Below are 72,089 nucleotides of genomic sequence, written 5' to 3'. Positions count from 1 at the left end.
CGTGGTGAGCTCGTACCAGGGGCGTGGTGAGCTGGAACCTGCTTACGTCACCTGCCACTGCTTACGTCACTTGCCACCGCAAACATCCAATAGGAAAATTCAACTGCAGTAGCCACCGTTCAACCTCAAGAGGGCAGCACTCAGACGTTTTTACACCATATATTGTAAAATTAAAACACTTTATACCCAAATGTCAAAAAAAGTTACCCGAATCAATGAACAGCACTAATAAAGCCCCATTCTTACAGATCATTAACTAAAAAAAGTTGGTTTAGGGTTTAGTTACCCTTTAAAGGGATACTCCACTTTTTTTGGAAATAGGCTCATTTTACAACTCCCCCACAGTTAAACAGTTGAGTTTTACCGTTTTCGAATCCATTCAGCCGATCTCCGGGTCTGGCAGTACCACTTTTAGCATAGCTTAGCATAGATCATTGAATCGGACAAGACCATTAGCATCTCTCTCTCAAAAAAATGACCAAAGAGTTTCGATATTTTTCCTATTTAAAACTTGACTCTTCTGTAGTTACATGGTGTCCTAAGACCGACGGAGTTGTAAAATGAGCCTATTTCCAAAAAAAGTGGAGTATCCCTTTAAGGCCTGTTCACATCAAGGATGATAAAGGCTCCAATAAGGTTCCACGGCGACACTTTTGTTTTGGGGTAAAAAGAAGTTTGAAATATGTGACCAGTGGTATACTGTTAACGAACATCCCACGCCAGTATACAGTATTAACCCTTTCCCCGCCATTGATGGAAATTTCCATCATTTGTGAGAAACGTTTCCCCGCCATTGATGGAATTTTCCGGCTTTACGTGTTTTCACTGTTATATGGTAGAGGGTGCTATTTCATATCTTCTGAAAGAGAACTGAATCTCCTGATCAAAACACTCGAAGAAGATTCAGAAACAAGCGATCTCATGTAATCATATGCATATGTAAAATAACATGATCACCAACATTAAACAGCATATAAATCAAAACTGCCTAATGTTACTGAATGAAATGTCGACCCAGGACGAGCTATAGGACTGTGTAAGCATTAGGGGTGTTGATGGACTTGATCTAATACATCTGTGTTTTGATCATCGTTCTAAATAAAATCCAGATGTAGTCTTTGAAAGCTTTTTGCTCAAAATGTTGCTTTTTTTATGAAACTTACCCACATTCAAGTGTTTCTAGAAGCATGAATAGATGCATGAAGCTAGAATAAAACAGGTTTTTTTTGTTTAAAGGCACAATATGTAACTTTTTTGCTTTAAAATTAGCAAAAATCACTATATCTACGTTATATTTTTTTTTAGTTGTGTACTTACATTATCCCGACTGTTTCCAACAACTTTCAAACCAGGAGAAATTTTAATTAAATTTTTAGACACGGCACGTTTCTTTATTTCCGTTTTGTCGCAGTCAATGTCTCCGCTCATACTGCCATGGTAACCAGAGCTATGAGCAGAGCCCTCTGATTAAACAAAGCGACAGACGCAGACAACTGTGGAGTTCGCAATGCCTATTTGCACGCTGTTGTTGTTTCGTTCAAACATTACGGACCATGGCAAGCAGACTTTGGATAAAAAAGGAGAACTAAAACGAGAATCAATATCAGCGCGGTGTTTTCGAGATGCCGAGAGCGTATATAAACAAGAGCTCCACGTCCGAGACTTCGACCGCTCCTACATGTACTTTATTAAACAGGTGAGCACATTTACATAAAACTAATCAATGTTATATAGTTCAACAATGATAAAATCTTAGAATATGATCTGTATGTTATTCTAATGTTGATCTAGCTTACTGCTAGTCTCATACAGACAAACTAACACATACTTTTCAACACATTCAAATGCAGTTTAGTGTGCTAGTGTAATGTTAGACCAGGTGAAACAGCGCTGCGTTACCTCACAAGTTTAATTTGTCTAATAAACTGACCTGTGAGTAGTAATTCTGCGTGTAGTTCGGTAGAATGAAATGTCCATATTCCTTTTATATCCGCGGGAGCTCGCGTCGCATGTGGAGCTGATAGCTGTCTCTTAGCAATCCTGAACTGCTTCATATTACAGTCATGATAAAAGCATCGATGTATTCAGTCAACCATAAACATTATTAGATCGGCCGGCTTGACGTTGACGACAACATCCATAATTCTTAGCATGTGTTGCGTCATCAAACTACGCCTTTGTTATTGTAAAGAGGTTAGCGACCCCTAGTGGCGAAAAATTCCATACCGTACGTTTAAAAGCAGAGGGTCAGTTTAATATATTGCATGTCCAGATATTCTGGTGAAAATGATCAAAAACGCTAGTGGTGGCTGACAACTTTTTTTTTTTTTTTTTTTTAAATGCTGGCTGGGAAAAATTTAAACATTGAAAAACAGTGTCAGTGTCTCTATCACTTAAAGTGGCTCTCCAGTGTGTTTGTGATTTTACTTGCAGACATCTGACCTTGATGGACTGAACAGAAGAAATGAAGAAGTTTCCACACTAAAGAAGGCAGAGCCTCAGCACACACCTACAGATTACATAATCCCCACGGACCAATGGGAGTTTAAAGGTGTTTACCAGCCGCTTGGCAAGCTGTTTCAAACTCCAGATACAAACTCAGTTTTGGCCTGAATTAGTTTGAAATGACGTCACACTTGTTCATTCTTCGATTTCTTTGAATTATACAGTGTCAGGGCCTTAACTAACAATAAAGATATTGTTTTAGAAATTATTCTAAATCGAAAAGTAATAATATAGTAAAAAAAATTATTTTGATTAATGATTACGAGAGCACATGAATTTTAAAAAAATGTGCACTAGGGCTGTGCGATATGGAAAAAAAATACTAACACGATTTCTTTACATACTCAATTGTCTGTATAACTTTTTTGGAAGCCGGTTTTGATATTTGAGGGCACCATATCTTTGCATAAATGATTCGTCATACGTGACGCCGTCGGTAACTTATTTGAACTCTTTTCCTATGTTGTACAGTTCGCATGCCTGATTTTTGTTCACATGGTTCGGAATGTGCCATTGTTTTTCTATGTAAGCACACACTAGATAGACATCTTTTGCGCCTAACTTTTAAAAACCTGCATCTTGGTGTTTTAAACCGCAAAAAATGCATTCTGTGTGAATGGCCTACTACACTCTGTTTTGGTGCAACAAAAGTTTGAAAGTGCTTGTAAATTCCCTGGCTCTGTCAGGGCCATCCTTAGGGTGGTGAAACTGGTGCTACCAAACCGGGCCCCGCACCAGATGAACATCCCCGCCTCCCACCCCCATGGTTGGAACGGCCTTGGGCTCTCAGAAGCATCATCTCTCCTGTATCCAACACATTCCCAAACCACAGATTTATTTTTTATTTATTTTTTTTTAACTGTCCTGGATTCACCTTCCCTGATTCTGTGCTTACTTCCATGTTGAAATAGTAAACTTTCTCGGTTCTGTTTTTGCACTAGATTTTAGCCCAATTTATTCTTCTGCATCAAACTCACACCGTAGCTACGTCGTAGGCTCTGTGTAGCGCGCGCACACTTTGGCGTACCCTGACGTGCACCTCTCCAAAAATGTAACACACGTCAATTATACACGGACGCAAGCGCTGTGATTGGTCTGCTTGAACCCCTCCCTCGGGTTTCACATGCTCCCTCTGCATGAGTAATTGCGCGTCAACGCAGACAACGATGCAGAAGTATCAATTTAAACCAATGCGTTGCCTACAGCGTAGAGGCTCCGGCGTAGGTCCGATGCAGAAGTATAAATCAGCCTTTGGGCATGCTGCATTCAGATTTTGATCAAATCGCACAGCCCTAAGGATAAATCCTTTATAGGCTAAGTAAATACTGCAATATTCTTTAAAAAAATAAGAATGGTCAAATTTTGATTTAATGGTGACTTTAAAGAGGCGGATGACATCAGTGCAACGCAGGCTTATAATAAACAGAATGTAATCATGCATTGGTGTGGACACTGATATAGTTTTCGTTCCTGGTGTGAACGGGCCTTTTAACATGTATCATATTGTGTATGAAAACTGTGTTGCATTAAAGATGAATAGACTGAATTGCTTCAGAAACTGACATCTTTAGGATGTTTCAAACTAAGTAGTCCAATTCAGCATTCATTACAGAATACATTTCAGAAATGGCATCTATATTTGCAGTGAAGTTTATCAAGAACTGGCAAACTTTTGTTAAGCATTCCTCCTCTGCAACTTCTTGATCCTTGGATAAAGCTCTAAGAAAGTCTGACCTGCATGGTGCGGCATATTGGGCAGCCTACAGCAAAACCAAACAAAATTGCTGGGTAAGCAAGCAATCATTGTCTTAATTAAAAAGCCAAAAGTTATTACAGATGGCCTACATTTTTCGACTCATTAAATTCCATGACTTTTTTGTTGTTTGTTTGTTGTTTATAATCACAGTAAAAGTATATTTACTGAGTATGTTTACTAGATAATTTCCTTTACAAGACTTTTCCAGGCCTCATTACATGTAAAACAAAATGACATGCCCATCTCGCCATGCACACATAGCTACTGAAAACACCCACCTTGAAAACTTTCTGGACAATCCAGCTGTGATACCTCTTGAGGGCTTGCTCATAAGCTTTAGTGATATTGATGCGAATAAGATCGGGATTGTCCTCATCTCTCTCCCCATCCACTAGACTTTGTATCCACATCCACTAGTAAAATCTGAATGAACCGCAGACCTCTGAGGAAAACACTGGTGATATTGTCAAACAATTTATGAAAAATCATAAATTATACATACATAGTATATTTGTATTAGAGATGCACAATTAACACATTAAATCCAATAAATGACATGTTTTTCCCCCCAAACCAGTTTAAGGTTAGGGTGTAGGGTATGTTTAGGGGTTAGAATCTTAGTACTACTGACTTGTCTGAAACAGTTCAAGGGCAAGAGTGCGGATCCACTGAAGTTATTTCAGAGGCTCCTGGGGCATATGGCATCCGCAGCCACAGTAATGCCGCTCGGCTTTATATGAGACCGCTTCAGCTCCGGCTTCGCGATCGAGTCCCAAGGTGGGCATGGCAACACGGCACACACCGAGTACAAGTGACTCCGACCTGCCATCAGACCTTCACCCCGTGGACGAACCTCAGCTTTCTATGGGCCGGAGTGCCCTTAGAACGACTTTCCAGGCATTCTGGAGAAAACCCCAGAAAATGCCCGATTAGTGTTGTGCTTTCCTTCCTGCAAGAAGGGTTGGAGCGAAGGCTGTCTCCCTCTACCCTGAAAGTGTTTGTTGCCGCTGTCGCCGCACATCACAACGCAGTTGACGGTAAGTCCGTGGGAAAGCTTGACCTGATCATTAGGTCTCTGAGAGGAGCGAGGAGACTGAATCCTCCTCGCCCTCCTCTCATATCCTCTTGGGATCTCTCAGTGGTTTTAACTGCCCTGCAGAATGCTCCCTTTGAGCCTCTGCAATCAGTGAAGCTTAAATTCCTGTCAATGAAGACAGCGCTCCTTGTTGCATTGGCCGCCATCAAGAGGGTAGGGGACCTGCAGGCATTTTCAGTTGACGAAGCATGCCTGGAATTCGGGCCGGCGTACTCTCACGTGGTCCTGAGACCCCAGCCTGGATATGTGCCAAAGGTTCCCACCACTCCCTTTCGAGACCAGGTGGTGAACCTGCAAGCGCTGCCCTTGGAGGAGGCAAACCCAGCCTTGGCACTGCTCTGTCCAGTACGCGCCCTCCGTGCTTACGTAGACAGAACGCAGTGTTTTAGGACCTCAGACCAGCTCTTTGTCTGTTATGGTGGGAAGCTGAAGGGAAAGGCTCTCTCCAAGCAAAGGTTGTCTCACTGGATAGTGGATGCCATTGCTTTGGCATACCAGCAGCAAGGTCGACCGTGCCCCCTTGGTGCGACGGCCCACTTCACCCAGAGTGTGGCCTCCTCTTTGGCTCTAGCGCATGGCGCCTCGCTAACAGACATCTGCAGAGCTGCAGGCTGGGCAACACCAAACACATTTGCGAGATTCTACAATCTCCGAGTGGAGCCATTTTTTACTCATGTACTTGGATGATACAACAGCAGCCACAGTACAATGGTGCCAGTGCGCTCACCACACACCAGGTGAAGAGGAGAGAGCGTATTAGAGCCAATTCAATGGATGGGGATTATTAGGAGGCCATGATTGGTAAGGGCCAATTTAGGGAATTTGGCCAGGACACGGGGTTACACCCTACTCTTCACGAGAAGTGCCATGGGATTTTTAATGACCACAGAGAGTCAGGACCTCGGTTTAACATCTCATCCGAAGGACGGTGCTTGTTACAGTATTTTCCCCATCTCTAGGTGGGTGTTAGGACCCACAAAGACCACAGGGTGAGCACCCCCTGCTGGCCTCACTAACACCTCTTACAGCAGCAACCTAGACCTCCCAGGAGGTTTCCCATCCCGGTACTAACCAGGTTCAACCCAACTGAAAAAAAATGTATTAACTTGAAATATACGGAAATATTGATTACTAACAGAAACACAATTCATGTGAAAAGAAATAGAAAAAGAAGTTTATCATATTTAATATTAATTAAAACTTTAGCACTGTTTACCCTATTATTGTGTGGCTAAATTTAACAATGCATACAATGAATAAATAATATAACATTATGCAGCATCAGAGTAGGCGGTAGATCATAGCATGGGTTGGTCGGTCTGATCCAGACACTGTATAAATTAAACGACAATAGAGTAGAACAGAAGAGCAGAACAAACTCCTAACATGAGGAGACACACTCATGGCCTATGAGACAGAGGATCATGAGACTTAATACTGCTTTCCTGCCATCAACTCATCATGTATCAAGGGAAAACGCTCCAGACATGAATACAATATCATGTTTGTGTTTTTTTCATTGCTGTCAGCATGGACTGTGTTTCTGAACCTGCTGGTGATCATCTCCATCTCTCACTTCAAGAAGCTTCACACTCCGACAAACCTGATTATTCTCTCTCTGGCTGTGGCAGACCTACTTATTGGACTTGTTATGCCCATAGAGGCAACCAGACTGATTGAGCTGTGTTGGTACTTTGGAGACATCTTCTGCAGACTCTATTCAATATTTATTGAAATGCTAATTTCAACATCTCTTTGTAATTTAGTATTAATAGCGATTGATCGTTATGTGGCTGTGTGTCACCCTTTACAATACCCCCACAAAATCACCACAACTAATACTTTAATAAGCATCTGCCTCTGCTGGTTTTGCTCCTCCGGTTATATGACTGCCTGTGTAATTAATAGCAGATATTTTGACACTTCACACAGAACAGACATGTGTTATGGAGAGTGTTATGTTATGATGGGATTTGCCTGGATAGTCACTGATCTCTTCATGTCTTTTATTTTTCCTTGTATCCTAATCATAACTTTATATTTGAGGATTTTTTATGTAGTACATCAGCAAGTGAAAGTTATAAACTCTCTAAAGGGTGGTAAATGTGTAACTGAAGGATCAGTGAGGAGGAAATCTGAGAGTAAAGCTGCTCTGACATTAGGAATCATTGTGACAGTTTATCTGCTTTGCTATATTCCATATTTTATCTGTTCTATATCAGTAATCTCTTCCACGACCATAAATATTTTAGCATGGGTCTTGTACACAAACTCAGGTCTGAATCCTCTGATCTATGCTTTATTTTATCCCTGGTTTAAAAAGACAGTTAAACACATCTTAACTCTGAAAATATTTCACCCAGCATCCTCTCTGGTTGATATTTTTACAAAACATCAATTGTAAAATTGGTAAAACCGTCACTCTGAGAGAAATTTCACATAAACTGCATTATTGTTATTAAGTGATAGCTAAAGGTATAGATAAACCGTTTATATTTGTAATTGATACTATACATGTATCCTAATAGTACGTAGTTTGTTTTATATAATATGATTGCTGTATAATTTTCACACTGATTCAAGTTTTGTCAGAACGTAACAATAAAGCAAACTTCTTTTTACACCGTAAAAAAGTGACAAAGTTAAGTTGTTTTAATAGCTTATTATGTAAATTGAGCAATAATCACAAACCTTCAGTCTAATGATAAAGGTAGATATTATGTACTTAGTGCTTTCATCAGTTATTTTGTCTGTTTTATTATAAATCAAAAACACAATGACAAAAAGAGGACAGTCATATGTGTAAAGCCCTATTCGGATGGTAATTGTTTCTCATGTGGACGTCTGTAAAAATAAATTTGCATGGCACCTCAATGATAAAATTTGTGATTTATTCACTGTGAAGGAAAGATTTTTGTGATCCTACAAACCCGGGAACACGCTGTTCGCATTGCATGATTGTCTGCTGTAGGCTAAATAAAATGTCATATGCTCGGAATAATAATAAATTCATACTTAATTTATTAATAGAAAAATAATGTCCTATTTAACTGTTTAATTATTTAAACCTGATTAAAAATAGGAAGCTAGACATGCTGGATTTCTGTCTTGCATTTTATCTCAAAATGATCATTTCAATTTCATAAAAAATGGAAATGAATGGAAATAAGTTATTGCAGCCTCTTATTTACATGAGGTACAATACATATTTTAAAATTGTATTGCACATATTGCTGTCACAATAACAGCCCAATTCAAATGTTTACCTGCTTATCTCTTTCTCTTTCTCTTTTTTGTTCTTAACAACTCCCACTTGTTTATATGGAGCAGTGATGAAATATTGTTCTTTTAAATACTTTCCAGCATTTCAGTTATTAAAAGTGTACATATTTCAAATTAATGCAAATTACAGTGAAGCACAAAAGTTATAATACGGTGCTCCGCAGTGGTCAAAAAATAATTTAAACGGTGAATTTTGAAGTGATTTCTTTTTGTAATCTCAGGGATGTTGATTTGGACGCCAATTAAATTACCGACCATGGTGTTTGTCAAAAAACATTAGGTAATTCGGTCAGGGATTTTTACGCGGGTAGTGAAAGAAAAACTGACATTTTGGATTCGGACGGCAATAAAATCACAGAGAAAAAACAATTACTGTCTGAAATGGTTCTTTAAGGGATACTCCACTTTTTTTGGAAATAGGCTCATTTTACAACTCCCCAGAGTTAAACAGTTGAGTTTTACCGTTTTCGAATCCATTCAGCCGATCTCCGGGTCTGGCAGTACCACTATTAGCATAGCTTAGCATAGATCATTGAATCGGACAAGACCATTAGCATCTCTCTCAAAAAAATGAGTTTCGATATTATTCCTATTTAAAACTTGACTCTTCTGTAGTTACATCATGCACTAAGACCGACGGAAAATGAAAAGTTGTGATTTTCTAGGCTGATATGGCTAGGAACTATACTCTCATTCCTGCGTAATAATCAAGAAACTTTGCTGCCGTACCATGAGTCCAGCAGGCGTAATGATATGACACAGCGCCTGAAAATAGTCCCCAGCTCGGTAACTTCCAACGTGACTGGGACTAAGTTTGTCTAACCTATTAGACCTATTTTCAGGCCTATTTGCATGCCTATTTGTAAAATGAGCCTATTTCCAAAAAAAGTGGAGTATCCCTTTAAGTGTCAAATGTATTATGGTGGTTTATCACAAAGTAAATCATTAAATTAGCTTATTACATTAATCAGAGCTTTAAAACATCTGAAATGGAGTAACCAAAATGAATTTAAAGGGTGGAGCCACTTTATTTAAAACCAGTGATTGCCTCGCATTTTTATGTAGCCTATTATTATTTCCATGGCGACGCATCATGCTTGTCACGTGACACACCACAGCCACATATAGCGCTGTATTACTCATTTAGGCTATTGGTTTTACAAAACATTTCTAAACTTGTTAGGTATATCATGAAATTCCCATTCTCAAATAGGCCTATATGTAAGTAAATGTAGGCTGTGTTTTGTCAATTCATATCTCTGCTTCCATTGACACCAGTGTGCCCGCCCAGCTCTAGTGGATGGAGAACCAAGGCGGTCCACCCATCTAAGCCGAGCCGTGCCGTGACGTCAGCTCTCGCTGGTCGCACCTACGCCTCCGCCAGCTAAGCTGCATCGGCCCTGAACACCATGGCCGTTCTTCGGATGTATCAGGCCAGGCTCCTCCGTGCTATGGACGAGGCTGGACCAGATCCAGAGGCGTTTGGTGATCTGCGCAGCACTACGGATTTTGCCCTGCGAGCCACTAAGTCAACCGCACAGGCTATCGGCAGGGGGATGGCTAGCCTTATTGTGTTAGAGCACCATCTTTGGCTGAACTTGACCGAGATTAAGGACGCGGACAGAACAGCTTTCCTGGATGTGCCTATCTTCAACACCGGCCTCTTCGGGCCAGCGGTCAAGGATTTCTCTGAGAGGTTCACTGAGGCGCAGAAGTCATCGCAAGCTATGCAACATCAGAACTCAAGTTCAGCCAGCCAAGCCCGCGCCGCAAGCCCCTCAGTCCTGTTCAGCAGCTGAAGCTCACGGACACCAGAGACCAGCTAAGCGCTACCCGTACCCGACTTGCCAGGGCCCCCGACCTAAGATTGTGTTGGACCCTGTGCCTCGGGCTCCCTCCTAGTCCAAGGACGGGGGGGGGGGGGGAGTTTGTTTGAGTCCCGCTGCGGCCGGACCGCCTTAGAAGAGAGCTTGCGCACATCTCACAGTTCCCTCTTCGCTTCAGGTGACTGTAGATGCTTTTACAGCAGTAAATGGACTCATCATCAAGCACGCACCCCTGCAAACAAACACTATTTTAACAGCGACCCAAATAAAGCACAAAAAGAGCACTTTTCTGTCTATCCCCCATTAGGGTTGCCCAGTGGGCCTGCTGTAAAGTGCGCTCCACAACAGGCGAACGCCGTAGCAATGGCAGCTAAAAAAGTAAAAGTACACAAAAAAACTACTCAATTATGTAACGTGAGTAAATGTAATTCGTTACTTTCCACCTCTGTCTGATACATTTCAGACGATGGGCGTCATCAAACTTGTGTAGCTAGAAGCGTTTGCATTCACGTACTTGCATAGAGTATATTTCAGGTCTAAGATATCAGAGCCAGTGACTACTTCACACATCAAGCAGAGTGGTGAGTAATGTTACTGGCTGGCGTCTCTCGCTGCGTATAAGGTTTAAAGTTAGTAATCCAGCTGAGAACATGTTGTCCATTGGTTGGACAGATCTGATTCATGCACTGAGTGAATGGTGGACAGGTAGAAGATAAGCCCTTCCAACAGCCTGTTCACTGAGCAGGTACACATCGCTCATTGGTCAGATGTGTCTTGAACGCATTTCCATAACGGCAGACAACACGCCGTTGTTTACTATGGAGAGATGACTGCGTGGGCTGATTGTATCCTTGGTCATATTTTATTATATAATTTACACCACTTTAGACAAACAATAATATTTGAGAATGAAGCGAGGATGCGGCTCGAAAATAATGTTAATAATTTCCACCATGCTTAAAGTGCAAACTATCAACAAACATTTCTCCTCATCCCATAATGCAAAGCGCAGCTGACTACGGCAACTGGTTTAGTGCAAAATGCGCAGTACTTTGGCAGTTGGTTCTGTTCGAGGTCGGATCACGTTCTCACCACAAACGAACCGCTCCAGAGTTCATTTGAAAGTGTACCGAGATCGAGGAGGTCTTGTTACGCTTGTTTGGTCCGCTTCTGGTGCGCACCCGAGTGCGATTGGCGCATTCACACCTGCCCAAACGAACCGCACCAATGGGGAAAACGAACTCTAGTGCGATTCAACCGACCTAAATGAGGCAGGTGTGAAAGCCAAGCATCGAAGGTGCGGAGGCACCTATTGTAATTGTTGGCATTCTTTCACTTATGTTTATGCTAATAACTTTTGAACCATAAGGGCTAGAATAAAAAAACAAACATGTTTCTACACGCTGCATTTCGGCGCAGTGCACCTACTGCCGGAGATCCGAAAAATGGCTATTTTTGCTTTCTATACGGTTTGTCCAAAAATCATAAAAGTGGTCTGGTTAGATTCAGGGCGTTAGGCCGATGTCTACTGATTTCCATATCGACCATTTTAGGCGTCGGCCATTTTGAATTTTGTACCAAAATGCTGTATTTTATGAACACATGAACGTATCGTTGTGGAACTCGGTATATATCAGTAATGTGTTTATCTGTACTGTTGACACCTGTACCGAGTGGAATTTTTTGTATATCTACTTGTATAAACATCTCAGGAATAAAAGTTCTACTTCTTTTACTTCTATCCGTTCTAAACACACAGTGAATGCACTGATGCAATAGCTTCTGCTCATTATTCAGGGGTCAGTTACATAATATTTGTTTTTATGTATTTTTCAAAACAAGTATTATGTAACTGACCCCTGAATAATGAGCAGCAACTATTGCATCAGTGCATTCACAGTGTGTTTAGATGTGTTGTATTCACACCAATGATTTTTGCATTTAAATTGAATGTGCAGTTTGTTGTCATTGCTGCCAATTTGAACACATTTGTGAATGTCAGTTGACAAGCATTAAAAATTAATGTCTAAACATGTTCTACATTATTTCTTAATTCATAGTTTTACAGTAAAGCACAGGTGAATAACCAAGCAAAATAATAATTAATAATAATAATCCAATAACAATAACCCAGCAAAATAATAATTAATAAGAATAATCCAATAAGAATAACCCAGCAAAAATAACCCAGAATAGCAAATTCTACATCTTGGGTTTGACTACATCTTGGGTTTTCTCAACAACCCAGCCTGCTGGGTTAAAATGTCACTGGGTTAATTTAACCCAGCATGTGTTCTGTCCAGGGGGCCAATGTTTCGGAAAAGATTTAAGCTTCCCCGGGCGCCGCCATTGATTAGCAGACCCCCACCTGCTGTTAGCATTCCATTGACTCCCATTCATTTTGGCGTCACTTTGACAGCGAATAACTTTACATCTGAGGCGTTTAAAGACTCCATTTGTCCATTATTTATTTCTTAAGAAACACGAAAATGTATAAAAGGCTCCATTACCTTGTATCTTACGTTATGGCCCTGTGGAAGCAGTTTTTGTAAAAAATAAGCTAACGATTGCGTCATAACCACGCGAATCTCTGTCGCACAGTAGAGAATATACCGTTTGGACAGGAGGAGAAGCTCGCGGGAGTTATATTAAAAAATGTCCTGGCTCTTCCAAGCTTTATAATGGCAGTGAATGGCCGTATCTGTTTTGAAGTCCATCAAATTGCATCCATCCATCATAAAAGTAATCCACACGGCTCTCCAGGGATTTATGAAGGCCTTCTGAAGTGAATCAATATGTTCGTGTAAGAAAAATAACCATATTTAAAACTTTATGGACTAAAATAACTAGCTTCCGACAGACAGATTTTTTTTTTAAATTAATAAATAATTGTGTATGTTACATCATCAATGAGCCGTAGATGGGTGGGCTGTCTGATTCAGACTATATAAATGAAAGGACAGTAAGGAGAGCAGAACAAACTCCTAACAGGAGGAGACTCACTCATGTCCAATGAGACAGAGGATCATGAGACTCAATACTGCTTTCCTGCCATCAACTCATCATGTATCAAGGGAAAACGCTCCAGATATGAATACATATTTAATATTTATACCATATTTAAAACTTTATCGACTAAAATAACTACACTGTAAAAAAAATCCCGTAGTTTTTACGGAAAAAAACTGGCAGCTGGGGTTACCAGAACAATTCCGTAAAATATACAACAAAACAGTAATTGCTTTTACCGAATAACATGTACATTTTACAGTTTAAACCAGCATATAACACACTGGAGTTCTGTTATATTTACTGGTTTAAACTGTAAAATGTACGTGCTATTCTGAACAACATGTCAATTATACAGTATAAACCAGTAAATATAACAGTAAATTTCAGTAATATGATATAATGTTAATTTACCGTCCTATTGAAGTATTAATATCTGTTTTGTACTCTGATAACCACCAATCACAGCAGTGATGAGAGTCACATGATCAATCAAAGCTCAACACAAGCAGTTCTTCCACAAGAAAGTTGATAATTATATATATAGAAGCTGCACAGTGTCATTCACACAAACATTAAACACCATCATGGTAAAACATGAAATTTTAAAAATGCAATAAACATTAATTTAACAACATTAAATGTAACATAAACCCCTAATGTACATAACTGATTAGAAAAAACGAAGAAAACTATGAAGAAACAAACATAGTTATTTCAACAAAAATACATCAAATGTGAAGTGTCACAGGGAATTGTGGGAATGTCAATTTACGGTTTTTCACTGTAAATTATACAATGAGTTGTTTTTTCACTTTCAAAAACTGTAAATTTAACGGTATGTTACAGTAAAATTACATTAAATGTACCGTTAGATCTATCACAGTTATTTACCGTATAAACTTTCTGTTAACCAATTAACAGTTTTTCACTGTAGCATTTTTACAGTCTTTTACCGTTAAAATTACGATAATTTTTTACAGTGTAGCTTTCGGCAGACAGATTGTTTTTCTTTTTTAATTAATTAATTAAAAAAAAAATGTGTATGTTACATCATCAATGGGCTGTAGATGGGTGGGCTGTCTGATTCAGACTATATAAATGAAAGGACAGTAAGGAGAGCAGAACAAACTCCTAACAGGAGGAGACTCACTCATGACCTATGAGACAGAGGATCGTGAGACTCAATACTGCTTTCCTGCCATCAACTCATCATGTATCAAGGGAAAACGCTCCAGATATGAATACAATATCATGTATGTGTTTGTATCATTGCTGTCAGCATGGACTGTGTTTCTGAACCTGCTGGTGATCATCTCCATCTCTCACTTCAAGAAGCTTCACACTCCAACAAACCTGCTAATTCTCTCTCTGGCTGTGACCGACCTGCTTATGGGACTTGTTATGTCTATAGAGGGCATCAGATTTATTGAGACGTGTTGGTACTTTGGAGACACTTTCTGTAAACTGTGTATTACAATACTTGGATTGGTCTTCTCAGCATCTATCAGTAATTTAGTATTAATTGCTGTTGATCGTTATGTGGCTGTGTGTCACCCTTTACTGTACCAACAGAAAATAACCACAACTAAAATTTTAATAAGCATCTGTGTCTGCTGGGTTTGTTTTTCAACTTATAATGCTACAATTGTAATTAATGAAGGATATTTAGACACTTCAGTCAGAACAGACATGTGTTATGGAGAGTGTTCTATTATGATGGGTTTTGCCTGGGGAGTTACTGATCTGTTCATGTCTTTTATTTTTCCATGTACCCTAATCATAACTTTATATTTGAGGATTTTTTATGTAGTACATAAGCAAGTGAAAGTTATAAACTCTCTGATGAAGGGTGGTAAATGTGTAACTGAAGGATCAGTGAGGAGGAAATCTGAGAGTAAAGCTGCTCTGACATTAGGAATCATTGTGACAGTTTATCTGCTTTGCTTTATTCCATACTATATCTGTTCTATATCAGTAGTCTCTTCCACAACCATAAATATATTGACATGGGTTATGTATACAAACTCAGGTCTGAATCCTCTGATCTATGCTTTATTTTATCCCTGGTTTAAAAAGACAGTTAAACACATCTTAACTCTGAAAATATTTCAGCCAGCATCCTCTCTGGTCAATATTTTTACAGAGCATCAATATTAATTAAACTGGTAAAGCTGTCCCTTATAAAGGGTATAATTATCTTTGTAGTATTTACATTTGTAATATCTTAATAGTATGTAGCTTATTTCAGAGAGTATGTTTGCTACATTTTTAATTTGAACAATTCATTAAAACCTATTTTACACACATTGAAATTAAGTGTCAAAATGTTCATAAATTGCATTAAATTAGTTCATTAAATAAACTGAGCAAGCAGCATAACTCCTCAATGTACTGGAATAAATGGTAAAGGGAGATAACTGTATGTGCTTTATGCTTTATGACTTGCAGTCTGTATGGCCAGTTCTTGCTGTGAGATGTTACCTCACTCTTCCAAGGCTCTCAAAGTTCTCGAACATGGTTTCAGGATTAGAAATCACAGTTTGTGTGTGTGTTTGTGTCCTGGTAAACCCAAAGGTCCCCACAAAGATAGTAATATCAGAAATGTTTGACCTTGTGGGGACATTTCTTTATGGTCCCCATTAAGAAAACATGTAATAAATTATACTAAATTATGTTTTTTTTTGTTTTGTTTTTTGAAAATGGGAAAAGGGATAGTTTTCTGTGAGGGTAGTGTTAGGTTCAGGGGATTTAGTTTGTACAATGTAAAAATCATTATGCCCATGTCCCCATAAAACATGGATAACCAACATGTGTTCTCTCTCTCTCTCTCTCTCTCTCTCTCTCTCTCTCTCTCTCTCTCTCTCTCTCTCTCTCTCTCTCTCTCTCTCTCTCTCTCTCTCTCTCTCTCTCTCTGAGCGGAAGTTGCGTGAGTGGATGCGAGATTGGGAGCGTGGTTTTCGAGTGAGTGTTTTTTTTCTATCTTTTCTATCTTTTTTTCTATGTTGTTTTAGTTTTATTTAGTTTATTGTTAGTGGTGTAGTTTAAGTGGGTTAGTTGTCGTGGTGGAGGCGGCGACCGGTGTAACCGGGAGTCATGCCGGTTCGCGGTGTTGGAGGCGCGGGGCTTGAAACACTCACGCGTCGACATGCTTTTAAACTTTGTCCAACTATAGACTGTTCCGTGGAGGATTGTGCTTTGGCAGTCGGAGGGATTATTGGTTATGATAGCGTTAAATCCGCGTCAAGGATGAACAACGGTGTTGTGATCTTTGTAGATAGCTTTGATAAAGTTGCAACGATTGTTGAACAAGGAGTAACGATCAAAGATATCTTGGTTCAAGCGGTGCCGCTCGTTAATCCGGCAAAAAAGATAATTTTGTCGCAAGTCCCTCCGTTTATTAGTAACGAAATGTTAGAGAGGGAACTTTCCAGACATGGACAGCTAATGTCTCCGATTAAAACAATTGGCCTTGGCTGTAAATCTCCGCATTTGAGACATGTTGTTTCTTTTAGAAGGCAGGTTTTCATGATTCTTAAAAACAACAATGAAGAATTAAATTTAGTGTTCAAGTTCAAAGTGGATGATTATGATTACAACGTTTATGTAACGTCTGAGAAAATGAAATGTTTTGGATGTGGAATAGAGGGTCACCTTATACGATCATGCCCAGAAAAATTCCCTGCTGAAATTAATAATAAGACCATAGAACAGGGTGAGTCAAGTAAATCTCAGAGACAAAAACAAAATGAATCAAACGAATTTCAGGGACAAAAATTGGACAAAACAAATAAATTACAAGGACAAACACAGAATGTATTAAAGGAGTCTCAGGGACTTAAACAAAGTAAGCTCAATGAAATTCAGGGACAAAAACAAAGTGAATCAAATGAAATTCAGGGACAAAAACAAAGTGATTCAAATGAAACTCAGGGTCAAAAACAGAGTGATTTAATTGAAATTCAGGGACAAAAACAGATTGAATCAATTGAAATTCAGGGACAAAAACAAAGTGAATCAAATGAAATTCAGGGACAAAAACAAAGTGATTCAAATGAAACTCAGGGGAAAAAACAAAGTGAATCAAATAAAACTCAGGGACAAAAACAAAGTGATTTAATTGAAATTCAGGGACAAAAACAGATTGAATCAATTGAAACTCAGGGACAAAAACAAAGTGAATCAAATGAAATTCAGGGACAAAAACAGAGTGAACCAAAACATTCTCAGGGACAAAAACGGAATGAATCAGACGGTTTAAAAACGAAAAAATCGTACAAAGCTCAGAAGCTTGAACAAAATAAAAGATCAACACAGAAGAATGAAGAGCTTTTTCAGGCTCCCTCTCCAGTTGAGATTGGTCAACAGCATGATATGGAAGAGGCCAGTAGTAGCACTCAGAAAGAAGTAGAGGAGGTAGAATGTCCTTTGACTGAAGAAAGTGAGATGCTAGTAGATGACAAATCTGATGAAGATAATGTTAAGAAAAGAAAAACAAGAGATGAGTTTCAATGCTCTGAAAAAACGAAAACTTTTCCTCTTCATGATTGCTCCCAAACTTTTTATAGTGACGTTGAGGTAGACTCTGATGCAGAATCTATAGTTTCATCGCAATCTTTGCCCCTGGAAAGAGGTGGCTACTCTATGTTGAGTATTAAGAAGTTTCTCAAGAGTACTAAGGGAGCTAGGAATGTTAAACTTGAGAGTGCTTTTCCTGATCTACAACTTTTTATTGATTCAGTCAAGAATTTTCAAAAAAGTTCTGAAAGTGCCGGGGAGAAAATCTTTACTGATCAAGAAAGGTATCGCTTAAAGAAACTTCATTCATTTTCATATTTGTTTATTTCTTGTTTCTCTTTTGGTTTTCTTTTTTTCTTTTGTTTTATGAGTGAGTTAAAACTAGGCAGTCTGAATTTGAATGGAGCGAGATATGAAGGAAAAAGAGCTTCATTTTTCAGACTGTGCTCCCTTAAAAAATTGGACGTTATCTTTGTACAAGAGACGCATAGTACTGTTGATAACGAAGTTGACTGGAAGAGAGAATGGGAGGGTGATGTTTTTTTAAGTCACAAAACTAGTAATAGTTGTGGAGTGGGTGTTCTTTTTTCCAAAGGTTTCAATCCTCACTCTGTTGAATGTGAAGAGATGGTTAAAGGCCGACTGTTAAAAGTCAGAGTAATATATGAAAATGTACAACTCGTGTTCATCACTGTATATGCTCCAGCTGTTGGTAAAGAGAGATTGATTTTTTTGGAAACTGTAAACGATGTTATCAGAGATTGTAATGATAAAGAGTTCTTATTTATAGGTGGAGACTGGAATTGTACAGAGAGTAGACTTGACAGGAATCATGTCGAGCCTCACCCGGCCTCCCGCACACGTCTCATTCAACTGTTAGAGACTCATGAGTTATATGATGTGTGGAGAGGGTTACATGACAATCAAAGGCAGTATACCTGGACTCATTGTAAAGACAATTTATTGTCTATGGCCAGACTCGATCGTTTTTATTGTTTTAAATATCATTCTAATGTTGTTAAAAACTGCTTTATTAGCCCTGTTGGGTTTTCTGATCACTCACTCGTCTTGATTTGTGTCTTTTTGAAGTGTGTAAAGCCTAGTAGTGCCTATTGGCATTTTAATACAGCTTTACTAGAAGATAAAAATTTTAAAGACATTTTTGTATCTTTTTGGAAAAATCATCAAAGTAGAATAAATGATTTTATGTCTCTACAACAATGGTGGGACTTTGGAAAAGTTCAAACAAAACAGTTGTGTCAGCAATATAATTGTAATGTCACCAAAGTGTTACTGAAGTCAGTGAAAGCTCTGGAGTCTGAAGTAGAGGAACTCCAGGTTTTGGCTGAGGCCACAAAAGATCAACGGTATTTTGAAGCTCTTGAGGTCAAAAAGACTGTTTTAACGAACCTGCTTGGGGTATCAGCACAAGGGGCTCTTATTAGGTCCCGTTTTAAAAATGTGGTAGAAATGGATGTTCCTTCACACTTTTTTTTTGGATTGGAGCGGAAAAACGGTCAAAAGAGATACATTCATGGTTTAAAGTCTGATGCTGGGCATGTGTTGTCTGATCATGCTGCTATTCGTAAACATGCTGTCAGCTTTTACTGTGAACTGTATAAATGTGAACACCAAGAAGAGCCGATGTTAGCTCAGAGTTTTTATACTGGTCTTCCCCAGGTTGCACAAGAAAGCAACGTTGTGCTGGATTCAGATATTTCTCTTGGTGAATTGTATGAAGCGTTGCAGAGTATGCAGAGCAGAAAATCTCCTGGATTAGATGGTCTACCAGTTGATTTTTATAAGTTTTTTTGGTTTTTAATTGGAGAAGATCTTCTGGCAGTACTGAAGGATAGCTTAGCCAATGGACTTCTGCCTTTAAGTTGCAGGAGGGCAGTTCTTACCCTGCTGCCAAAGAAAGGTGACCTGCAGCTTATAAAAAACTGGAGACCTGTGTCCCTGCTTTGCACTGATTATAAGATACTCTCCAAAGTGTTGGCCAACAGACTTAGTAAAGTTATGGAACAAGTAATTTTGCCTGATCAAACCTATTGCGTCCCTGGCAGGCTGATTTATGATAATATTGTTCTTATCCGAGACTTGTTAGAAATCTCTAAGCTTTTTGGTCTTAAAATGGGAATAGTTTCTATTGATCAGGAAAAAGCGTTTGACCGTGTTGAACACAAATATTTATGGGAAACAATGAGTGCGTTTGGTTTTACTTCTGATTTTACTAACAAGATTAAGACGTTGTACTGTGATGTTCAGAGTGTTTTAAAAATCAATGGTGTTTTGAGCGCTCCTTTCCAGGTCCAGCGGGGAATTAGGCAGGGCTGTGCCCTCTCTGGCATGTTGTATTCTCTGGCGTTTGAACCCTTATTACATAAACTTAGATCTGTTTTAAAAGGTGTGATTTTACCAGGGTGCAATATACCTTTAAAGTTATCTGCGTATGCAGATGATTTAGTCATCTTTGTTGATAACCAACAAGATATTGATATACTGACAAATGTGATAGTTCAATTTGGTATAATTTCTTCAGCCAGAGTAAACTGGAGCAAAAGTGAAGCTCTCTGTATAGGAGTGATGGAGAAAAAGTTTAAATTGCCTGTGGGGTTAAATTGGAAGACAGAGGGGGGGTTAAAATACTTAGGTGTATTTTTGGGTGAAGAAACTTTTGTCCTTAAAAACTGGGATAATGTTCTTGAAAAAACTAAAGGTTGTTTTGCTAGATGGAAGTGGATTTTACCAAAGATGTCTTATCGAGGTAGAGTTCTTGTCATTAACAACCTGATTTCATCCACTTTATGGCATCGTTTATCGTGTGTTGATCCTCCTCCAGACCTGCTACCAAAGATTCAGGCACTTCTTGTTGATTTCTTTTGGGATCGTCTGCATTGGACGCCTCAAAGTGTGTTGTTTTTGCCGAAAGATGAAGGAGGACAAGGCGTAATTCATCTGAACAGTAGAGGGGCTACTTTCCGTTTCCAGTTTGTGCAGAGGTTTCTGTGTGGTCCCGCAGACCTGGTATGGAGACCGCTGGCATGCACTATTCTGAACCAGCTAGGTGGACTTGGCCTAGACAGAACATTGTTTCTGATGGACTTAAAACAGCTCAACACCAGTGGTTTGCCGAGTTTCTACCGTGGACTGTTAAAAGTCTGGAATCTATTTACGACGGAGAGGACAGAACATCACAGCTCACTGTACTGGCTTCTTCAAGAGCCAGTTGTGTATGGGACCCGTTTGAGTGCAGCTTGTCAACTAGGTCCCAGTTTACTCAAACAGTTCTGTTTGGCTAATGTAGTGACTTTGGGACATGTAATTCACTTTACAGGTGCAAACATGGACAATGCGCTTCTACTTGCTTCTCATGTAAAGGTGCACTCTATTCGCATGGTTGAGTTGTTGCTCAAAAAGTGGAAAGAGGGTTTAACAGACTCTGAACGCACATTGTTGCATTTTTATTGTGATGGTTCTGCTCATTATAGTGTTGATGATGCTTTTCCTTTGGTGAAGATTCTCCCAGACTTTAAGGACTGTACAGGTTTTTTCTTAGGAATCGATAATCCCTGTTTGTCTGTTCATGATGCTGACAAGAAATTGTTATATAGATTGATTGTGAAAATTTTGAATAAAGATAAACTAAATGGTAAGATTGACACTCCATGGAGAGCTCGCTTGGGTCTGGTAGATGGTGTTGGACCTGAATGGAGGGCGCTGTATAAACCACCATTGTTGAAGAAGGTTGCTGATTTGCAATGGAGAGTTTTACATACAGCAGTGGCTGTTAATTCTTTTATCTCGGTTTTAAACCCTGATGTTAATCATGACTGTCCTTTTTGCACCCTTCGTGAGACAGTTTTTCACTGCTTCATGGACTGTTGTCGTCTTGTGCCACTGTTCTCTATGTTGGAGGATCTTTTCAAATTGTTTGATGTAGTTTTTTCCAAACAGTTGTTTATTTTAGGTTACAGGTATTCACAAAAAAAGAGAGAGCAGTGTCAACTCTTTAATTTCATTTTGGGGAGAGCAAAGATGGCTGTGTATATGAGTAGACGAAATAAGGTTGAAGGTTCTACAGATGATGATGCTGTTTTTGTATTTGTCAAAATGTTGAAATCACGTTTAAGAATAGATTTTAATTACTACAGTTTGATGAACGATCTCGGAAAATTTTCCAATATTTGGTGTCACAAAGATGTACTCTGCTCTGTTGTAGAGAATAATCTAACTTTTAAGAGTGTGTTGATCTAATGTGATTTTATTTGATTGAGTGTTGTTTTTTACAACTGTTTTAATAAAGTATTTGTAAAATCTCAAAATCTCTCTCTCTCTCTCTCTCTCTCTCTCTCTCTCTCTCTCTCTCTCTCTCTCTCTCTCTCTCTCTCTCTCTCTCTCTCTCTCTCTCTCTCTCTCTCTCTCTCTCTCTCTCTCTCTCTCTCTCTCTCTCTCTCTCCTCTCTCTGTCTCTCTCTCACACATTTTCATATGGCATATGCATTACACAGAACAAAATTTTGGGTTACACTTTATTTTAAGGTGTCATTGTTACAGTGTAATTATATATTTAAGTACTGAGTAATATTAATTAACAACATGTACTTACTTTAAGGTTAGGATAGAATTAGGGTTTGGTTAAGGGTTAGTTGCATGTAATTATGCATAATTTACTGTTATTACTATGGTAAATATATTTTTAACAAGGACACTGTAAAATAAACTGTTACCAAATTTTGTAATGTGAATATGTTGAATACGGTGCGTATTTCTACAGTAAGCATTCATCGAAAAATCTAAAGAAAAAACTATAGAATAAAGATAAAACTATAGAATAATGTGAGACATAATGACAAATTTCATTAGGTGAACTAATGATCTATTAAAAACAGTATGCAAACACAATTTCAATATTCAATTTATTTTAGCTATGCTATTCTGTTTATGTTTCTCTCAGATGCTGTCATATACTACCAATGTATAACTTTAATTTAACATCAGGTCTGTCATTTCGCTCATTATTACAACAGAGGAAATAAATATTCTCTTTGACATAAGATACATCAGTCTTTGACATAAGATACAATGTGCTTGTGATTTACCAACCGAAATATAAATTGTATACAAAAAAATGAGTGGCGAATATTTGAAGAATTAATATGTGTTAAACTGATATTTTAAACCAGGGGTAAAATACAGCAAAGATTAAAGGATTCAGGCATGAATTTAAATACAAGTTCCATGTTAGAAAACCTGATGTGGTCGATGATATTACTGTGGTGTCTGTTACAATATTTCATGAGTTCGCAGTTAATGTTAAAAGAACTTGTCTTGCTGTCCTTTACTTCTTACTAGTAAAAATGCAATTACGACGAGTAACGCTGGGTACAATTTAAGCTAAAACAGCTTGCCATAGTAAGGCGATGCTCAATTTTGGAACTTTATTTCACAAGTCAACAATATTTACTCATTCTCTTTGTTAACTGGACTAACAAATGTATTTGTCTGCAAAAGTCTGCCGGATGATGCAAAACGGCTTTCGTGGAAACGTGTTTGGAACTTCATTTAGTGGGAAATCAGGAAAGCAGAAAAACTGTCACAATGAGTTTTAATGTCAGAGCAGCTTTACTATCAGATTTCTTCTTCACTGGACCTTCCATTACACCTTTACTATTCATCAGTTTATAACTTTAACTTGCTGATGTACTACATTGAAAATTCTCAAATATTGTTATTATTGTTATAATAAGTTATTATCAGGGTGCAAGGACACATTTAGATCCTTGCAAAACTCATAAGGGACACTGAAATGTGTGACACATCTGCTGTTAAGACCAGCACCATTGTAAACTAAACCAGTAGAGACAGATGCTCATTAAAGTTTAATTTAAAAAGAATGTGCACTAACATTGCAATTCTTTTTCTGTTTACCACTCTTCCAAAGTGTCCCCCAAAGTGTCACAACAACACAAATACGGCTAGATTATCTAGCGAAACTGTTTATTATACACCACATATACTTTACAACAAGAATTTGTCTTAAGGCCTGTTCACATCAAGGACGATAAAGGCTCCAATAAAAGGTTCCGCGGTGAAGTTCTTTTGATTTGGGGTAAAAATATAAGTATATAGTATAAAGAGTATATATTAACCCTTTCCCTGCCACTGATGGAAATTTCAATCTTTACGTGTTTTCACTGTTATACACAAGAGGGCGCTATTTCACATCTTCTGAAAGAGAACTGAATCTCCTGATCAAGAAGACTCAGAAACAAGCGATCTCATGTAATCATATGCATATCAAAACAATGCGATTACCAACATTTATATAAATCAAAACTGCCTAATGTTACTGAATGAAATGTCGACCCAGGACGAGCTATAGGACTGTCTAAGCATTAGGGGTGTTGATGGACTTGATCTACTCCATCTGTGTTTTGATCATCGTTCTGAATATGATCCAGATGTATTCTTTGAAAGCTTTTTGCACAAAACGTTGCTTTTTTATGAAACTTACCCACATTCAAGTGTTGCTAGAAGCATGAATAGATGCATGAAGCTAGAATAAAACAGGTTTTTTTGTTTAAAAGCAGAGGGGCAGTTTAATATATTGCATATTCAGATACAACAACAATACAAACAAACATTCTGGGGGCCATGACATTTTGGTGAAAATTATCAAAAACGCTGGCGGTGGCTGACAACTTAAAAAAAATGCTGGCAGGGAAATATTTAAATATTAAAAAACAGTGTCAGTGTCTCTTACATTTAAAGTGGCTCTCCAGTGTGTTTGTGATTTTTCTCGCACACATCTGACCTTGATGGACTGAACAGAAGAAATGAAGAAGTTTCCACACTAAAGAAGGCAGAGCCTCAGCACACACCTACAGATTACATAATCCCCACGGACCAATGGGAGTTTAAAGGTGTTTACCAGCCGCTTGGCAAGCTGTTTCAAACTCCAGATACAAACTTAGTTTTGGCCTGAATTAGTTTGAAATGACGTCACACTTGTTCGTTCTTCGATTTGCTTGCCTTGAAGTATACAGTATCAGGGCCTTAACTATAAAGATAAGTTTATTGCTTTAGAAATTGCTCTAAATTGAAAAGTAACTAGATGTACCGCATGGCGGTACAAAATATGACCGCCGCTCAGGCCTGCACTGGCTTTCCACAAAAAGAAATGACGTGGAGCAATTTGGCTGTATTGCGTGTTTATGTATATATCTAAAAAAAGTAGTAGTATGTGCATGTCTGTCTGTGTGTGTGTGTGTGTGTGTGTGTGTGTATGTGTGTGTGTTTGTGTATGTGTGTGTCTGTGTCTGTGTGTGTATGTATGTGTGCGTGCGTACATGTGTGTGCGCGTGTGTGTTTGTGTGTGTGTCTGTGCATGTGGATTTGTATGTGTGTGTGTATGGGTGTGTGTCTGTGCGTGTGGATGTCAGTGTGTGTGCATGCTTGCGTTTGTTTGTATTCCTGCATGTGTGTGTGTGACAGTCAGGGTTGCCAACTTCAGAAAAGGAAAATGCGGGACAATCGTGGTTATTTATAGGAAAATGAGGGACACTCAAAATATTTGTACTGTATCACATAGTGTACGTCATTTCAGTGTCTGCAGTTAAGTTTGTGTTTAAAAGGTTATCAGACATAAACACATTTGTATTGCTTAACCTATTTATGTATTTAATTCTAAAAATAATTTTAATGTCATGAAAAAAGTCACATTACAAACAAACCATAGTTCAAAATAACAGAATTTATCTAAAATAGAAAGCTTTTTTAACATTATACACTAGGCTTACAGTTCAAAAGTTTGGGTTTAGTAAGATTATTTTTTGGGAAAAAAAAATAAAGAAAGTAATTGCCTACTTTTATTCAGCAAGGATGCATTACATTAATCAAAAGTGACAGTTAAGATAATGTTACAAAAGCTTTCTATGTACTTTCTAAAAGCTTTAAAACATTAATAATAATCAGAAATGTTTTTTGAGCATATTATTCCCTCAGGTAGATTACATGTTTTCTTGCGTGGCTGGATGTTAGACTCATGAACAATAATCACGTTGTTTGCATTCGCCAAAATTGATTAGCCGAAATCAAAACGTGGACAGTGAAAGGAAATTACCGTTACCGTGCGAGACGAGTCCGGCTTGAAGCGGAAGCGACCAGACGGCAGAGGATGTTCGCAAATCAAACAATGATTTGTCTCAAAACAGTGATTAAAAAAAGCTGTGATTGGATGATGACAGGTGTCCAGGGCTGGACTGGGACAAAAAATCGGCCCGGGCATTTTTGCCCAGACCGGCCCACTGTATGATCATAAACACCACCCATCTTTGCACGCCCTTAATTATATGCATACCAACTCCTATTCATTAAAACCACTAATGCCATGTAATGAGTGAGTATAGGAACGAGTGAGAGTTAACAGATGAAATAAGTAATAATTTGATATTTATTAATACAGTTGAACTATACTCCACAGTGATGAATCCTAAAACAAGCTATAAGCTACATTGGCATATCAATACAAGTGTTTCTTACAGGATTTTTGTTAAAACTATGGTGGTGTGACCTCGGTTCTTCTAGGGGGGTTCGGGGGCATGCCCCCCCCCCGTGAGAAAATTTTGTGCATTTTAATGTTAAATTTATCAATCTGGTGCACTTTGAGAGTTCAAAATTAAAAGCTCCAACCCATATTCAGTGTACAAATTAAACAAAGAAAAATTCAAACCTCTTTTAGTTACAGTGTCTACATTACACCTACTACATAATAATAGTTATAATATTAATCCAATGACAGTAATAGCCATATTTTGTAAAACAAATGCACTAAAAAATAAAGGAAACTTTCATAATTAGTGTTGTTGTACCAATTTCTATACTTGAAAGAGATAAGCACATGATCTTTTATTTTGACGCAAACTGCATCAAGCTTTTATTTTGGCGGAAAACATGGTTTACAAACGCCTCTTATTAAATTTCTAGTGAATTGCGGTAATCGTCAACTATGCAGATGTGGAAATAATCTACACTCATGACATGGCCTAAGTGTTTTGAAAGTAGTTCTGCTTACCGCGGACTCTACACTCTCTCATCTCTCTCCTGATCCTCCGTCCTCACTATCATCATCATCACAGGAGCTGATGAAGGTCAGAAAACATATATTTTGACACATAAAGCGTCTGCTTGGTTCTATTTTTTCACGTTATTTATCTGCACATTCCTTGCGTTTCTTCTCCATCTATTTTGACAGATACACACTGACACTGCTGCACGCTCGCTCACTCGTTTAAAGTTGTGATTGGGCCAGCCCAGTGTCAATCAAGAAAAGAGCCAATGGGCCGCTGATCTACGTGTTTCATTGGCTGGTCTGTCAAAAAAAAAAAACTAATACTGACTTTGACCAATGCATTAAACCGGCACAAACCCAGCGCCGCCAATTAAGCAAAACAAAACAAAACAAAACGAATGGGCCGCCGATGTACAAATTTTATGGGCCGTTAAAAAAAAAAAAAAAAAAAAAAAAAGTATGAGTATATCGGCCCAAAAAGCACGTCGGCCCACCGGGCAAATGCCCCCGGTAAGCCCAATGGCCAGTCCAGCCATGCAGGTGTCGGTGATCATTCTCAAGTGTCGTGGTCAGCACTGCTGCTGTTGCTGTTGTATCAGTCAGTGGTTTATCAGCTTGTCAAAAAACAGGACACGGGAGGTCACGCAAGGGACAAATAAATTAGGCCCAAAATGCGGGACGTCCCGCCTAATTCGGGACAGTTGGCAACCTTAGTGACAGCATCATCCTAAACCAGCAACCCTTCGCTCAACACCACCATCTACAGGCCGATGAGTGTACAGTCACAAAATGTGCACATAAATGAATTTATTTTATACCCCCCCATGGATGAAATTCTACGAAACTTAGCATACCCCCAGAGGATGTCAAGTTAATCATACACATGAAATATGGTGCAGTTCTGAACATCTCAACTGAAGATAGGGGCGATTAAAGCAGAATAATATTGCATTTTCATTTTTTATGGGAGGGGCGCAAATCACAAATGAGTGATTATGGGCTAGGTTGATGTGGGGGGCCCTTAAGGGGGGGGGGGGGGGGAAGTGGCCCCCGGGGACCAAACTAAATTTTTCCGTAAAAGTCTAGTGGGGCTACATGCCCACCAAATTTCATGTTCCCCGGTGTTTCGGTGTCCCTGGTATCGTTGACGAAAAAATTCAGTAGATGACGAAAAAAAAAAAAAACCTTTGACAATCCCTATATGACCGCTTTCGCTAGCTATGCTAGCGGCGGTCATAATAATATAGTAACAAATATTATTTTGAAATAAAAAAAAATTGATTAATGATTACAAGAGCAGATGAATTAAAAAAATGTGCACTAGGGCTGTGCGATATGGAGAGAAAAAAAAAAAAAAAAAAAAAAAAAACCTAACACGATTTCTTTATACACTCAATTGTCTGTATATTCCTGTAATAGTTCGTATTGTTAATTGTACGTTGTAGCAAGGAAGTAAACGAAGGACAACGCTGTTTGGCTCCACAAACCAGTTTGTTAAATGCTAATTCATACTTATCTGACAAACACATACAAACTTCTGTTTAATATCACCAGCGCAGCGAACTTGGAATGTTAGTGGTTGTTGTCGTTTATGTGATCAGTGTAAATTATTCTTTGATTATAGATTTATGTATTTTTTATCTACATGCTTGTTTATCTACAGGCATGCTAAACATGGTTTTGTGTTTGATTTGGCTACTGTTGTAAAGCCAATGTTTAAAAAAAAACATACCATTCTTGGATTCTTGAAAATCATCCGACCGTTGACAGAGCAGTGTAGAATAATGGTTAAATATGTGAAAAATAATGTGAATTTTTAAAAACGAAGCATGAACACATGTTACAGTGCACCCCACAAACACAATCAAGCCTTTTAAATTTTTTTTTTTAAAAACCTGCATCTTGTGTTTTTAACCGCAAAATGCATTCTGTGTGAATGGTCTACTATGTTCTGTTTGGCTGCAACAATAGTTTGAAAGTGCTTGCAAATTCCCTGGCTCTATCAGGGCCAACTGGTGCTACCAAACCGGGCCCCGCACCAAATGAACATCCCCGCCTCCCATCCCCATGCTTGGGACGGCCTTGGGCTCTCAGAAACATCATCTCTCCTGTATCCAACATATTCCCAAACCACAGATGTTTTTAATACTGTCCTGGATTCAGCTTCCCTGATTCTGTGCTTACTTCCATGTCGTAATAGTAAACTTGCTCGGTTCTGTTCTCGCGCTAGATTTAAGCCCAATTTATACTTCTGCGTCGAACTCACGCCGTAGCTACGTCGTAAGCTGTGTGTGGCGCGCGTACCCTTCGGCGTACCCTGATGTCCGACTCTCCAAAAATGTAACAACGCGTCAACTCTATGCGGACGCAAACGCTGTGATTGGTCTGCTAGGACTGCTCCCCCGGGTTTCACATGCTCCCTCTGCGCGCGTCAAATTGGAGTCGCGGACAACGACGCAGAAATATAAATGAAAACCAACGCGTTGCCTACAGCGTAGAGGCTCCGGCGTAGGTCCGATGCAGAAGTATAAATCAGCCTTTGGGCATGCTGCATTCAGAATCGACTGTGTCCCTTTCTAAACCCAGACTGAAAAGGTTCGAAAAGCTTGTTGGATGACAAGTGTAATTGAAGTTGTGCCACAACAACACGTTCTAAAACCTTGGAAAGAAAGGGGAGATTTGAGATAGGCCTGTAGTTTGATAGGTCTGACTTATCACATCCAGGCTTTTTTAAGGACTGGTGTAATAGCTGCGACCTTTAGGGCTTTAGGGACAATACCAGTCGTAAGAGAGGTGTTCACAATAATACAGATAAGGGGAGTAATTGAAGAGAGACACCCCTTAAGAACAGATGTTGGGATAGGGTCAAGGGTACTTGTAGTAGTATTCATTGCCATCACCAATTTTGAAATACAATCAATAGTGACTATGTTAAAATTGGAGAAAGCAGATTTAGGAAAATTAACTGGATAGATCTCAGGAATTGCAGAGCAAGGTAGCAGACTGATAGACTTGTAGATACTTAAAAAAAAATCCGTAAAAAACATGAGAAATTTGTTACACTCCTGCACAGAAGAACTGATTGATGGCTTAATTGGTGCAAGAATTTTGTTGATCGTCTTAAAAATCTTGTTGGGATTTGCAGCACTATCCCTAATGATAGACGAGTAGTACTCCGTTCTTGCTGTTTTAAGTGCTTCAGCATATTGGCATTAAAAATCATCATACATTAGCTTATGGACAGTTAAACCTGATTTCTTGTATTGGCGTTCAAGCTGTCTGCTTTTCACCTTAAGAGCCCTGAGCTCAGTGGTATACCAAGGAGATGATTTAACAAATGAAACAACATGTTCTCTCCTAGGGGCTAGTATGTCCAAAGCAGATGACAAAATAGAATTATAGTGATCAACAGTTTCAACAGTGGAGTGCTCTGATATCATACAAGAAAGACTGTCAAAATTTATATTCTTGACATTTCTAAAACTAATGACCCTCTTTTGAGCATTTATTAAAGATGGGACATTTAAGTTAAAAGTGAGAAGCCTATGATCGCTAATACACAAGTCACTGCTGTCTAGCTGGTCAATGTCCACCCCTACAGAACACACCAGATCAAGTGCGTGACCCTTATAATGAGTGGGAAATTTCACATGCTGAGTCATGTTAAAACAATCTAATACCTCCATGAATTCCACAGTTAGATTACTATTAAAATTATCCACATGGATATTAATGTCGCCAGTGAGAATCATTGATGGACAGACAGAGCTAACAGATGTAACTAGCTCTGAGAGCTCATTAAAAAACAAAGAATTAGGTTTTGGAGGTCGATAGATGAATACAATAAGAACAAGAGAAGTACCGTTCATTTTAAAAGCACTCAAATGTCTCACAGAGAGAAAAGACTTTGTGTGAGAAAACGAACAGTATTTATATCGTTTTTACCTCTTATAACGCAGCCGTGTCCAAATGATCTGAGGGCGCGGGCGGGTATAGATACACTAGACGTCGCCTTGGCTACGGTTTCGTTCCAATGAACTGCAGTAGCGAAGGCGACATCTAGTGTATATATCTATACCCGCCCATATACACTAGATGTCGCTTGGCTACGGTTTTGCTCCAATGAACTGCAGTAGCCAAGGCGACGTCTAGTCTATATTTCTATACCCGCCCGCGCCCTCAGATCATTTGGACGCGGCTGTGTTATAAGAGGTAAAAACGATATAAATACTGTTCGTTTTCTCACACAAACCGCTCGTTTCGTGTCTTAGGCCATCAATGTGTACTTACGATGGGGAATTGTTTAACTTGGACGACGGGGAATTGTTTTAATTTGGACTCTGTGCATGCTCTTTGAGGGGGTGACCATAGACCTGCATTATATGACTGACAGACAAGAACGGTTTGACCTAAAAATATCAAAATTGAAACTACTGTGGAAAAAAAGACACCTACATCTTGGATGCCCTTGAGGTAAGCTAAAACATACCAAAATTTAATTTCAAAGTGAACTATCCCTTTAAGCAAACCCGAAGTGAGTTCAGTCAGTCACCGCAGTGAGGCCACAGCGTTAATAAATCATGACAGCATTCTAAATACCCTTCCTAATGAGAAATGGCATGCTATATGCTTTTAAATAATTCAATGGCTTGTATCCCGTTATAGGCTTAAAAACGTATCAATAGACCTTGTGGCAATTTATAACACAGAGTGCAAAAGCAGCTTAAAAGAATAGATCGCTAAAAAATAAAAATTCTGTCATCATTTACTCGCCCTCAAGTTGTTCCAAACCTGCATGAATTTCTTTCTTCTGCTGAATATAAAATATATATATATATATATTTTGAAGATAGTCGGGGACCAAACAGTTGATGCGCCCCATTGAATCCCATAGTATTTTTCCCCATACTATGAAAGAGACAGAGTCAGAGTCCTCGTCGGGAGCAGCTGAGGTTAGGTGACTTGCTAATGGACATCTCGACACTTGGAGTGGAACAGGGGATTGAACCACCAACTTTACGGTTTGCAGACAACCTACATGAACCACTGAAACACTGCCGCCCCCGATAAGAGCAGGGAGAGCAGCAATAACCCCCCTTGGGGTAAACAGAACAGAACAGAACAAACATTAAAGTTTGCAAATATATTTAATTCAAGATTTTAAAGTACAACATAATTCTATAATTTATTCTGATTCAAGGGGAATCAGAATGCCAAATCCTGACTGATGAGAGGAGGAGCTGGGGATGGAGGAGGGTAATTAGCTCCTCAGAAACGCGATAGCTGCTGATAATACTGAAGGAGCTTATATATGTATACAGTGATAGTTGTCATATTCCTAGGTAGATGTGGATCAGCTGAGGGTCAGCTGATGCGAGCTTGACTAACGTGACCTGCCAGAACTAACGCTATGCTTGATGATTTACTCACCATCAATTCATCAGGTGTTTATGACATTTTCTTTCAGACGAATACAATCGGAGTTATGTTGAAAAATGTCCTGGCTCTTCCAAGCTTTATAATGGCAGTGAATGGCCGTATCTGTTTTGAAGTCCATCAAAGTGAATCCATCCATCATAAAAGTAATCCACACAGCTCTCCAGGGATTTATTAAGGCCTTCTGAAGTGAATCGATATGTTTGTGTAAGAAAAATAACCATATTTAAAACTTCATCGACTAAAATAACTAGCTTTCGGAAGACAGATTTTTTTTTTTTTTATAAATAAATAAAAAATTGTGTATGTTACATCATCAATGGGCGGTAGATGGGTGGGCTGTCTGATTCAGGCTGTATAAATGAAAGGACAGTAAGGAGAGCAGAACAAACTCCTAACAGGAGGAGACTCACTCATGGCCTATGAGACAGAGGATCATGAGACTCAATACTGCTTTCCTGCCATCAACTCATCATGTATCAAGGGAAAACGCTCCAGATATGAATACAATATCATGTATGTGTTTGTATCATTGCTGTCAGCATGGACTGTGTTTCTGAACCTGCTGGTGATCATCTCCATCTCTCACTTCAAGAAGCTTCACACTCCAACAAACCTGATTATTCTCTCTCTGGCTGTGACCGACCTGCTTATGGGACTTGTTATGTCTATAGAGGGCATTAGATTTATTGAGACGTGTTGGTACTTTGGAGACACTTTCTGTAAACTGTGTATTACAATCCTTGGATTGGTCTTCTCAGCATCTATCAGTAATTTAGTATTAATTGCTGTTGATCGTTATGTGGCTGTGTGTCACCCTTTACAGTACCCACAGAAAATAACCACAACTAAAACTTTAATAAGCATCTGTGTCTGCTGGGTTTGTTTTTCAACTTATAATGCTACAATTGTAATTAATGATGGATATTTAGACACTTCAGTCAGAACAGACATGTGTTATGGAGAGTGTTCTATTATGATGGGTTTTGCCTGGGGAGTTACTGATCTGTTCATGTCTTTTATTTTTCCATGTACCCTAATAATAACTTTATATTTGAGGATATTTTATGTAGTACATCAGCAAGTAAAAGTTATAAACTCTCTGATGAAGGGTGGTAAATGTGTAACTGAAGGATCAGTGAGGAGGAAATCTGAGAGTAAAGCTGCTCTGACATTAGGAATCATTGTGACAGTTTATCTGCTGTGCTTTATTCCATACTATATTTGTTCTTTATCAGTAGTCTCTTCCACAATTATGCATATTTTAGCATGGGTTGTGTACATAAACTCAGGTCTGAATCCTCTGATCTATGCTTTATTTTATCCCTGGTTTAAAAAGACAGTTAAACACATCCTAACTCTGAAAATATTTCAGCCAGCATCCTCTCTGGTCAATATTTTTACAGAGCATCAGTATTAATTAAACTGGTAAAGCTGTCCCTTATAAAGGGTATAATTATCTTTGTAGTATTTACATTTGTAATATCTTAATAGTATGTAGCTTATTTCAGAGAGTATGTTTGCTACATTTTTTATTTGAACAATTCATTAAAACCTATTTTACACACATTGAAATTAAGTGTCAAAATGTTCATAAATTGCATTAAATTAGTTCATTAAATAAACTGAGCAAGCAGCATAACTCCTCAATGTACTGGAATAAATGGTAAAGGGAGATAACTGTATGTGCTTTATGCTTTATCACTTGCAGTCTGTATGGCCAGTTCTTGCTGTGAGATGTTACCCCACTCTTCCAAGGCTCTCAAAGTTCTCGAACATGGTTCCAGGATTAGAAATCACAGTTTGTGTGTGTGTTTGTGTCCTGGTAAACCCAAATGTCCCCACAAAGATAGTAATATCAGAAATGTTTGACCTTGTGGGGACATTTCTTTATGGTCCCCATTAAGAAAACATGTAATAAATTATATAATATTATATAATAAATGTAATAAATTAATAATATTAATTAACAACATGTACTTACTTTAAGGTTAGGATAGAATTAGGGTTTGGTTAAGGGTTAGTTGCATGTAATTATGCACAATTTACTGTTATTACTATGGTAAATACATTTTTAACAAGGACACTGCAAAATAAACTTACCAAATTTTGTAATGTGAATATGTTGAATACGGTGCGTATTTCTACAGTAAGCATTCATCGAAAAATCTAAAGAAAAAACTATAGAATAAAGATAAAACTATAGAATAATATGAGACATGATGACAAATTTCATTAGGTGAACTAATGATCTATTAAAAACAGTATGCAAACACAATTTCAATATTCAATTTATTTTAGCCCCTCCTTGAACTGCCACCTTACCGTGGTGGAGGGGTTTGAGTACCCGAATGAACCTAGGAGCTATGTTGTCTGGGGCTATATGGCCCTGGTAGGGTCTCCCAAGGCAAACAGGTCCTAGGCGACGGGCCAGACTAAGAGCGGTTCAAAAACCCTTATGATGCCAAAAAAAACGAGGACCGTGACGTCGCCCGGTATGGCGCAGCCGGGGCCCCACCCTGGAGCCAGGCCCGGGGTTGGGGCTCGTATGCGAGCGCCTGGTGGTCGGGCCTCCCCCCATGGGGTCCGGCCGGGCTCAGCCCGAAGGAGCGACATGGGGACACCCTCCCGTGGACCCACCACCTGCAGGAGGGACCGTAAGGGGCCGGTGCTAAGTGGATCGGGCGGCAGTCGAAGGCGGGGGCCTAGACAACCCGATCCCTGGATGCGGAATCTAGCTCTAGGGACATGGAATGTCACCTCTCTGGCGGGGAAGGAGCCTGAGGTTGTGCGTGAGGTTCAGAGATTCCGACTAGAGATAGTTGGGATCACCTCGAGAGAGGATGGACTCTTCACCACTCTGGAGTTGCCCATGGTGAGAGGCGGCGGGCTGGTGTGGGTTTGCTTATAGCCCCCCAGCTCAGCCGCCATGTGTTGGAGTTCACCCCGGTGAACGAGAGGGTCGCTTCCCTACGCCTTCGGGTCGGGATAGGTCTCTCACTGTCGTTTGTGCTTACGGGCCGAACGGCAGTGTAGAGTACCCGGCCTTCTTGGAGTCTCTGGGAGGGGTGCTGGAAAGTGCTCCGACTGGGGACTCCGTCATTCTACTGGGGGACTTCAACGCCCACGTGGGCAGCGACAGTGACACCTGGAGGGGCGTGATTGGGAGGAACGGCCCCCCTGATCTGAACCCGAGTGGTGTTCTGTTATTGGACTTCTGTGCTAGTTACAGCTTGTCTATAACGAACACCATGTTCAAGCATAAGGGTGTCCATCAGTGCACATGGCACCAGGACACCCTAGGCCGGAGGTCGATGATCGACTTTGTGGTCGTTTCATCCGACCTCCGGCCGTATGTCTTGGACACTCGGGTGAAGAGAGGGGCGGAGCTGTCAACTGATCACCACCTGGTGGTGAGTTGGATCCGATGGCGGGGGAGGAAGCTGGACAGACTCGGCAGACCCAAACGTACTGTGAGGGTCTGTTGGGAACGTTTGGCCGAATGTCCTGTCAGAGAGATCTTCACCCCCCACCTCCGGCAGAGCTTCGACCAGATCCCGAGGGAGTCTGGAGATATTGAGTCCGAGTGGACCATGTTCTCCACCTCCATTCAACGTGGCCACTCGGAGCTGTGGCCGTAAGGTCTCCGGTGCCTGTCGAGGCGGCAATCCCCGAACCCGGTGGTGGACACCGGAAGTAAGGGATGCCGTCAAGCTGAAGGAGGAGTCCTATCGGGCCTGGCTGGCTTGTGGGACTCCTGAGGCAGCTGATGGGTACCGACGGGCCAAGCGGACTGCAGCCCGGGTGGTTGTGGAGGCAAAAACTCGGGCCTGGGAGGAGTTCGGTGAGGCCATGGAGAAGGACTATCGGTCGGCCTCGAAGAGATTCTGGCAAACCGTCCGGCGCCTCAGGAGGGGGAAGCAGTGCCCAGTGCCCTTCCCCCTGGGGAAGCAGGGGGAACACTGGACCAGCTCTATACCCTCTACAGGGTGCTGGAGGGCTCATGGGAGTTTGCCCAACCAATCCACATGTGCTTTGTGGATTTGGAGAAGGCATTCGACTGTGTCCCTCGCGGTGGCCTGTGGAGGGTGCTCCGGGAGTATGGGGTCCGGGGCCCTTTGCTAAGGGCTATCCGGTCCCTGTACGACCGGAGCAGGAGCTTGGTTCGTATTGCCAGCAGTAAGTCAGACTTGTTCCTGGTGCGTGCTGGACTCCGGCAGGGCTGCCCTTTGTCGCCGGTTCTGCTCATAATTTTTATGGACAGAATTTCTAGGCGCAGCCAGGGGCCGGAGGGGGTCAGGTTTGGGGACCACACGATTTCATCTCTGCTCTTTGCGGATGATGTTGTCGTGTTGGCCTCATCAAACCAGGACCTCCAGCATGCACTGGGACGGTTTGCAGCCGAGTGTGAAGCGGCTGGGATGAAAATCAGCACCTCCAAATCCGAGGCCATGGTTCTCAGTCGGAAAAGGGTGGTTTGCCCGCTTCAGGTTGGTGGAGAGTTCCTGCCTCAAGTGGAGGAGTTCAAGTATCTTGGGGTCTTGTTCACGAGTGAGGGAAGGATGGAACGGGAGATTGACAGGCGGATCGGTGCAGCTTCTGCAGTAATGCAGTTACTGCATGTGTATGGTGCAGTGTCGTGGTGAAGAAGGAGCTGAGCCGCAAGGCGAAGCTCTCGATTTACCAGTCAATCTACGTTCCTACTCTCACCTATGGTCATGAGCTGTGGGTCATGACCGAAAGGACAAGATCCCGGATACAAGCTGCCGAAATGAGCTTTCTCCGCAGGGTGGCTGGGCGATCCCTTAGAGATAGGGTGAGAAGCTCGGTCACTCGGGAGGAGCTCAGAGTAGAGCCGCTGCTCCTCCACATCGAGAGAGGTCAGTTGAGGTGGCTCGGGCATCTTTTCCGGATGCCTCCTGGACGCCTTCCCGGGAAGGTGTTCCGGGCATGTCCCACCGGGAGGAGACCCCGGGGAAGACCTAGGACACGCTGGAGAGACTATGTCTCCCGGCTGGCCTGGGAACGCCTCGGTGTCCCCCCGGAAGAGCTGGAGGAAGTGTCTGGGGAGAGGGAAGTCTGGGCATCCCTGCTTAGACTGCTGCCCCCGCGACCCGGCCCCGGATAAGCGGTAGAAGATGAATGGATGGATGAATTTATTTTAGCTATGCTATTCTGTTTATGTTTCTCTCAGATGCATCTCTGTCATACTACCAATGTATAACTTTAACATCAGGTCTGTCATTTCGCTCATTATTACAACAGAGGAAATAAATATTCTCTTTGACATAAGATACATCAGTCTTTGACATAAGATACAATGTGTTTGTGATTTACCGACCGAAATATAAATTGTATACAAAAAAATGAGTGGCGAATATTTTAAGAATTAATATGTGTTAAACTGATATTTTAAACCAGGGGTAAAATACAGCAAAGATTAAAGGATTCAGACATGAATTTAAATACAAGTTCCATGTTAGAAAACCTGATGTGGTCGATGATATTACTGTGGTGTCTGTTACAATATTTCATGAGTTCGCAGTTAATGTTAAAAGAACTTGTCTTGCTGTCCTTTACTTCTTACTAGTAAAAATGCAATTACGACGAGTAACGCTGGGTACAATTTAAGCTAAAACAGCTTGCCATAGTAAGGCGATGCTCAATTTTGGAACTTTATTTCACAAGTGAACAATATTTACTCATTCTCTTTGTTAACTGGACTAAGAAATTTATGTTTATTTGTCTGCAAAAGTCTGCCGGATGATGCAAAGCGGCTTTCGTGGAAACATGTTTGGAACTTCATTTAGTGGGAAATCAGGAAAGCAGAAAAACTGTCACAATGAGTCTTAATGTCAGAGCAGCTTTACTATCAGATTTCTTCTTCACTGGACCTTCCATTACACCAATTCATCAGTTTATAACTTTAACTTGCTGATGTGCAACACTGAAAATTCTCAAATATAAAGTTATTATCAGGGTGCAAGGACACGTTTAGATCCTTGCAAAACTCATTATAAAGGGACACTGATCTGTGTGACATATCTGCTGCTAAGACCAGCACCATTGTAAACTAAACCAGTAGAGACAGATGCTCATTAAAGTTTAATTTAAAAAGAATGTGCACTAACATTGCAATTCTTTTTCTGTTTACCACTCTTCCAAAGTGTCCCCCAAAGTGTCACAACAACACAAATACGGCTAGATTATCTAGCGAAACTGTTTATTATACACCACATATACTTTACAACAAGAATTTGTCTTAAGGCCTGTTCACATCAAGGTCGATAAAGGCTCCAATAAGGTTCCGCGGTGAAGTTCTTTTGATTTGGGGTAAAAATATAAGTATATAGTATGAAGAGTATATAGTATTAACCCTTTCCCTGCCACTGATGGAAATTTCCATCATTTGTGAGAAAACATTTCTCCGCCATTGATGGAATTTTCCGTCTTTACGTGTTTTCACTGTTATACGCAAGAGGGCGCTATTTCACATCTTCTGAAAGAGAACTGAATCTCCTGATCAAGAAGACTCAGAAACAAGCGATCTCATGTAATCATATGCATATGTAAAACAATGCGATTACCAACATTTATATAAATCAAAACTGCCTAATGTTACTGAATGGAATGTCGACCCAGGACGAGCTATAGGACTGTCTAAGCATTAGGGGTGTTGATGGACTTGATCTATTCCATCTGTGTTTTGATCATCGTTCTGAATATGATCCAGATGTATTCTTTGAAAGCTTTTGGCACAAAACGTTGCTTTTGTTTATGAAACTTACCCACATTCAAGTGTTGCTAGAACATGAATAGATGCATGAAGCTAGAATAAAACAGGTTTTTTTGTTTAAAAGCAGAGGGTCAGTTTGATATATTGCATATTCAGATATTCATACAAACAAACATTCTGGGGGCCATGAAATTTTGGTGAAAATTATCAAAAACGCTGGCGGTGGCTGACAACTTAAAAAAAATGCTGGCAGGGAAATATTTAAATATTAAAAAACAGTGTCAGTGTCTCTATCACTTAAAGTGGCTCTCCAGTGTGTTTGTGATTTTTCTCGCACACATCTGACCTTGATGGACTGAACAGAAGAAATGAAGAAGTTTCCACACTAAAGAAGGCAGAGCCTCAGCACACACCTACAGATTACATAATCCCCACGGACCAATGGGAGTTTAAAGGTGTTTACCAGCCGCTTGGCAAGCTGTTTCAAACTCCAGATACAAACTTAGTTTTGGCCTGAATTAGTTTGAAATGACGTCACACTTGTTCGTTCTTCGATTTGCTTGCCTTGAAGTATACAGTATCAGGGCCTTAACTATAAAGATAAGTTTATTGTTTTATAAATTGTTCTAAATTGAAAAGTAATAATATAGTAACAAATTTTATTTTAAAATAAATGAAAAAAATTTGATTAATGATTACAAGAGCACATGAATTTTAAAAGTGCACTAGGGCTGTGCAATATGAAAAAAAAAAAAAAAAAACTAACAAAACTAACACGATTTCTTTATATACTCAATTGTCTGTATAACTTTTTTGGAAGCCGACTGATATTTGTGGGCACCATATCTTTGCATAAATGATTCGTCATATGAGATTTCTTATTGGAACTCTTTTCCAATGTTGTACAGTTCGCATGCCTGATTTTTGTTCACCTGGTTCGGAATGTGCCATTGTTTTTCTATGTAAGCAATTTACAATGCTCAAAGTTCAATACTAAGGGAGATATTTGCTTTTAAAGAAATACATTTCTAATGACTACAGCAAACGGACGGTAGGGACTACAAGACATTCCTCTAGGGTTAGTGACATCACTAACCCCAACATTTACATAAAACTCTCCCCTGGGAACACAATAAATAAAGGGGCCGAGGCCATTTTATGTTGCTTTGGAGAAGAGTTGTTGTGGTAGTATAGTGTCGTTGCGCCATGCCGTCGAAACGCTGTTATTTTCACCCAGATTGCAGGTCCACTTTGTTCAGTCTTCCTAAGTATGGTTACAATTTATTTTTTAACTCGGTCCCTCATAATTAGAATCCTAATGTCACTCTCTGTGCTGCACATTTTCCGGAGGAAAGCTTCCTCAATCTACGTGAGTTCAGAGTTCAGTACGGCTTGTCCTGAAAGATGGAGCAGTTCCAACTTTAAAAACAGAAGCTGTTGTTTACGAGCCACAACCTGCAAGTATGATTTTTTGGTTGATGTGTTTTCCTGTAATAGTTCGTATTGTTAATTGTACGTTGTAGCAAGGAAGTAAACAAAGGACAACGCTGTTTGGCTCTACAAACCAGTTTGTTAAATGCTAATTCATACTTATCTGACAAACACATACAAACTTCTGTTTAATATCACCAGCGCAGCGAACTTGGAATGTTTGTGGTTGTTGTCGTTTATGTGATCAGTGTAAATTGAACCCGTGCTTCATAGAACCCGGAGATCATCGACCGTTTTTACAAGGAGGGGCAGAGCAGTGTAGAATAATGGTTAAATATGTGAAAAATAATGCAAATTTTTAAAAACGAAGCATGAACACATGTTACAGTGCACCCCACAAACACAATCAAGCCTTTTAAATTTTTTTTTTTAAAAACCTGCATCTTGTGTTTTTAACCGCAAAATGCATTCTGTGTGAATGGTCTACTATGTTCTGTTTGGCTGCAACAATAGTTTGAAAGTGCTTGCAAATTCCCTGGCTCTATCAGGGCCAACTGGTGCTACCAAACCGGGCCCCGGACCAAATGAACATCCCCGCCTCCCATCCCCATGCTTGGGACGGCCTTGGGCTCTCAGAAACATCATCTCTCCTGTATCCAACATATTCCCAAACCACAGATGTTTTTAATACTGTCCTGGATTCAGCTTCCCTGATTCTGTGCTTACTTCCATGTCGTAATAGTAAACTTGCTCGGTTCTGTTCTCGCGCTAGATTTAAGCCCAATTTATACTTCTGCGTCGAACTCACGCCGTAGCTACGACGTAAGCTGTGTGTAGCGCGCATACACTTCGGCGTACCCTGACGTGCGACTCTCCAAAAATGTAACAACGCATCAATTCTATGCGGACGCAAGCGCTGTGATTGGTCTGCTTGAACCCCTCCCTCGGGTTTCACATGCTCCCTCTGCATGAGTAATTGCGCGTCAACGCGGACAACGACGCAGAAGTATAAATTAAAACCAACGCGTTGCCTACAGCGCAGAGGCTCCGGCGTAGGTCCGACACAGAATTATAAATCAGCCTTTGGGCATGCTGCATTCAGTATCGTGCTTTCTGCGGTTCAGAAATCACGCATACTCACATGTGATTTTTTTATGATTTTGATTAAATCGCACAGCCCTAAGGATAAATCCTTTATAGGCTAAGTAAATAGTCTTTTTAAAAAATAAGGATTGGTCAATTTTGATTTAATGGTGACTTTAAAGAGGTGGATGACTTAAGTGCAACGCAGGCTTATAATAAACAGAATTTAATCATGTATTGGTGTGGACGCTAATATAGTTATCGTTCCTGGTGTGAACGGGCCTTTTAACATGTATCATATTGTTTATGAAAACTGTGTTGCATTAAAGATGAATAGACTGAATTGCTTCAGAAACTGACATCTGTAGGATGTTTCAAACTAAGTAGTCCAGTTCAGCATTCATTACAGAATACATTTCATAAATGGCATCTACAGTTGCAGTGAAGTTTATCAAGAACTGGCGAACTTTTGTTAAGCATTCCTCCTCTGCAACTTCTTGATCCTTGGATAAAGCTCTAAGAAAATCTGACCTGCATGGTGCGGCATATTGGGCAGCCTACAGCAAAACCAAACAAAATTTCTGGGTAAGCAAGCAATCATTGTCTTATTTAAAAAGCCATATGTTATTACAGATGACCTACATTTTTCGACTAATTAAATTCCATGACTTTTTCAGTTGTTTATGATCACAGTAAAAGTATATTTACTGAGTATGTTTACTAGATAATTTCCTTTACAAGACTTTTCCAGGCCTCATTACATGCAAAACAAAATGACATGCCCATCTCGCCATGCACACATAGCTACTGAAAACACCCACCGTGAAAACTTTCTGGACAATCCAGCCGTGATACCTCTTGAGGGCTTGCTCATAAGCTTTAGTGATATTGATGCGAATAAGATCGGGATTGTCCTCATCTCTCTCCCCATCCACTAGACTCTGCAGTAAAATCTGAATGAACCGCAGACCTCTGAGGAAAACACTGGTGATATTGTCAAACAATTTATGAAAAATCATAAATTGTACATACAGTAGTATATTATTTTCATTAGAGCTGCACAATTAACACATTAAATCCAATAAATGACATGTTTTTCCCCCCAAACCAGTTTAAGGTTAGGGTGTAGGGTATGTTTAGGGGTTAGTATCTTGTGTAGCATTATGTTGGTGATCAGCAGTGTGATTGACATTAGTAATTAAATCTTTAGAATCGACTGCGGGAGGAGTTTGCATTAAACAGGTTTGGACAATAAAAGCACTACGACTACGAATTGGATTTAACGCAGTACGTCATCACTACAAGCTGCAGCGAGGACAGTCTCAACACCCACACGATCTTGTTCCCAGATGATGATTCGCAACTTTAGGTGCGTTCACATCATGTAGAAATTGCTGGTTTCACTACAGTGGTTCAGGCTGCAGGATTTCCGAATGACTAAAGAAAAGTTATCAGCAAGATGGTATAAAACTGCACACTTCTTGTCTATTACCACCCACTGCTACTTTACCAGTGACAGAAATAAGCAGTTAGAATGGCAACATATAGGTAGCACTTCAAAGTTAATACTGAATCAAAACTAGTCAGCACAGGTTATAATTGAGGTGGTTTAATAACAGTATTAGGCTATGGTTGCACTTGAATTTGTTACAAATTAAATGTATAAAATTGTACAAAACACATTTAATTGTACCCAGAGTATGTAGAACGCGTGTTTTTCCCCCCAAACCAGATAAGTGGAAATCCCACCATGAAGGGTAGGGTTAGGGATTAGTGTCAAAGTCACTTGAAGGCAAGTTTGCAAGGTTAGCAAAAAAAACTAAAAAAGTGTAAGAGGCCACTTTTTTAATGGATGTCAATGGATGAGAGGCTACGCTGTAGAAACTGGTTTTGTGGGAAAACTGCTTATTTAATGAATCGACAGCCCATTGGCTAATCTTCAACATGTTCGCTTTTAAACATTTATTTTGGATTGATCTATTTTTAAAGTTTCCACCGAAAAAAATCCTGTTCTTTAAGAGAATTCACGGGCAATTGCAGGACAGGTATGCTTACGTTTACTGCATTTCTCATTCATTTCTGTGGTATCCGCAAAGAGTTATTGATGCGCCGCTAGATAGTTACATATTTCACAATGTTAAATTTTGTTAATTGCATTTTATAAATAAAATAAATGCACACATTTTTCAATACCTCTAATAAATTACATTTTGCATAAAGTTCAGTTTTGTAAATCACATTAATAAACATTCTCCTTCAGAATTGTGGTCTATTTTAATAGCCTACAAAAATGAGATTCTCAATGTATTTATTTCTATTAATCTTTAGTTTCTATTAATGTGATTTGTTGTTAGTATTTCACATTATTTTTGAGATATAAAATCATAAGAAACAAAGGACATGCAGAAAAAGTGAACAAATTACCTCTTTAACCACATAAGCGCCAGTGTGGCTCCAACTTTAGGCCACTCTGAGCCATAGATGCTTTTCTCAATTAACAGTATCTGCTGAAGAGTCTCATACTTCACTGGATCTGAGTCATAGACAGCTTTAATTTTCTAGTGAGAATTAAGAAGAATTCAAAACACTCATAAAATACATTTTCAAAGGCATTTGATATAGGAAGCGTCCTTAAAAACTGACTAATAAACACATACTAGCTTAGCCCTTACTAGACTTACTGTGATGTTTCCATTTATGTCAGCCTTAATTGGTGCAAAAACCTTGGAACCCAGGCAATCTGAAACATAATTTTATAACACACATTATAACAGCTAATCCTGACATACAATTGTTTATAAATGTGAAGCAGCTATTTTGAAGTGCTGTATAGGTAGGTACCAAGAAAGTTGTAGCCATATGGTAAACAAACTGTTCATCCTGTTCTACTAAAACTATAACTAGCCTACTTATAGCCTACTGTACTAACTAGGATAATACAACTATAAATAGACAGGCCTAGAATGAAATACTATGAAATATATCAAGCGTTAAATAACAGGAATTCACTGAAACAACATTGTACCCATATTCTGATCACTTCAGGAATCAAGAGGCATTTTTGCCTAGGCGATTTTCTGACCCTGGAACAGTGATAAAAGCGCGTGGTAATTTGGCGCCACCGTGTGGTTAAAGGAGGTATTCGCCCGCGCTGCGTAAAGAGTATCAGTTCTGTTTTATCCACTGCGTTGAATGTTTAATGACCCCCTTTGTTGTTTGTTACACAAGTTTGGACAATTCAGACATTAAAAAGTCAAGCTGAAATGCCAAATGTGAAAGGCAATAGCAGGGAGAGAAAGATTTAATGTCCAAAATTGCTTTCATTGTTTCCCTCCAGTAGGCTAGTATTGATTCTATTTTAAATCAACTTAGGTATTTTTAATCTATAGGCCTTAAGATACAGTTTCTTATGCTCGCTCACCAAAAATCTCATATATTATTTGTAACCTTCCATAATTAAGTCACACACGTACAAGTTAACGACTCACCGAAAAAATGTGGCAGATGAGAAACTGACTCCAGAAATGTTTTCGTGGCGATCTCGTTGGTGTCTGGCAGCGGCACAAACTGCTGATCCAGGAAAAGTGCCATCACAAAACATGTAAATAATGCTAACTGCTGAAATCTTGAGGCTTTATTTTCAATTGTCAAAGGTTCGCCACCGTTCGTTTCTAATTGAAATTCTTCCGGAATGTCGTGAAAAAATATTCAACAGGTGAGGGAGAGTTACTGACAAATTGACCGACTGAAGCAAACCCGAAGTGAGTTCAGTCAGTCACCGCAGTGAGGCCACAGCGTTAATAAATCATGACAGCATTTTAAATACCCTTCCTAATGAGAAATGGCATGCTATATGCTTTTAAATAATTCAATGGGTTGTATCCCGTTATAGGCTTAAACTTATCAATATACCTTGTGGCAATTTATAAAAGAGTGCAACAGAACAGTTTAAAAGGATAGATCACTAAAAAAAAAAAAAAGAAAATTCTGTCATCATTTACTCGCCCTCAAGTTGTTCCAAACCTGCATGAATTTCTTTCTTCTGCTGAACATAAAAAATATATATATATTTTGAAGATAGTCGGTGACCAAACAGTTGATGGGCCCCACTGACTTCCATAGTATTTTTTCCCCATACTATGAAAGTCAATATGGAGCCCATCAACTGTTTGTTTTCCCATATTCTTCGAAATATCGTCTTTTGTGATCAGCAAAATAAATTCATACAGGTTTGAAAGAACTTGAGGGTGTTAAACATTACAGAATTTTACATTTTTTTTTGGGTAAACTATCCCTTTAAGTTATGTCATTCTACAGTACATGCAAATAATTTATGAATATGCATTTAAAAAAAATGACAAGCTGTAGCTTGAGTACAATTAAAATTTATTATATTTAGTAACAAGACTGTGAAGCAGCATCAACTGCATGATGCATATCCCATATGAAGGCCGATGTGTCCTTCCAAATTGAGCAGGTAAGTGCATGTGTACACATCCACCAACTACTGGAGCAGGAAACAGGACAAGCTCGCACCAGATTAGTTGCATACATAACTGACAACCAGCAGCTTACATATATAACTTGTATATAAATATAATACAATGTACTGAATAATACAAAGCGATACCACATAATACCGGAATCAATAACACAGCAGCTGGTGGCCATTAGGCAATAGTTTGTGTTATTTGTATTATTTCAGACAAGGCAGCACATGAACACGTCCTTTGGACACACAAGAGCATCCCTAAAACATCAGACAGAGTGAATTCATAGTAAAAGGATTTCGTTTTACAGTTGCCTATGAATAAACTCTGACATTCTCTGATGCCCTGGACAAATGAAAACTTTCACACACATGCCTGGAATTAAGCTGCAAAGACTGAATCTTGAAAGAAATTCAAAGGGACAATCATTTGAACTGGATAACGATGAGGCACAAATGAATGAAAACTATTAATGGCGAAAATAAACATGACATTTTAAAATCATAAGCCGAGGGTGATGTGTCTGCATGTGTGAGGGACTTTATATTTAAGTGTATAATAGACACCCAAGCATACACACAAATGAGGTATAACAGCTCACATACTAAAGCACTCCATAATAAGACTATACACTGAATACTTAATACAATGGCAACACCAGGACGGGTAAGGTAGGATTTTGCAGCGAGGCTAAAGGTATTTATTGCACAAGAAATGAGGCATTGTGTGTCCTGACATCTACATCATGGTCACATTTTGAGCGAGCTGGTTTTCAAGACAGAAATACTTACTACGCCAGCTGAATTTCAGCAATAATAGCTGTTTATGATTTTCAGTTTTGTCTCACTTAAACTTCGTACATGGTATATCTGAAATGTGCAGGTAGGAAATGAGTAAAGGCCATGTTCTGTTTATCCACAAACAAGAGCAATACAGATATGACAAATCAGTTAATTAGCACCATGGGAAGCAAAACAAATATTAGTTTACATTATAAAACGGCACAGTAAAGCTAGGAAAAAAGAATAAAAATCAGGCCGCTGATTATCAAGGCTTTGTGCCCCGAAAGTTATGTTAGAAAAAAAAAATTGATCAATAATACTGGACAAGATAATAGCAAAGTGTACATGGTGAAAGGCGCTCAGCGACTCGTACTGTAACTCAGTTACTGTCTTTGGTAGTCACAGTAACTAGCTGTTTAGCCGCCTTGGCAATGTCGTAGGCACACTGAATAACTTGCTGGGAATCATGCGGTGTGACCTTTTGACATTCGCCCTGCAGACGGCTGGCACTGGAGGTCAAGAGGCGTAAGGATCCGCGAACGGTCTCGGAGGACGGCCTCTGTGATGGGAGACAATTTCAGAGCCGTATTAACCGCTTAGTGCTTGGAGTGGATGCAGAGACAATAAATAAAGATATAAAGGGTTATAATCTCCACTATGGCAAAGTTTCCTTATTGGCTCAAGGCTTACCTTAGGGAATAATGTAGCCATTTCTGTCACTGCTACAAGAATTCTCTCCGAACACAGGACAAAACTTGGACAAAGAAAGACAATGGAAAATGTAGTTTTTTTCTCTGATTAGATCAATTGTCATTTAAAATTATTATGATTCAAATATTAAATTGTATTATAAAAACTTGGCGAAGTAGAACCAAATAAACTCTCCTATTCTACTCTGCTGTACATAATTTTTTTTTTTTTTGTTAATTTATATATTATATATACATATGTGTATCTTATTCATATAATCTTTATTATTATTTTATTTTTTTACAATGTGTACTGTTGTTGTCTTGTAGTGGAAGCTTCTTCTGTCACCAAAACAAATTATAAAAATACTTTTCTGATTCTGATTTGGCTCCAATCATCCACACAAAAGCTTTGGACACACTACGACCCAATTCAGCCTCAAATAAAGAAAACGTATTAAATATCCATTTTATTTACAAATACAGGATTAAAGGGGTCATATAATGGTACATGCACTTTTACAAGTTGATTGTACTGAAATGTGTGTTGGCAGTGCCTGTACACAACCATCATAAAATGATAAAAATCCATCCAGTGTTTTTTTTTATCTTCTTATATGTTTCCCCCTCTCCTGAATCAAGCTGTTCGATTTTGTGACGTCACAAAATCGACGCCCCTCCCACAATGGTTGATTGACAGCAGCATTTCAACATAGACCCGCCCTCGTGAGCGAGCTGTCAATCATAGCCCGCGCCAACCGGCGCGTTCATTACTGATAGCTGGAGCACTGAGTAGAATGGCGTCTAAGCGATTGTGGTGTTCTGTTCTTGGGTGTAATAACGAACACAGCAGTCATTTTGATGTTCCTAAATCCGTACAGCTGAAGACGCAGTGGCTGAGTTTGTTTTCGAAGGGAATATTCTCCGCGATCAACGTCAATGCTTTCATGTTTGCGCGAATCATTTCACACACCAGACTGCTTTATAAACGAAGGTCAGTATAAAGCTGGTTTTGCTAAGAAGCTGCTCCTGAAAAAAGGATCGGTACCAACTATTCGTGTTCCTGCTGCACCTCCAGAAGAAGTGAGTGAGTGTAACGTTTTATTAACCTTTATATTAATCTTTATATTAATCTTTGCAAATCGCTTGCTGCACGCTTCACGATGAATGCGGCTGTTTACACTCAGGTTAGTGCTGGGCGGTTTACCGGTTCATACCGAATACCGGTTTTTATTTTTGTTACGATATATATTTTTAATATACCGCAATACCGGTGTACCTATGTCGCTTTAATCGGAACGCGGCGCTGCGCGACACACTCTCATTTACAACACAGGTCTGCGGCGCATTACAGCTGCGACAAAGTTTTATTCCGTCCTCCACGCGGTGCGTCAAAATAGACTAGGCTCCTATATTTAGAAATAGACTAGGCGCGGAGAGCCGCTTCTGGGAAGCTTCGATCTGAAATACAAGCATTGACTAGAATGGGCACGAGACGTGTGGGGGTGAGAGTGTCTTTTTTCTCGCGGCGCGCGTGTTTTTGTAACGTATCTGAAGTGAACTGACGGTCTTTAGAAAAGTTTCTTTGTTATCACGACTGAATCTTTCTTTATCTTTCCTGATAAAGCAGTGTTTATGAGCGTTGCTGCCTTGTGTACAGCCGTTACCGGGGAAACCACTGTTTCTGCCGCTCCTAAAGCGCGTCCTGCTGGCACCTCTTTGTAAACAGCCTTGCAAACCTGTATTATTAATATTAGTGTGGATTTTTTCTATAATATTCACTCATGACAATAAAATAGGGCATTATAAGTAAATAAACTGCAGTATTTTCTCTCTCACTCAGTAGAAAATGTGGTTAACACCCATCATGCTTGAAAAAAAAAAAAAAACGGTAAAAACCGTGAAACCGGTATAATTTAGAAAAAAACCGTGATGTTGATTTTTGGTCAAACCGCCCAGCACTAACTCAGGTACATTACGGCATGTTTTCTATGTATGACATTCTCAATATAATTCATAATCCCATGTTTATAATAAACAACGCATTATGGTTATTGTGTTAAATTGTGTTACAAACGGTGTACACACAGAACAGAGGGGCGGGGTGAGCAAAGCTCATTATCATTTAAAGACACATGCACTTAAACAGCGTGCTGAAAACAGAGCTGTTTTTGACCAGGTAAAATTAGTGTTTTCTTACAATACTAATGAGAATTTAATTAAAGTATATTACAAACTTTTAATTTAGACCCTAAAGAATCATATTAGCTTGTACAAAAATGACATTATATGACCCCTTTAAAACAAGGGTACGAAAAGCCCTTTTTGATAATTAGTGGTTCTTGATGTTAAAAAAACTCCCCAAAACCACAATAACCACATGTGACTTGTTTTGCACTGTGAAAGGACAGCTAAAGTGCAGATCTTGGTGAGTGAAATGCTAACCTAAGGTATCGTTCTCCCATGACTGCATAATGATCATCACAGACCTGAGACCGAATGCCAGCGCAAGTTGAACAACAAAGGCTCCCAGTGTTCAGAATATTGGATTCAAATGACTGTTCCTGATACTTATGTGAATACTGAATATACTGCATGCAGTAAACTCAGCAAGAAAGACAAACATAAGCCATTTGTGGATCTACACGTATCCTTCCAACATGGCCATGTGTTGTTATATCCCAGCTGTGTTGACACAATTCCATCACTTGCTTAACAGACAAAAGAGACACTGTGTCACTAGGGCTGAGCCACTGAAGTCTCCGACTGGAGAATGGGTCCTTTCACCCCTTTCACCCCACTAAACCTACCCAGGCTGTCGCCACGCAAAGGCCAGACAAATTTTCTTACCTCTCATGTTTATTTTCCTGTGCAGCTCTGAGTAATTCCTGGATGTTCTTAGTGATCAGCTCTGTTTTGCTGATGACATCCTCTGTGCACGGTAGAGTCGAATCACACTCGCCCTCAGACAGGTTTTCTGATTGTGGCACTGTACCGTCACCCGGCCAGCCACTCGCCCTGGAGAAGTTACTCAGTGTTGACCTGTGGGGAAGGTGGAAAGCATTCACCGTTAAAAAATAAATACATGTTGTTTTTTTTTGTTTTTTTTTTACAACAAAAGGTGAAAGACAAACCCGGATTCTTCCATCTCAATGTGGTTCAGTGCATTATCATAGTCACTTTCTGGCATGCCGCTCTGGGCGTCCAAGGTGGATCCCTGTAACAGGAGTAGAGTCACAGTGAGCTTTCTGCTTAAACAAGGGATGCAACCTGTGACTGACAACTGGTGCTTACTCAAAGCTTGAAGAGACAGCAAACAATCATGCTTTTGGTGTAGAATCAAAACATCAGCATAACAGCTGTAAAGTAAGGTCAGAAACATACTTTGCGCTAGCAGTCAAATGCAGACGCTTGGCCAACACGTCGTAAATACTTAATGTGTTCTCGCATTAACAATGCAGTAACAAACCCTCGAGACTCAAGGGGGGCGATAGAGTTACCGTCAAACATCTGCCCTATTTAACTGCCCTGCATTGTTATTCAGGTAGCTAGCTATAAACATGTTCAAATAAATGTAACTTCCTCAAACTGTTGCTCCACCAGCAATGCCAATATCATGGGTTCAATTCTCAGGGCATGCATGAACTGATAAAATGTATAGGCCTACTATGGAAGTAAAATAATGAAAAATGTTTTTGAAACAAAAAAGCTTGCTGAATTGCACTACTTGAAAAAAATATGCATTGCATTTACCCTGCTTTCATTTTAATGCATTGTATTTTCAGGGCTTGCATTTTTATGGGCTGAATTGTATATTTAAACTGTGAATATTTCAATTCAAAACATTTCACACACGTTTTCATTATTAAAAATTCAATAATCCATATTCACCTTCCAGATTTCACTTCCAAAATGTTCATTCTGTTTAAAAATACAACCTATAATATTCGAGAGGCAATTTTTGGTCCATTTTATTTCGCTTTACAAATTCGCTTCAACAGAAAATTCAACATTTGACATCCGGGAACGGCAGGAATATCAGTAGATTGTCGATTGATAATCACCATATCTGTTAGTCGGCCTCACGAGCAGGGGGCGCAAGCGGCTGTTGATGAAGAAAACTATAGAGCAACGGGTGAAAGAGTCATTCATTCATAAAACGGATTTACAGAAATGGAACAAGCGGTAAGTATTTGTGATGATTATCAGGGCCAGTTATGGAAAAGCTGATAAAGACACAAAAGTGGTCAAATATCGAAGCTGGAGTCTTAAACCTTTCTAATGATGCTCAGTTTGTCCAGATCAAGTAAGAGTGTGATGTTTTAACGAGTAATGAATGTTGAACAACAATAATCTGGGGCCGTCTGCGATCCCGTGACGCGAAAGGGTTTACACAGAATTAACATTTTGGAAGTGGAATCTGGAAGGTGAATATGGATTATTGAGTTTTTAATAATGAAAACGTGTCTGAAATGTTTTGAATATTCACATTTTTAAATATTCAAAGCTTAAATATACAATCATGTTGAATTTCAGCCCATAAAAATGCAAGCTCTGAAAATACAATGCATTAAAATGCAAGCAGGGTTAATGCAATTTTTTCAAGTACTGCAATTCAACAAGCTTTTTGTTTCAAAAACATTTGTCATTATTTTACTTCTATAGTATACCTTCAATGCAATCTAATTCACTTTGAATAAAAGCATCTGCACAAAAAAGCATGGATTGCATTCTGATACATTTCAAACGATGGGCGGCATCAAACTTGTGTAGCTGGAAGCGTTTGCATTCACGTACTTGCATAGAGTATGTTTCAGGTCTGAGATATCAGAGAGCCAGTGACTGCTTCACACATCAAGCAGAGTGGTGAGTAATGTTAATTGCTGGCGTCTCTCGCTGCATATACGGTTTAAAGTTAGTAATCCAGCTGAGGAACACGTTGTCCATTGGTTGGACAGATCTGATTCATGCACTGAGTGAATGGGGGACAGGAGAAGATAAGCCCTTCCAACAGCCTGTTCACTGAGCAGGTACTTCACCCTTTGGGTTATCTCATCCCAGGACCAGGACAGAGTTGAGGGGAACGTGGGAAGGGAGGAGAAGGCAGTCACCGAGGGACCCTTCCCAATCTAGAAAGGGTTCAGATTATGTTTTGAGGGATTTTTTTTTTTAATTATGAATGCACAAAAAGAGAAGAGGGGTTATCAAATCATACCTGAAGTGATGATTTCACTGGGTTACCAACTGAGTTAAAACCAAAGGAAATAATGAAACGGGAGCACCAAAACCAATTTTGGCTTTGGTTCGGTTTGTACTTACATTAGATGGCAGTGGTTGGAGAGTCAGAGTTGTGTCAGGGTGGACGGTCTCTCCTCTAGGGTGGTACTGCCTAGGACCTGAACCAGTCTCATACATCGACATGGCCCTACAGCCGCGTGGAGGTGCCCTCTGCGGGAGATCCTGCGACCTTGCCAAACTGTTTGGAGTTTGCCATTTCAGAGTGCTGTTCTCATTCTGGAGGGAGTTTAACTGAAATGAAGACACTAAGCGGAGTCAGACACTTTCAGCTACAGCAGTGATGGAGTGTCGGACTGCAATCTGACCTCTTACCTTGCTTTGCATGAGTCTCAACTCCTCACTAAGATGGCAGTTGACCTTGAGGAGCTGCTGGATCTTTGCTTCAGAGGCATTGAGGGCACTTTTCACTTCCATGAACTCCTGAACGGTGATCGGGCTGTCCGACAAGTCTGAGGACTCTGAGCTCTGATAAGAAAGATCACAGTTAGTTTTGATCTCACACACTATTAAGCGGGCCTGTCGCGATAATTACTATATTGACTTATCAATATAGGAGGTGACCTCGTTCAAAATGTTTTACATACATATAAAATTTCAAATATTTGTTGAATAAAAAAAACCCATCCACATTTGAATGCAAAAACTGTGCATTCTAATTTTTTTTGTGTCACGAGGCGTGCGAGACATGATGATGACATAACTGATACGGTTTGTTTTTGTTAGCTTATCCAGTATACAGTGCATTGCGGCTGCATTGTTAAATTGAAAAATTATAAAAACCAAAAATCAAAAATCTTGCAACGACATACTTGAGTGTTTTTTCATCATCTGGAAACATTGTCAACAAAAAGTGCTCAGCACTTGCTGCAGATCAAGTTGACAATATGTAGATGTGTAGTGAGTAGAAGTGGATTGTTTCTGAATGGCAGTTTGCTATTTTGTGTTCATGTAGTACATTACGCTGTCTGTTGAAGCGTGTTTTCTCAGGTTAGTGATGCACTTACAGTTTTATGCACTTTTGTTACCTAATTTTCCTTGCATGCACATTAAGTAAATTATATTTTATTTAAGAACAATTGTTTAAAAAGTTAGTACACTTTAAAAAGTGAATGTCATTTCATTTCAATAAAAGATGCATGCTTGATTGCTTGATTGTTTATATTTGCTTATTGTGCTCGCTTGCGCCCTCTTGTGGGCATAGGAGACAACATAGTACTTTTTTCTTTTAACATTAAGGGATAGTTCACCCAAAAATGAAAATTAGCCCATGATTTACTCACCCTGAAGCCATCCAACATGTATATGACATTCTTCTTTCAGACGAATACAATTGGGAGTTATATTAAAAAATGTCCTGGCTCTTCCAAGCTTCATAATGGCAGTGAATGGCTGTATGTCTTTGGAAGTCCATCAAAGCACATATATTCATTATTAAAGTGCTCCACGTGTCTCTGGGGGTTAATAAAGGCCTTCTGAAGTGAAGCGATGCGTTAGTGTAAGAAAAATATCCAAAATATTCTCTCTCTGTCGGAGGTGAAAGCGAGACTTCCTCACACACAGAGCAGACACTGACAGGTACATAGTTTTTCTATGTAAACGTGCGCTAGACAGACGCGTTTAAACGTTGCACTTGCATCTTTTGCAGCGTCTCGTGCACAACATGGCTTTATAAACACACAGCGCTCAAGTTAAAAGAAGTTCAACTTTTAAAAAACATGTCTCTAGAAAAATACTAGTTGCCTGTTGAGACATTTGTGCTTTTGTTCATATGGATATCGGGCCGCTAAATAGGGTTTGTGTTTTTCAGCAATAGTGTGCACCCCACTTTACTGAGAAAAGGAGGTCTGGGAAAAACCTGTAGATGGAAAATCTCCACACAAGTGCCTTTTTGTTATGACCTTTAAAGGTCTGACATTGTCAAACATGTTTTTTTCTGCTTTTTGCAAAAGTTTAATTTATTTAGGATAAAAATTAATATCTAAATGAAGAGTTCAGATGCAAAAGCCTCTAAGTGCCATCTGAAATTTTCTTCTAGAATGATCATTTTCATAAAGCTTGTATATTTAAGTTCAGTAATTTCACTTAAATGACAATTAATAGGTAATATGCATTGCCATTTAAGTGAAATTATTGAACTTAAATATACAAGCTTGATAAAAATGATCATTCTAGAAGAAAATTTCAGATGGCACTTAGAGGCTTTTGCATCTGAACTCTTCAAATATTCTTAAGAATCAAAAGAATCAAAATTATTTGGAAGTATGTACTTGCATTATTATGCTGTTATTTTAGTGGCATTAAAATGACAATAATAATGTTATTCGCAATTATTCCTGGGACAATATGACTATTACGCATCCAGAGAAACTCAACAATTTACCTTGGTCCTCTCGTCTTTTCCAGATGTTGGTTCTTGCTCAGTATCCTCATCTGATGCTACACTGTCATAATCAGGCTGGTCCATCTCAGGACTTTCACTGCCATGACGGTTCCCAATGTCCTTCAGAATTAACTCCACATTATCTAGGAAGAAACAAAGGGTGGAAGTTGAACTTTATGCATCATACAGTTCATGACAAACCCAAGACCTTTCATCACCTTTGACATTATCAGGAGAATTTCCTTGCTGACGGCGTTTGGCATCAGTTAAAATATCAATGACCAGCGTGGCAAACTCATGTGCATTGAACCTTGCGAGTTTCTGGCGTCCCTGCAACATAAATACCACAAACCGAGGGAAACTCAAACATGATCAAATCAACTCAATAATTTTAAAAGGAGTGTGCGCATCTGTGTCAATGTACCTGATTCCTAGTGGAAGAATATTCAGGGTTGACAGGGAGGAAAGGTACCACCGTGGTGTCAGTTACCAAAGTGCTGTGGTTCTGCGTTGCAAGCCAGACTACAATAGCAAAAGAATGACACCATTATTCAAAATGTTAGGATAAAATCAGAATTTGTACTTTTAGAGACAAATTTACAGATATCAGGCTATTACGCTTCTCTAACCTGCATCTGTTTCCCTTCTGTCAACTTCATCGTACACATCCATGGCTAGTTCTTCAAATTGATGATTACTGAGCTGAAAGCACCACAGCAAGGTTATTTTGCTGTATACAGCTAATTTTAGGTGTCAGAATAGGTGTTGGAATAAAAATGTAATGAGCAACCCCACCATGCATGGAGACAAAAACAGTAAACTACTGTACAACTTACGGACTGAAGCTTCTTCTTTGCTGCTTTGGCCAGTTCTGACAAGTCAAGACTGCTGTATGTAAAATAAAATAAAGAGAGCCATTATCATCAGATCATAACTTACTGTAGTAAGACAAGCAAGTGCCATTTCCATACTTACACATTTCTTATCCATATGAAGCCAGCAATGAAAACAAATTATGCAGTTAAGTATTTTAATAAACTACAGACATGATACAAAAAGAGAGCTTATCCTACCTGTCTGCTATATGAGGAATTATAAAGTGTTGCCCGCTTTTGTGATCTGAGGAAAACAAGAAGCCATTTTCTTTCCAGGATCTCAAATCTGTGAGGTACATGCTGTGCTGTCATTACAAAGATACTGATGACTGACCTGGCTTTCTTCCGCACAGATAGAACGCTAGTCTGTCTGTCAGCTCAAACTGGATCTCCACCAGTCTGTCTGCGAGTTCCTGGTGTCCTGCCTGCCTATTGTGAGACATAACAGAAAACAGAACTTAAACATCACTGAAAATTATTCATATTTGTACTGATCCCTCAAATCTGCATCTCTCTCACCTGGCGTAGTCAACAGGAGTCTTCCCAGAACTGTCTTGTGCTCCAGGATCGGCTCCATAAACAGTAAGCAGTTCTGCCTGTAGCAGCTGACCTGCTTTAGCTGCCACATGTAATGGAGTATTTCCTTTCTCCTGAAGAAAACAAATGACATTCATTAGAGTAATTCAGTCAGGGACAATAAACTAAACTCCTGCTATGGTGCGCATGGAATAAATACCAAAGAAAGCAAAATAATGATATCTTTTTCCACTTTAGCGGTGGATCGACATGAAGGCATCCACCTATACTGCCATGCAAAACACAGTATTTACACATTTTGTCAAAATTGGGTTCTGATATCAGTGGGCCAGATTTCCTAACAGCTTTCTCCAGCGCAAACCCTCTTTTGGTGTTAAAAAACTACTGTCAGGATTTACTAAAGACACACAGTGAAAAGTTAGTGCTGAAAAGGCGTGGACAGTTATTTTTCTGGCTGACCTTATTGCAAATGCATTTGTATGAGTTTCCCTTTCAGACACAAGATTTATGGGAGGAGATTATTTAAATGAATCATGCAAGGTGATTTACTAAGGTTTAAACTAGTCAATTTAATGTTATTTGTGCCATTATTTTCCACCCAAAAAAGGCATGTCTTAATTAAACCAGATGCTAATTTGCACTGCTCTTGGTAGATTGTGTTAGTCATTATGGAAATGATCCGGCTGCGTCTGTGTTCTTTAATTTGCATGTCATGAGTAGAGCACTATTTTTTATATTACATAAACTAGAACTTTAGCATTTTCAAAACTTAGCAATATCCTTATGGTCTTTGAAACTTACTGGATGGAAAAAGTTAGCCTGTGCTCCCAGCGACAACAGCCTCAGACACGTTTCCAAATTGCCGGTTCTCACACTAGAGTGAAGTTGCTAAAAAAAAAACAAGAGTGAAACCATGGTTTCATTTGTGGTTTTGGTCTCAAGACCTCTGAAGACCACATCAGATGTAGATCTTCAATAAGCCTTGTTTGAGTCTCATTTTCATCTCAGAGATTCTTGTCCAGTCCAGTTCGTTCATTTTTATTAAGTAGTATTCTTACCTTGCTGAGGTCTTTGGCAGTGACACTGTCATCTTCTCTACATGGCATTCGATGAACAAAAGCCAACATTTGATATTTAGCCTTTATGAAATCTGTTTTGTTAGGGCTGAGAGAGAAGTAAATGATTAAGTGAGCATGTTTAAGCTGAGAGACTCGCTTAGCTCTAAATGTCATGATATATGGGACTCACTGGACTTTGTCCTGAGGATTGGCTTTGCGTTTTCCACTCATGATGGAAGATGGATCCAGAAGGCTGTGTTCCCAGATTGAATTTGCTCCATTATTGTACAGGGACTTCACCATCTATGGATAAACACCAAACACTTCACCTCAACTTTCATTAACTTTCACTTAAGACAAGAAATGAACACACATAAAACACTGCAATGATGTTCCTGTGACTCCAGCGTCAGCAAGACACATGAGCAGTGTCTAGACACTTCAATGAAAAAAAAGAACAAGAAAAAGAAATACTACGGAAGTCATTGGGCCCATCAACTGTTGGTTACTGACATTCTTCAAAATATGTTTAGTGTTCAACAGAAGAAAGAAAGTCATAGAGGTTTGGAACAATTTGAGGGCGAGTAAAGAATGACAGTATTGAAATTTTTGGGTGAACTCTTCCTTTAAGCATAAACCAATCCTTAAACCAAAGACAGATACATTAATGATTAGGTTTTGACATCACTACTGGGCAATAATCAGATTTTTTTAACAAAGTCATGTAAACACGGTTGCATTACCAGGCTATTGGTTTGCATGTAAACCAGGACAAGAGGTTAATTCAAGAATCTGAATGCTCATTGTCTTGCGGTGTGGTGCAGGACGCCGACGAGAGAAAATACGCAGGAACACTACATTCTATTTCTGTTTGAGGAACTGAGATACAATGCCTCATTTCCTTTTAATGAACCTCAGGAAACATGAAACATAATGCAAAGCAAAGCGGCTCCACATTAAGAGCACGCAAAATGGGTCTTCACCTGTAGCTGTGAGGAGGGCCACAAAGTTTGGGTCAGGTGCCGGACCTGAGAGCTGTGGCGGCCCAGACCTCGGTGAATACTGCAGCATTCATCGCAGATCAGAACTCCACGATTGATAGAGGCCCAACGAGGATCTAAGAAAGAGAAAAGAAAAGCTTTGTTCCTCAAGTATTGCAAATTCTGCTTAAAAGGCAGATCTCAACATTATACATTCTTCCTCTCTACACGCCTACTGTCAAAAACTTGCCAAATCTATGACAAATGTATAAAGGCCCATTCACACCAAGATCGATAACTAAAGATAACTATATCAGTGTACACCCCGGCGGACGATATCGTTCTGTTTATTCTACGCGCGTGCTTGTCTGCCGCTTTAAATGCTCAAGCTTGTTAGAGCAGGATTGATTCTGATTGGCTGTCAATGCTTATATCATTCATCAGCTGGATAAAATCGTTCTGAAAATGATTCCGACTACATAGTTTCTCTGTGCCGTTATTGTTATAGCTATAGCTGTGGTGTTAACTCTGTTATTCTGTAATAATGAGAACGATTTTTACACCTATATTTTCATCGATTTCTTTATAGTTATTCTTCTTGGTGTGGACGGGACTTAAAGGAGAACTCCGGTCAATTTTAACATTGAGCTAATTTTATTGTAAATTTGGAGTGCTGTCAATACAGAGAACAACGACAAAAATCGGTGTTGCCTACACCGTGTTATCCTCTTTTTAAAATTTGCACCCTGTTGACTTCAATGGGGCAAGTTTTAAACTTGCTTTTAGCCTCTTAACATCCTTGATGTGTCATTACAAGTGCCCAGCTAATGTGAGTGATTCCTTCAGAGTGATCACGGGTGAATCTGACTGCAGTAGATGTGAAAGATATTAATAAAAATGATGTTATTTCAGCCAGCGCACATACCTGTATTTTCTTCCTGTTTCCTGTAACTCGACAATCGATTACTATGGACTTCGACCGAAAACAGGATGTAAATACAGGTATGTGCGCTGGCTGAAATAACATAATTTTTATTAATATCTTTCACATCTACTGCAGTCAGATTCACCCGTGATCACTCTGAAGGAATCACTCACATTAGCTGTGCACTTGTAATGACACATCAAGGATGTTAAGAGGCTAAAAGCTGGTTTAAAACTTGCCCCATTGAAGTCAACAGGGTGCAAATTTTAAAAAGAGGATAACACGGTGTAGGCAACACCGATTTTTGTCGTTGTTCTCTGTATTGACAGCACTCCAAATTTACAAAAAAATTAGCTCAATGTTAAAATTGACCGGAGTTCTCCTTTAACGCTGAGCCTTTGTACAAATGGCCAGATGTGCTAGTTTCCATGGAAGCATGGAAGATGCTCTCAAGATCATTTTCAAATAATGCAGGAGAACATGCTCATCAGAATTTAAGTTCTACTGTCATTGAAGGAACAGTATCTTATTTAATGCATAATATATATATATATATATATATATATATATTTTTTTTTTTTTTTACAGGTTAACAACAAACACCATTTTAAACTTAATAGTCAGATAAAGCCAAAATAGTAAATTAATGTAGATAATTTAGACCAGTTGGATCACAATACAACGGTACTTAAATATAATAGCCTAAATAATAATATTATATTATATAAGTTATTTAAGATCAGTGTTTTATTATAATAAATAACAATACCGTTATGATAACAGAAACTAGGGATTTCGGTGGAAACTATGGTTACCATGGTGTATCTTTGTTAGGTCTTCCCTGCTTAATGAATTAAAGATGCGTCTTTACCTCAAAGTAAAAAATTGGGAGACTATAGTTTATTGGTTGATCTGAATGTAAAAATTAGTTTTTAAAAGCGAGGGCCTGACCATCATCAGTTAGCGGTATTTTCCAATGGGAATATCGGGACTGTCCTTCAACCGCGTTATGTTTTATTCAGAAACCAGTATCCGTGTAATCCGTGAGTATTATTACTGTGTTGGCTAAGGCTTGAGAATAATCTCAAATAAATTCAGTTTATAAACATCTGTCTTAATAAAACACTGCAAGATCACATAGGCACTGTCTGTTTCGTGTTTGTTTTGTTTGTCTTACCGGTCGAGCTGCAGTCTGCGCAGACCTCTCTGTTTCGCGCTCTAATGGACATCATACAGCTGCTTTACACGACAATATAAAACATTAATGTGCTTAACACATTAATGAGGGAGAGAGACAGATGTGGGGAGGACGTGTTTTCCCTTGTTCCTCCTTATATGACGCCTTTTTTTTACTTCCTGGAAGAGGAGGAGATCAGCAGTCATGGGCGGGTGTTCTTCAATATGACACCGCGACGCGACCAGCTCCGAACGCGCCCATTATCAACTGACCAATAACGTGCTGGTTCGTCGCGTCGTGTTACTTTTCGTTTTACCTTCATGAGGGTAGGCTACTTTTAAACTATATAAACACAAACGAGAGAAAAGGAGAGGAAATGACATTTCAAATATCTGGAGGATTTGTCACTTTCTGTGGGTTTAGGCCTATACCCTGGTTATTTTCTGACCCTAAAGATAAACATGCAAAACTCCCCACCAACACTATTAACCCCTTCAGGCCCTGCAGCCATTGGAATGGACATCACATGGTTTTTGGTTTAAACCAATAAAATGTTAAGTTTTTATAATATGAGTAATGCCTGGTCACTCATTGGTCTCTGATCAACCAATCACAAAGGTTAGTTCACCCCAAAATGAAATTTCTGTCGCGAATTACTCACCCTCATGTCATTCCAAACCCGTAAGACCTTCGTTCATTGTCGGAACACAAATAAAGATATTTTTGATGAAATCCGAGAGCTTTCTGACCTCTCCAGACAGCAACGCAACGACCACTTTCAAGGCCCAGAAAGGTATAAATACTTGAAAACTTTGAAAGTGGTCGTTGCGTTGCTGTATAGAGCTGGTAAGTCCCGCCCCTTCCGCTAACCCCACTGGACCTCTAGGTTGAAAAATCGTCAATGCAAGTGAATGGGAGAAAATAATTATTTTCTGGTCCTGCTTGAATTGTGCCATGAATGTGAACATATGTTGTCTGTGAATTTTTAATATAATTTTTCGTGTAAAGAATGCTACAATTTAGCGGGTAGAAGTTTGATACGGTTAGACTTTGTGTGAGAGCACTTTGTGGACTAGGAGGGGTCAGAAAGCTCTCGGATTTCATAAAAAATATCTTCATCTGTGTTCCGAAGATGAACGAAGGTCTTCTGGTGATTGAAATTCATGCATCACAAAAGGCAGGCATGGTTAACCAACTAGACAGGAGGAGGAAGAAGCCCCTCTTTTGATTTTTTAAAAGTGTAATGTCCATCACGATGGACAACAGGTGTGAAAAGATATCAGCAGGAAAAAGCTAAAATAAAGAACTACAAATTCCAATGTTGATGTTTTATGAACATTAATGTTAATTAAATATAATTAGTATGATTGTATGTCTTCAAGTGACCCCCACACACACTGATGTCTTGATGCTATAATGGAGACAATAATATATTCATCAAAACAACCAGCAAGTACACATTAACACATCCACATACGCACAAAGATATACACATATACTCAAGATTCACCCACTGCAACCAACAAAAAGAATCAAACAAGTTTTTTCTTTAGACTTTATATCATCTTACCTTTATTTCTACATTCTTATTGCATTGCGCATTCTTACAGTATGTGTTCTTTTTAAAATCTTCAACACTATTTCAATACTAGTTCATGACTAGTAAAAACTCTAGTTCATATGGTTAAAATATGAGGATTTTTATGTCGATTCAGTCTTTTAAGTGGACATGTAAAACAATCTAATAAAAACAATTAGTCTGCCATTTTTTTTATTTTTTAGATTGATTTCTACATTGAAGAAGAGCAAATATCAAGCAAGTAAAAAAAAATTGCTCAGTGGAAAAAAGTGTTTGCAGGTTTAATATGAAAAGTAGAAATGACTACAAGACCTTATGCGCCAGAGAAACAAGCGTGCAGCCATTTTTAGAATTTTATGTTTGTACTTCCTTTTCTGTGGTAGGCCTAGCTCTGTATACTTCTATGGCATCGCTGTTGAAGAGTAGGTTAAAGGCATGCAGGGTAGGTGATCTGCTATGGGGTTCTACCATTTCTTGCAGCAGCATTTCCTTTGTTTGTCATTTATGACTATTCTGAACAAATTAGTGTATTTGCTCAGCAGAAGCGTAGCAGATCTCGTCTGCCAAAATCAAGCCTATGTACTGTATATTCCATGCCCTATGCCAATAAATGCTGTTGAAATATATCCGTGTCAACGTATGTATTTTCATATCTCCGCATCTGCTCGCGCAGACATCACACATCATCAGTGTTTCATGCGATTCAGAGTTTGAGTTTCTAACAATGAGCTTATGCTGCGTTCACACCATGTAACTTGGAAGAGATAGAAACCCATGACGTTATACTTGGAGCGGTTCGTGACTCGGATTTCTGTGTTTCAATGGCAACACTATCAACGCCGAAATGAATCTGCAGCAGTCATGTGCTACAGGTCAGTGCTCTTTAAGTTGTTTATGTTCACTATTATTGTAATGTTATGTGCTTTGAGACTAGCCTAGAAATCTAGACGCACCCTAGCGGCAGCAAAATGTATTTCGCAGCCAGGGTAGTCTAGCAACTCTCAATAAACCTTCTCGCTGCAAAAACCCAGATTGGGTCAGGCCAATCACGTTGTGTATAGAGTAGGCGGGGGCGGGCTTAACATACACGACAGAGTTGCGACGGTTACCTGGCTGCTGCTACTTGAAAACAAAGAATGGCGGCTGTTGATGGAGAACAACGGTCTTTCGAATCGGCTTTGGCCGCGACTCTGGAGGACTTGGAGTTAAGTTTTTCTTTGAGAAAAGAGCAAAGAACGGCACTTAAGTCATTCTTAAAAAAAGGAAGATGTGTTCGTCGTTTTGCCGGCCAGATATGGCAAAAGTTGAATCTATCAACTAATCTCCGCTGTTGGGAAAACGCTCTGGTTGGTTGAAGCGCTGTCCTATTGCGTGCAGAGGGAATTTGAAAGACAGCCGTTTATCCCGCCCCTCGGATTGAGCCATGACTATGGTGAGTTTCCAGACCTAACATCTTGATGTAGGTCTGGCTTGCCAGGCTACTTTGAGACATGAGGTACTGTTTAATGCCCTCTTTTGTTTGCTTTGCTCCCTGCTGTATGCGTCCATGTGTTTTGAAGGAGGCATGGATTTGGAGACGCTCTGAACTGAGGGTGTGATCTTATGCTTTAAAGCTAGCTATTGGCCTCTCTGAAAATTGCCTAGCCTACCTTTAAGTGGATTTACTTATTATAGAGATAACAAAAGTTATCATGAGCATTGCAATGTTTGAAGTAGACATCATAAATGTCAGTAGAGTGAGGTTTTAAAATGAGCTGTTCATTCATTAATCCGGAAGATCTTACCTTTCATGCTGTGGAAATACAAACCGGAAGACAGACCTCAATGAGCACGGCGCTGAGAAGGGGCGGGGCTACATACGGTTTATTACTGTGTCTGCCAAGAAAGATTGTTTGAAAGACACTAATTTTAGTTACTGGGCAAAATAATTATTCGGAGGTGAATTATGGAGAATGAAAACCTTACCACTTGGCTTGTCTATAAAACATCCCTTTATTCCTAAATTAATTAGATTCTCACCTTTGGTTATAAATTACAATTAGACATTTACTAAAGCTTGAGACTTACCTCAGTGTTGTTATACACAGAAATCCTTTATCATCTGACTGTTTCATCAGCAACCTTTCTTTGTTCTGTGCATCAAATATGGGTAATTTTGTTTGAGTCCCAGAGGAATTATACTCCCTGAAAAACGGAGATTAATTGGAGCATTCAGAAGAACGGTGTCCAAGTAGAGCATGTCTCTAAATGAGTGGTTACTGAAATTTAATTTCTATGCTATATCTTCGAAATTATTCTTTGTAATTTACAATTTAATAAGTAGAATAAATATCTAAAATGTAGAGTTAATTTGGGTAAATTATGACACTTTTGACATTGTGTTAACTGTCAAAAGTAGCCTAGTTTACAGATTGTTGCTAATAAAAAAACATTTTAAAAGTGTACTATCTGCTAACAGCCACAAGGTGAAGACAAACACTTACAGAATTCAAGCAATAAAATGACAGTCCATTTGATATAATTTGATTGTCTTCCACATTTCAATGTATGTGAAATAAGTCTCCAAATGATGTCTGTTAAAAATAATAAAAATAAAAGTTAAAATGCAGAAAATGTTGTAAGTAATAACAAATGCCGTGGAAATCATCTTCAAATACTTTTATTCATTCCGCCTATTTCTTGACAACACAAATTTTGTTATATTTTTTTCTGAACGTTTCTCAGGGATCCCACAGTGCAGCCAGCGCATGTAGGATGTGCACTGTACACAACATATACATACATTGCAGTAACACATGTATATACATTTTTGTAAAGAAAATTTTAAATAATAATAAAAAAGCATTTTAAAACTCAATGTTGTAATTAAAATACGTAATCATTTTTTGAATAACCACTGTTTTTCTACCTCAGTGTTTTGCTCCTAACTTTGACATGCCCTAAAAAAAACATAATATATTAATTTCCAATTCACCTGGACCAGAACAGTCATGGCCAAAGGAAAGCAACCATCCTGTCAGTGCACACAGGCTAGAAATAATACTGTTCACAGAACTTGCAAAATGCTGAAAGAAAAGAACTACAAAATGCAGAAAAATCATTTTTAGGGCCTGACAGTGAGCAATGTGGCAGAACAAGTGTGGCTTCCCAATGCTTGACATCTAAAGTCATTACACCGTCTAAATCACCCGTGCTTCAAAAAAACGTCCAAATAAAGGATCGTCTTTCAGCTAGAAAATACATTCTCATAGACGTTCATGTGCAGTTTCAGTGATACTTACTCTACTTGAACACACATTGCACATTAAATACTGCATATTGGTTTAATGACTATGAGGATGAATACAGACATAAATTCTGTAGTCCCTGTTCTGGATTGATTTTTAGGAACATAATCATAATGAAAAATACATTTTGTGGGTGGACCATTCTTGAGAGATTACTGATCCTTTAGCATAAACAGTGCAAGCTGATCACTATGACCTGCAGATGCTATTTTTAGTCTAGTAATGTTTCCTAATTGCCCTTGTTGCTTAAAATAGGATAAAGGGTCTGTCAATAAAGCCAACAGGGCAATGCATAGGCTCCAGCATCTCACAAGAATATGATCTAGCTCTAAGGACAAAATGACCATCTACATAAGATACAGTTGCCTTGAACAAATGGGACTGGTTCATAGTGACCAGATTAGACCAATCCATCTGAGACAGTTTCACATCTGTCACATGTTCTAGACTAAGCCATCAGCTCTCTGTCTCTAGTATTTTCATCAGTTCATACATTGTTCTTAACAATGCCATACATGGAACTTAAAACAAGTTGATTCCATTGGAGATTCCATAGGTGAAACTAGGACTCTTGAGATGTATCATAAGTGGGGGGAAAAACCCACCTGATAATTCAATATACAAATCAGAACCATCTTTAGATTGTGGAATTGCTGATTAGAAATAGGTAAATTCCAGTAAACACATTTCTAATTCTAGATTTTGGCCTTTTGGAACTATTCTTTTTTTTTTTTTTTTTTTTTTTTTAACTTACATTTTATTGAACTTTTTTAACACAGAACAATAACAATATTAACATGACTGGGTTTACATCCTTATAAATTACTTTGCTTGTACTGAGACCATTTTTCCCATTTGCTTTCCAATTGTGGTTCTTGTAGTCTCAGTCTGTATGTCAATTTCTCCATTAGGAATATGTCCTCAATTGTAGTTATCCATTGTTCCTTTGATGGCACTGTAGCTTTTCCCCATTTCCTCGTGATAGATTTTTTTGCTGCTATCAACATTATTTTAACCAAATATTCATCACATTTATGAATAGTACCATCACAAAAATTACACAAATATAAAACCTCAGGTTTCAAAGGAATTGTATATCCCAAGACTTGACACATGGTAGTACAAGTATTTTCCCAAAACTCTAGAAGTTCCGGACAATTCCAAAAAATGTGTGAATGGTCAACATCTGTCTCCCCACATTCTCTCCAACATTTCTGTTGCCTCTGTAATTGTTTACTTTTTAATTTGGGTGTGATAAAAAATCTTATCAGATTTTTCCAGGCGAACTCCCTCCATATCCGCGAGCCGGTCGTTGTATGGTGTAATTTCCACATGTCTAGCCAATCCATATCATCAATTTCTATGTTAAATTCTTTTTCCCATTTTAGTTTAACTTTTTGAGTTGTGTGTTTATCTTTGTTTATTAAGGCTTTATATAATGCAGAAATGATCCTAATACTACTGTCTTTGTAAGCTTTTGCCATTATTTGAACAACACCGCTCTCTTCTATGGAGGGATCCACCCGAATCTCTCTTCTATAATAGTCTCTCATTTGAAGATAACGATAAAAATCCTGTTTGCCAAATAAGTATTTCTGTGTCAGACTTTGGAAACTCTCCAATTTCCCATTGTTCTCCAAAACACACCAGGCTGTGACTCCCTTGGTTATCCAGTATTTATAACTATGATCTAATTTAGCCGGCATAAATTTATTATCGTATGCTATCCATTTTAATTTTGCTACATGTTTTTGGAGTTTATACCTCTTAATTATTCTATACCAGACACTAAATGTATGTTTAGTTATTGCATCTAGGCGGCTTTTGTTTTGTTCATATGTGTCTTTATCTCCGAGGAAGTTTTGAATTGGCTGTTTCAATGTCCCCATTTCAATCGCTTTCCATTTACCTTCAAAATTTGGGTTACACCACCCATGTACATATTTCAATTGTGCCGCATAATAATAGTCTCTTAACCTTGGTAATGCCATCCCTCCTTCCTCTTTGGGTAACTGAAGGGTTCCATACTTCACCCGAGGCCTCTTACTTTCCCAAATAAATCTGGATATTATTCTATCCCAAGTTGTAAATTGTATTTGAGTAACCTCTACTGGGAGTGCTTGGAATAAGTATAAATATCTGGGTAAAATATTCATTTTTACTATTTCAATCCTGGAACTAAAATCCAATGGTAAAGTGGTCCATTTCTCTATATCCTTTAGTATATTGTCTTGAACTTGCTTATAATTTTTATTGTTGATATCTGAAAAGTCTTGTGTTATTTCTACTCCAAGGTATCTGATTGATTCCATTTTCCAATTAAATTTGTATGATTTTTTTATGTTTTTAGAAGGTATATAATTAAATCTCAGAATTTGGGTTTTTGAAATATTTATTTTATATCCAGATAAATATCCAAAGGATTCCAAGAGATTCATCAATTTAGGCAATGATGTGTTTGGTTCCTCTAGGAATGCTATCACATCATCTGCAAAAAGCCCGATTTTGTGCTCTACCCCATTTATCATAACTCCTTTGATTTCTTGACTTTGTCGTACTGCTTGTGCCAGAGGTTCGATACAAATTGAGAAGAGCGTAGGCGAAAGCCCACACCCCTGCCTAGTGGATCTTTGTAAATTAATTTTGTCTGTAAGGTTTCCATTTATTTTAATTCTGGCAGTTGGCTGACTGTACAGTGTTTTAACTATTCCCACTGAATTATCATTAAACCCCATTTTTCCCAAGACTTGATATAAAAAGTTCCAATTAACGCAGTCAAATGCCTTTTCCGCATCTATACTGAGTATAACTGTACTCCTTTTTTCCCTCTGTGCCTTCTCTGTGATATGTAAAGTTTTTCGGATGTTATCATGTGTCTGGCGCCCACGTATAAACCCCGTCTGATCTTCATCAATTAGTTCTGATACAAAGGTATTTATTCTTCTAGAAATTATTGATGTATATATTTTATAGTCAATATTTAGTATTGAAATTGGTCTATAATTAGCGCAGCATTCCCTGTTTTTACCTGGTTTGGGAATAACTGATATTACTGCTTCTGACCACGACAAAGGCATTGAATTTTCTCTTAGAGTCCAATTCAAAGATTTATGTAGAATTGTTATTAAATCATTCTTAAACATTTTGTACCATTCGGCTGGGAAACCGTCGCTTCCTGGTGCCTTGCTATTTTTTAATGTATTTATAGCTTTAAGTATCTCCTCTTGTGTTATCTCAGCTGTTAATGCATTATTTTGGCTCACTCCAATTGAAGGGAGATCTAGCGATTGGAGAAAGTTTCTCATCTCTTCTTCGCTTGCAGAGGGAGGTTGTGTATAAAGTTTCTCATAAAAGGTTTTAAAGATATTCTCAATTTCTTCTGGCTTATGAGTTACTGTGTTAGTGTGTGGATCTTTAATTTTATAGATTGAGCTTAGTTCTTTTTGCTTCCTTAATCTTTTGGCTAAGAGTTTTACGGATCTTGGTCCCGTCTCATAGTAACGCTGTCTAAAATAAATGTGTTTTTTTTCCACTTCTTCCTCTAGTATGTTACCGATGCGTCTTTTGGTTTCTAAAATCTGCTGATGAATTTCTGATGTTTTCGTTTTCAGGAATTTCTGTTCCAATTCTTTGAGCTTTTCACAACAATCCTCATATGATTTTATTTTTATTTTTTTCAGCCAAGCTGTTCTGGATATCAACTTCCCTCGTACTACCGCTTTAAGGGCATCCCACACAACTGTCGGGTTCACTTCGCCATTATCGTTTTGTTCAATATATTGTTTGATTTCTTTTTTAATTTCCTGAACTATTTTCACATTGTTCAAAATACCTGTGTTTAATCTCCACAGAGTTTGTTTTTTCCTACTTGTAATGTTAATTTTTAAATATAAAGCATTATGATCTGATACATCTGCACAGCCAATTTTACATTCATCCACTTTATATCTATCGGATTTATTAACAAAAAAATAATCTATCCTCGAATGTACATTGTGACTGGAGGAGTAGTGGGTATAATCTTTTTTAAAAGGATTTAGATTCCTCCAAATATCTGTCAATCCTAATTCTTCCATTGACAATTTTACAAATCTGGTCAAATAATTTTTATTTTTCTTAACACTCGTTGTGTCCAATTTGTGGTTTAAGATTATGTTAAAGTCCCCTCCACAAATTAGGGTTCCTTCGGCTTCAGTTGCGATGGTATTAAACATTGATTTAAAAAAATGCTTGTCGCTTTCAGGAGGAGCGTAAACATTCACGATTGTGACCATCTCATCTGCCAACCTTCCTTTTACTATAACATATCGGCCTTCCTTTTCTTTAATCTCCTTTTCCAAGTTAAACTTTGTAGAATTAGATACCAAAATTGCCACTCCTCTTTTACGACCCTGTTTAAATGAACTGTAATATGTATTTCTAAATCCCATTTTTTTTAGTTTCTCATGTTCCTCATCATGCAGATGTGTCTCTTGTAGTAACGCGAATTGTACCTTTTCTTTTCGTAATTTTTGTATTACCTTCCCTCTTTTTCTTGGGGTAGTTAGACCATTCACATTCAGTGACAAAATATTTAAAATATGCATCATATTATATTTAGATATGTAATTGTGTACCCAGCCAAACAATAACAAAACAACAATAATTGAGAAATTAAACAACACTGAACAAGTGACTTCCAATAAAGGGATGTCTCAAGACCTCTCCCATTCCCCCTGTTGGTGGGTGGGCAGGAAAACCTCACTGCAAGTGAGGGCCTGCTCCTAGACACTTTAGAAAATCCTTGTGGATTCCCTGGTCTAGCAATGTCCAACATACTATTTATAGCTCCCCTCTGTCGGCATTTATGTATACGCGTGGCCTTTTGGAACTATTCTTGACGGGAAACAGGATCAGGAAATAAAACAAGACTTGAATCCGTGTCGCCCACGTGAGCACCAAAATTCACTATCACTAGAGGCCAATCTAGGACTGCAGCTCCAACTAGAAATTCATTTCCCACTTGTGTGTGTGAGAGTTTGTATGAGAAAACGCAACTTTGCATCTGGCGCCTCGAGAGGTTACAGTTAATTTGAACTTTATCATGAGGTTGAACGTTTATTATATTGCCAAATATTCAGATTACCGATCAGTTTCTTTTTGAAAATTCAAGCATAACCTGGATTTTTCACAGTTTAGTCTTAACAAACCCACTGCTGGTCTCTCTTAAGAATGCATCAAGAAAAAAGTCTGTCCAGCTCCACTACACTAATAAAGCCACGTTAAATACTTTCTCAAATCAATGTGCATCTCTCACCCGTCCAGCAGCTGGTTCAGCATCAAAACACAAGGACAACATACAACATGGAAAAAAATTCATGAAGTGGCTTTAAAATCAAAGCTTGGCAATATGAGGTTGTTTACAGCTGCCCTCAGGATATAAATGAACCCTGAGGGAGAAAAGAAACACATTCATGTGACAATAACTCATTCACATTTGAATGGATGCCATTGGCTGGAGTGGACCTGCTGTAGTTAACCAGTAATATACCACAACCATTACTACACGAGAGGTTTGGTTGACCACAGGCTTGATGGCTGCATCCCAGTTCTCATACTACACCTCATAATAGTGCACTGAGGTGATGTATTTTTGTAGGCCAACCCAGAATTTGGCATCACCCTGGTTGCCTTGACAAAAAAACAATAGGATTTTTCAATTGGCAATTTTAGCTCTGGCCAACAAAAATGTATGATTCTTAAGTAACATGTCAATCTTCATAAATGAACAACTTTTATAAATGTTGAAGTCTAAATACAATCGGCAAAAGTAAAAATCTAAAGTTAGGCTATAAACGAACTACACCACAGTTGCATGACTTCAACGTCATCATCACTAAGCTTCCGACAACTCTTGCAGCCTTTACTTCAAAATTTTAAGATTAGCTTTCATGTTCAGTGTGATGATGTTGACTGTAGTCCCATTTAGCCACCGACTTCTTCAAGACAAGTAAAAGCTTTAAACAAAACTCACAACGGGATATTACAGATGTATTTTTCGTTGTAGAATAAAATGTGAAAATATCTTGAGCTTGAGTTTAACCCAAAGCCCATTTAGCCCAAAACCCACTGACTTTGGGATGATGCTAAAATGCTAACTTGTTTCCAGGTTTTGCCTACAAAAATATGCCACTGATGCACTAAACTATTAGAATAGATAAGTGTGTGCCGCCTATCATTGATCAGCCAAACAAATAGTTCCGCCCCAAACTCTAGCCATTGGTTGCCGTGCCAAGCTGGTTG

At 38.9% G+C, this 72,089-nt stretch overlaps 3 protein-coding genes and 3 pseudogenes across 17 annotated transcripts in view; 3 read left to right on the top strand and 3 right to left on the bottom strand.

Annotated features, from left to right (window-relative positions):
• The first annotated feature begins 6,766 nt into the window (after window positions 1–6,766).
• LOC308683462 (trace amine-associated receptor 13c-like) lies at window positions 6,767–7,761 on the top strand (annotated as a pseudogene). The gene has a single exon. The product of its transcript is annotated as a trace amine-associated receptor 13c-like (transcript).
• Window positions 7,762–14,575: 6,814 nt separating this feature from the next.
• LOC308683461 (trace amine-associated receptor 13c-like) lies at window positions 14,576–15,634 on the top strand (annotated as a pseudogene). Its single transcript has one exon. The product of its transcript is annotated as a trace amine-associated receptor 13c-like (transcript).
• A 17,288-nt stretch (window positions 15,635–32,922) lies between these two features.
• Window positions 32,923–33,920, top strand: LOC308683460 (trace amine-associated receptor 13c-like; annotated as a pseudogene). Its single transcript has one exon. The product of its transcript is annotated as a trace amine-associated receptor 13c-like (transcript).
• An 8,204-nt stretch (window positions 33,921–42,124) lies between these two features.
• On the bottom strand, window positions 42,125–45,341 carry gltpb (glycolipid transfer protein b; the record flags this gene model as incomplete). Its single annotated transcript, XM_081355092.1, has 5 exons — window positions 42,125–42,307; window positions 42,572–42,722; window positions 44,175–44,308; window positions 44,432–44,490; window positions 45,239–45,341. 5 exons carry the CDS (start codon window positions 45,339–45,341, stop codon window positions 42,125–42,127), a joined length of 630 nt encoding a protein of 209 aa, XP_081211218.1.
• Window positions 45,342–46,116: 775 nt separating this feature from the next.
• On the bottom strand, window positions 46,117–61,131 carry git2b (G protein-coupled receptor kinase interacting ArfGAP 2b). 6 transcript variants are annotated; one of them, XM_081355061.1, is made up of 20 exons: window positions 60,942–61,129; window positions 58,843–58,976; window positions 58,050–58,162; window positions 57,860–57,965; window positions 57,603–57,689; window positions 56,784–56,914; window positions 56,599–56,693; window positions 56,463–56,508; window positions 56,226–56,277; window positions 56,019–56,091; window positions 55,814–55,911; window positions 55,608–55,719; window positions 55,390–55,532; window positions 53,322–53,474; window positions 53,031–53,240; window positions 52,751–52,840; window positions 50,846–50,928; window positions 50,562–50,753; window positions 47,713–47,776; window positions 46,117–47,581 (listed from the first exon to the last, which is right to left on the bottom strand). In XM_081355061.1, the coding sequence occupies exons 1-20, from the start codon at window positions 60,994–60,996 to the stop codon at window positions 47,402–47,404; spliced, it is 2,217 nt and encodes a 738-aa protein (XP_081211187.1). In that variant the 5' UTR covers window positions 60,997–61,129; the 3' UTR covers window positions 46,117–47,401. The 6 variants fall into 6 exon arrangements, 5 of the variants coding, with proteins under 5 accessions (XP_081211187.1, XP_081211188.1, XP_081211189.1 ...); XM_081355062.1 differs by having other exon boundaries at window positions 53,031–53,225; window positions 60,942–61,121; XM_081355063.1 differs by lacking the exon at window positions 52,751–52,840 and having other exon boundaries at window positions 60,942–61,131.
• Window positions 61,132–70,310: 9,179 nt separating this feature from the next.
• The window catches only part of gramd1ba (GRAM domain containing 1Ba), a 56,355-nt gene continuing 54,576 nt past the window's right edge, over window positions 70,311–72,089 (bottom strand). For 4 of the 7 annotated variants that reach the window (XM_081354967.1, XM_081354969.1, XM_081354971.1 and 1 more), the window contains one exon: window positions 70,311–72,089. This exon is cut by the window's right edge and continues 1,158 nt beyond it. The gene's annotated coding sequence lies outside the window, so the exon portion shown is untranslated. The other 3 variants (XM_081354970.1, XM_081354973.1, XM_081354968.1) reach the window with 2 other exon arrangements.

The sequence above is a fragment of the Scardinius erythrophthalmus genome (assembly GCF_964197995.2).
Source record: "Scardinius erythrophthalmus genome assembly, chromosome: 23".
In the NCBI taxonomy this organism is placed as follows: Eukaryota; Metazoa; Chordata; class Actinopteri; order Cypriniformes; family Leuciscidae; genus Scardinius; species Scardinius erythrophthalmus.
This window is presented reverse-complemented; position numbering and strand designations above follow the sequence as displayed.

Excerpts from the sequence above, each read along its gene's own strand:
- git2b (XM_081355061.1), bottom strand. The coding sequence starts at position 60,996 with ATGATGTCCATTAGAGCGCGAAACAGAGAGGTCTGCGCAGACTGCAGC. Across the intron at positions 56,092-56,225 it reads CAAAGAAGAAGCTTCAGTCC|CTCAGTAATCATCAATTTGA; the intron begins GTAAGTTGTACA and ends TGGTGCTTTCAG. Across the intron at positions 50,929-52,750 it reads GGGATGAGATAACCCAAAGG|GGATCCACCTTGGACGCCCA; the intron begins GTGAAGTACCTG and ends CTCCTGTTACAG.